The 65,503-nt window shown below is 39.9% G+C and overlaps 1 protein-coding gene across 1 annotated transcript; it reads left to right on the top strand.

Annotated features, from left to right (window-relative positions):
* Window positions 1-5,772: 5,772 nt before the first annotated feature.
* On the top strand, window positions 5,773-47,168 carry ANKS6 (ankyrin repeat and sterile alpha motif domain containing 6; the record flags this gene model as incomplete). Its single annotated transcript, XM_082277536.1, has 17 exons — window positions 5,773-6,134; window positions 9,572-10,071; window positions 12,531-12,575; window positions 14,869-15,073; window positions 18,605-18,711; window positions 20,144-20,286; window positions 25,955-26,165; window positions 26,733-26,782; window positions 27,822-28,025; window positions 29,810-29,975; window positions 30,605-30,774; window positions 34,294-34,483; window positions 35,875-35,991; window positions 37,880-37,947; window positions 39,244-39,360; window positions 40,269-40,365; window positions 46,412-47,168. 17 exons carry the CDS (start codon window positions 5,773-5,775, stop codon window positions 46,459-46,461), a joined length of 2,802 nt encoding a protein of 933 aa, XP_082133662.1. The 3' UTR covers window positions 46,462-47,168.
* Between the last annotated feature and the right edge of the window lie 18,335 nt (window positions 47,169-65,503).

The raw sequence follows: 65,503 nt of genomic DNA, 5'->3' as shown, positions 1-65,503 counted from the left end.
AATTCATCAAGAGAAAGTACAGTAATGAGGTTAATGTAAAAATCATTAAGAATCAATTATTTGCATTCACAAAGAGGTTTGTACAAGATGTAAAGAATATGAAGGCAAAGACATGTTTTCGCAAACTTTTTCAAAAGTTTTTGGAATGTAAATGTGATGGGAAGACTGAACTTTCTGAGCTGAAATACTTAAGGTGTAAAGAATTCTTTCTGAACATACAAATAAGCCCCAGAGGAAAAAAAAATCTACAATTAATAAGGCAAGTGAATGAGTTTACTGCTAGCCATAAAACTTGTAGTAACATTTTCATGCAAAAGTTCCTTTTAAGAAGTTCTCTTATTTCTTTCAAGTTTAATAACAATGGAAGTTTAAAAAAAAATTGTTATGATTTTTTAGTGTTTAGTGAGTTACCAAATCAGTTGCTTCAGGAGTTTCAGCCATAGATAAATAGAGTAACCAAACAAGTCAGATAAAAACTCTAATTACTTATCTAGAAAGATCTATTGTGCCCTTAGTTGTTCAAATTAAAACAGAAGATTGGTGGAATAATTAATACATTTGAAAAGTTTATTTTTAAAAAGGGAAATTTGTTTAAATCTCAAAAAGTACCCAAAATATTAACTAAACGTTTCAAAAACCACTAAGAGAAGAAGACTAACCACAACAATATGTAATTGTCCATAAGAATTCACATTATAATAAATGTAAAGAGCTGAAATTAAGGGTGAATCTATTGTTCTCTGAAGTATATTTGAATTGCAGGTAATATTTAGTTCACCTAAAATAAAAGAGCTCATTGAAGGAATAGGTTTACATATAGGGAATACCTAAAGAGGTAAGATAACGTGAGCTATTTGACACATGTATAGTTATTAAAAGGTATTCTTATTTTTAGTAATGACATATACATTACAGAAAAAATAGAGCTATTAAATTTTGCAAAAGATTTAAAATTTACCTCATCCAAAGTTTTCCTTTTTTTCTTTTGTTAGATCTGTGATTTCAGCCAAAGCAAAGCAAAAATCTAAAATGGAAATGGAATGGGAAGAAATAACAGCTGATAAAGACTGCATTTTCAGTAAGTTAAACAGCTTCCTAAATTCACACTTTTGGAGTAAAAATAACGTATCAAATAATGTATTTCAGAATAAAGTTCCTAGTTTCAGAAACAGTCAACGCTTACATATTCTAAAAAAAAAAAGTTATCAGAAAAACATGATAGGAAACATGATGTATGAATACTTTGGACATAGATAGGAAATATGTTAAGGAGAGGAGGATTCATCCAAGTTATATAAAACATACCCACTGGAGATGGCTTTGGAGCTATGGGGTCATTGTTCACCATTGTTTTAACTGTGCATAAAATAGCACTGCCCTGCAACACCCCCCCAATTCTCACCTTGGCTGCTCTTTCTCTCCTTTGTTAGCACAAATATTTTTAAAATATTATTCAGCCCATTGTACTACCAGTGAAAAGGATTTTTTTTTTATGTGTTTGCATTGAAACTCTCTTTATTTGAGACAGCTGCACAGCACGTGCAAAACACAAAATGAACCACACCCTGCATCCCCAGTGCCAAAGGGTCCTTGGTGCTTCAGCAGGAGCCTGGTTTTACAGGGTAGGCTTTGGGTCAAGAGGGAAGCTGGGTGCATAATGCAGAGAGATTGAGGAATTGACATGAGAGGACGAACCCTAAAAATAAAACAGATTAAAAACACAGACTTGATGAGTGAGATAGAAACTGTTGCCTGTTTCAGGGATCTTCTATCAGGTTGATGAAAGGTGTGCAATTCTCCTAGTGACAGGTCAATAAAACGAGGCAGCGTTCAGTGGATTACTTGGGCAAGACCTCAGCTGTACCAGTTTGCAGATCTCTGCACTATGTACATGTGAATGTGTACACATATATAGTACACACACACACACAAAATGCCTTGCTCAAAAGGTCACACACAAGCCAGGGCAGCTTAAAGACAGACAGAATATGCATGTCAAAGGCATCAATCAACACATTTGCTTGCTGTAGGTATGTATTGCTTGATTATAACTTTTCTCTTAAGCAAAATAGCAAGCATGAACTGCAGGCAGTGGAAGAGATAATGTACATAAAGGAAACCAACGCCAGGAAGCTTAGCTGTCAGAAAGTATTGGAACAAAACTGCAGTTCTGCCCACAAAGTATGGTATGATGTGATGTGTTAATGAAGGTGTGTTATGTCAGAAACCTGACTGGTTTTTCATACAGTCTTGTGCAGACACAGTGAATTAAAATACTGAGTTGCAAATACTCTTTTAAAGGTTGTCAAAATTATGGCATATTCTGAAACATACAAACGAAGTAAATTCCTCATAAAGTTATAGCAGCTGGTTGTAGTAGACAAAGTGAAGACCATGATTAAAATTCTGAACCAAGAAGTCAAGCAGATATTTTGTTGTGAAATTAATCTTTGTCATCCTACACTGTAGCCACTTACTAACATTTGTTTTTTAGTAATTTTTTCAAGGTTGTTTCTGTTTCTACGTCTGAAAGGACCACAGTTGATATACATGAGCCCAGTGATACTGGGGAAGCATTTTCTTTTCTGTGATGGTATTTCTAATATACGTGTCTGCCTTTTCATTAAGGCAGAGATAAGTGTCTTCACACAAAAGACACACTAAAAATTTCAGGTTTTTTTCTCAGAAGTATGACCTTCTTGAGATTCATATCAGTAAGAGTTTACAGTAGAAAATAAGTCTTTACCTCCTAAATTGCCATGAAAAAATGCCATCATTCTTGGGGATTTGAGATGCCACCATCCCCAGACTTGGGTAATGCAGATTATGAGTGAGTCAGCTATTTCTAGTTTTACGGATTTCTTTGGAACAGAGTGCTTGACTACTTGCATTTTTACATTTCTGAGATGCTTTTGATTAGGATGGCAATTTTACAGTCCTCCATATTACATGATCTTGAATTATACATGAGGTAGAAATTTGCTCATGTGTCATGGCATATGTCCAAACATATTACATCATATTACTACTGTAAGAACAACAGAATTTTTTGTCATGTTACCTGGCCAATTTGTAGTTCTACATCATTGCACATTTGCCATATTATACTTACTTTACTAGCTCCACAGGTACATTACATCTCTAGTGATTTCCTAGGCTTTGTTTGGCAAATGATGAGTTCTGAGTCTTGTAGAGCAATGACTCTAAGTTTATCTCTTTTGTGTCACACTGTATGATGAGTAGCATCAATAAAGCTTGTATCTCCCTTTTGGTGTTTTGAGATCATTAACAGTGGAGACTTAGAAAAGTTTCACAAATGTTGACTTCACATGTTTACTCTTGCCTTATCTGTTCTGCATTTTTTGGTGGGCCTGTTCTGTTCCTTGCACTTTTCTCATCTTCTTTATTTGAAAGTAATTTCTTCATTCATTAGGGCTTTTTCTGTCAATTAGAATTATTTTAACCTTGGAGCAATCTAACATTGACCTATACAAATTAGCACAGAACTGATGTGAAGGAATTTCTTGTCAAAAGTAATGCATTTTTCACTGACTGGACAAAGAAGATGCAGTTTGGACAAATCTTCTAAACAACTAACACACAATCTGCACTTGAGAACCTTGTTTTTGTTTTGTCCCATCTAATCTTCCAACCTAAGTTTTCTCCATTATTTTACCCTAACAAACAGTTTGAAAGGCTTAGGTTGTTCTTTCATTGGTCAAGAAATCAAGTCTTGTATTTTCCAAAGAGCTTGGTACTGCATCATGCAGGAGAATATTCCATAGCAGTTTATTAATTTCAGAAGAAATTTGATTATTTTTCCTTGCCTTGATTCTCAGTCAGTGACAGAAATCCCTGAGTGATCACACCAGAATAAATGCCTAGGATGCTGACTGAAGCCAGTAATGACCATCAGATGACAGCAGCAGAATTCGGGACAAATAATTTCCCCTCTCATTTTTTAAACCCCAGCAAATATTTCCTGTGTCTTATAACCTTCTTTTAAAAAGTGCTGCATCTTTTGCTGTTAGGTTCCTAATTACATTCATGATATCTTTGTCTGGAGTTTCAAACCATTAGTAGAAATTGATAGCATAATCATCAGCTACATAACATAAATTTGTAGGATCAACATGTTCAGTAGCTTATCTCAAAGATAAACTGGAGTGATCCTGTCATTAATTTGACTATATCCGAGCATGCACTTTGATATGGTAAGTATGACCCAGTTTTCCTCAATCATGAATAATGTATTGCATTAATCACTCTTGCCATTTCCTTCTTCCAAGCTCTGAAATCTTACAGGGAGTGAATTGCACCATCCAGCTATATTGACAATGGCAAGCTCCTCATACTGTTGTTATGTAAGGATGGCTGTATTGACTGGACTAAAATACTCCCTAGCCATGTATCTTCACTCTGATGATGACCACTGTAAGCTTCTTTATGCTTAAGGAAATTATTTAACATAAGTGTATACAGTATCACATGTAACACATGGTATCTATAAAGAAGGAAGTATCACTGAATATGTGCCCTGTCCAGGAAATTGTTCTATTAGTTCTGTAATGGTAAATATGCAAATTTTTTCTTTGCTATGAATGGTACTTTCCCAAAGGAAAAGTGTCCCTAACTGCAGCCAAGACTCTTGTTTGCTGTAGACTTTCTCCAAGTGTAACTTGTTTGGCCCTTTGCCATTATGGTCTGGCAAGCTGGCTCTGCAGTGTATCAGAGCCAAAAAGCTGTATAACTTGGAAGATAAGGATGCCAGTGCCTAAAACTAGGGGATTGCTACATTTTAGTGGCATTTGGTAGTTTTACTATACTCCTTGTAAATTTTCCTAGTCCTCTTATCCCCAAACCCTCTACCCTGTAACAAGTGCCCTGTCCTGCCATTGAAGTCATTGATTTTCATAGAAAATTACCGGTCTGAATTTACAAGGACAGGACGCTATATTCTTGAGTGACGAAGTTCAAGATTTTTATTTTCTTTTTTGCCTTGCTTTAGGTGTTGTAAATCAGTTTAACCTAGAAAATATTTCAGGATTTCATGGGGGGCTGAAACTGAAGACACACAAGAAATCCATATTTTATGCTCAAAGATTTTAAACTGAAAGACTAATCAGTGCTGTCAGGAGGTGGGAAATGGGTGTTTGTAGGGGGAAACACCAAACTTCGAATCCCGTGTCTCATTGAAGGGAGAGACCGCTTTGGAGCTAAAAGAAACACAAAGTAGGACAGTGCAAGCAAAGGCTGAAGTATCATGTATGCAGAGGGGGGCTGACGGAAGGACCGCGCCACGCTGTAGTAAGTCACGTTGTGAAGCCAGAAAAAGGGGCTGTTGTATCAGGTGAGAGGGAGTAAGCCCCATAGCGAAGGCCTGCTGCCATGACCCCGGGCAGAAAGACGCGTAATGCGGAGACAATTGCGTGCCAGTCAGAACGGAGCGGAAAACGGCTGCAGCCCAGCGGGCAGAAGTCCCCTGCGGAAGGGGGCAGGAGCCGTGGGGCACCGCTGGGGCTGCCAGCAGGGCAAGAGAGGCGCCGAGCGCCCCGGCCGAGGCTGGAATAACCCTCGCCGGCTCCGCGGAGCGCGGCGCAGCCCGGCTCCCCCTTCGCGCCGTGCTGAGAGCGGCCGGGGCGCTGCGGCCGCCCTGGGCCGGCCTCCTCCCGCCAGCTGAGTCCCCTCCTCCCCGCTGCCTTCCCGGCGGCCGCCGAGCCGGCGGCGGCGGTCGCGGGCGGCCGAGCCGCTCGGGGCCCGGCAGCGCTGCCCATGGGGGAGTGCGGGGTGCCCCCCCAGGTCCAGCTCTTCCTCCGCGCCTGCGAGCAGGGCGATTGCGAGACCGCCCGACGCCTCTTGGGGCTGTCCGGTGGCGGCGGCTCCGCCGATCCGGGGCCCCCCTCTTCCTCCTCATGCGGCCCCGAGGAGGCGGCGGCGGCGGAGCCCCGCAGTGAAGCGTCGTCCCCGCCGGCTTCCCCCGTGCCCGTGGACTGCACGGACGAGGCCGGTAACACGGGGCTGCAGTTCGCCGCGGCGGGGGGCCACGAGCAGCTGGTGCGGTTCCTGCTGCGGAAGGGTGCCTCGGTGCAGAGCAGGAACCACTACGGATGGAGCCCCCTCATGCAAGCGGCCAGGTACGGGAGAGAGGGAGGGATCAGGGCCGCGGTGGAGGGGGTGCGTCTCCGGCCGCCATCCCGCCTCGCCGCGGGGCACCGGCCTAGTCGGCAGCAGCCCCGGGGCGGGGAAGGGAGGGAGGGAGGGAGGGCCGCCGAGGCTCAGCCTTCTCCGCCCTCGGGCTGCCGCAGGCGCTGATCTCCCTCGCCCTCCGAACTGCGGTCCCCGGACCGAGGGAGGGCGCTCGGGAGCGCCGGGGAGCTCCGGGAGAATCAGCGTGGGAGAGGGGGCTGGCGCCATGTTGAAGGCCGCGGTCGGTCGTTGTCGGTGGATCCCGGAGTTGTCCTGAGGGGATCCGAGTGGTCACCTGTTCCCGTCCCTGGGGGTGGGTGAGAAGGGGCTGCCGAGTGTAGAGTTGGCTAAGTGTTATGCATTAGGGGCATTAGGAATTATCTTTTCGTAGTAGGAATGTGGCGTTTGAAGCAGTGCACTCTACTTCTTGGTTAAGCCAGTGCAAAATTGGAGATAATGTGAACACAAAACATTGCTCCCCTCTATAACACCAGGTATACGCACGTAGCCTTACTTAATTTTCCATGGGTTTTTTGGTTTTGTTTTTTTCGTATATATGTGTCTTACCTACTTGTTGAAAACTCACATCTGATGTAAAGCATACTGAAGCGAACAGAAACAGTTAATTTCACTTGGCTTTCCCATGTTTTCTTAGGTGGCTTGCTGGAGGATATGGAAAATCATTGCTGAGGGTTTTTAATGACAAAACTGGGTTATTTTCTGGGTCAGTGATACTGTGCTTTGCATGACCCACTGCTGAGCTGTGGGAGGTTCCCGTGTTGCTAATACTGGAGTTGGTGCTTGTCTTTATTCCTATAAGCACACCTTGGGCCCATAGGTGTGTTTTGCAGGGTTGGAGGGCATTGCTGTTCTATAATAACTGAATGCTTAATTGAGAGAAGAAATGTTTTTTTTTTTTTTGTTTTGGTCTCTTTTTTAAAATTTCATAACATTAAAATACTTGGAAGAAAAGAATCTGTTTCAAAGTCAACATTTCTCTTTTCAACTAATGGCCATAGAAAGTTCCCAAAGAATGAGTCATACAGCTGGTTTCCCAGTAAGAACAAGGAAGACAAGGTTCAACAATTTTGTTATTTTATGAAGGTTAAAAAAAAAAAAAAAGAAAATAAGTTGCAGAAACAGTCTTAGATTTTTTTTTTTCCTCCTTAATGAAAACCATATGCTCATTCCCTAAAAACAATAACGTCAGATGACTATAACTCTCTCACTGATTTCAAGAAATCACTGGCTGACATTTGCAAAGTACTGTATATATTGTTGAAATCTGTGGAGAAAGCATAAAGTAGAAGAGCATGTTCCTCTTTTTAATGGATAACTAGAAAGGAAATACAGTGTTTGATCAAAGGTAGGCTTCAGACTTATATAGATGTTTAATTTTCTGGCTGTAATTAGCCCTATTGAAATTGGACAGGAGGTAGCATATATGCATAAAATTAACCATGTGCAGGGGTTGCAGGCTCTACTGAGGTGATGCAGTGAGGTCTACCAGGGTAGGCCTAGGGAGTAGACAGACCCCAGAGGCTTCCTCCTGCAACTGTGTAGTTTCTGGAAGGAAACTAGGGACTCTGGGGCTCCTGTTTGCTCTAAGTGGTTAGTAGCATTCTTTGGGGTTTCCTTGACTAACGTTTGCTTTGCTGTAGTGTACAAAGGCTGCTTTCAGTGTCAAAGTTGGGTTGTGCTAAGCGCAGTGTGCACAAGCATATAGTAGTGCATGATGCCCGCAGCAAGAGCACGAGGCACACATCTTGACAAGGTATTACATTTATCAAAATGTGGGGTTCTTCAGCTGGGGAACAGTAAAGGGTTTCCATTTTCTCACAGATAACTGGCTTGCACGATTGTCTTTTGCTTACTGACAAACTACCAGCGCCTCTGATAGTCAAGAGATATCAAAACTGGGTTGCTGGTAAAACTGGTGTCAGAGTTCAGTACTCTGACCAAGTTCTCGTAGATATTCCACACAAGGAGGGTTTAGTGCCAAGTTTCCTTATTGGAAGATATTTGATGTTACACAGGGTTTTAATTTGGCCTAGTAATGCAGCAGTCTCTCAAAATGATAGCACAAGCCTGACACAGCAACTGCAACAAAGTCGAATCACAAGATACCATGGCACACCCATTACCAGTTGCTGTGTGCTCATCACCACAGTGCTGGGTGTTGGAAGGAGTGGGTTAAAAACCACAAGACTGTCAAGGAGAATGGTAAATCACTCAACTGACCTTGTAGCCAGGAATAATTCTTGATAAGCCTGTGTGAACTGCAGGCCAGTGATTCTTTAGCATGAACTGGTAATGATGCATGCTTCTCCACTTGTGTGTCTCTGCCTGTGTGTTTCTTTGGGCATCCCCAGGTTCATGAGGTAACAAATAAATTGCCTCTTTGCATTCTAGCCGAGTGAGTTTGTGGTTGTTCTGGCTGCCTGCTTGTGTCAACTTACACACTGGGTATCCCCAATTATCAGGAAGGAATATGTGGCTGTAAGCCAACTCAAGCACCTTGGTTTCTTGAAAGTAATTCTTCTGGTTGCTCAGTTTTGGTGCTCGGTGTTGGGCTGAACTGTGTAGACACTTCCCCCCTGCTGGTCTGTCTGGCTGAGGAGCAGAATGCTTTCTATTGATTGTTTTAGGGGAGGCCGTTCATGTGGCCAATTGTCGCACTCTGCTAGTAGAGCCATTTCTCTTAAAGATTGCCTCTGGTCCCCTTGGTGTTGAGGGAATTTCAGCTAACTTTACAAAAGTAGTGGCCACTCACCATGTTCTCTGAGCTTCATGGGCACGTGTCTGTATTCACGGAGTCTTCTTCCATTGTGGGAGTTCATTGGTGGTTCACAAGTAGAAAACGAGGGATAATGCAAATAAAAGACTGACTATCCAGTTCATAAAATGGTCTTTTTTTCCCCTTAGTTAGCACTGACTCTTTGCAGTTTTTATTTCTGTTCAGTAGTAATGAGGGTACTTAATTAAGATCCCTGGAAACAAACTGGCTTTGATCCTTCAATGTGATACAGCTCTGGAAATAAGAGGATGAAAGTGACTCTCTGTTTCATGGAAGTTATGAGTTGGTGCCATGAAGCAGAAAATGAGGTGGGCATTTTAATGCTTTGGTCAGACCATCCTCTGCAATAGGTGCCTGCTTTATGAGCATGGTCACTGGTACATGTGGAATGGTTTAATTTACAGTCCTCAGCTGATGATTGCTCTCCTCCAGCAAGGTGCCATTGTCACATTCAGTGATGTGTGTATGATCCCTCATAGTGTATATATTACTCAATACACCAATTTGGTAACAAAGTTTTCTGGGTTCAGGGTATGTTGGTTTTTGCAATCCAAGGTGTTAAATCTCCTCTACTCTCTTTCTCCCAAGGTTTGGACATCTAAGCGTGGCCCACATCTTGCTGGAGAATGGTGCTGATCTCAATGCACAGAACAAGTTAGGAGCCAGTGTCCTCACAATGGCCTCCAGAGGTGGCCATGTCAGCATGGTGAAATTGTTGCTGGAATCCGGAGCTTTTGTGGACAATTATGACCATTTTAGCACAAATGTACTTCACAGCAGCAGAGACGACCTTCCCGATATCACTCCACTGATGGCAGGTGCTCAGCATGGACATGAGGCAGTGGTACACCTGCTATTGGACTGGGGAGCTGATTGTAACTACACTGTAAAGACGATGGGCTGGAGTCCTTTAATGCTGGCAGCCGTTAGTGGAAAGGTGAGCTTGGCACAGCAGCTCGTGGAGAAAGGTGCCAATCCTGATCACTTGAATGTACTACATAAAACACCTTTTGACATCTCTGTTGGCTTCAAGCACAAAGACATGAAGGACTATTTGGAATCTCTCACAACGATCAGACCTCAGGCAGGTATGGAATGTTATGTTTTTGTTTCACTTTCTTGCAGTTCTGATTGTGTATTTAGAAATTGAGGAGCTTATTTTGTATGTACATGATGTTCTTTGTAATTTGCAGCTGGATTTTAAAAATGTTGGAGTAGGCACACCTACTTCAGCTGAGGTACAAGTGCCCAACTTCAGCAGATTTTTTCCATGTTAGCAGGATAAGATTCCTGTCTTTATGTGGCTGTTTTGGGGACACTTTTCAAGAAATTTATGCAAACCAGCAGTGGGAAGTGTTTAACAAGAGGGTTTGGAAGAGCTGCATCTGGATTTTCCAGCTTTGGACTGCTTGCTATAAAATATAAGCATGTGGCTAGCTCTAGAAAGATCCTTTTGCAGGTGCTACCACCCATCCAGCCATGGTGGCAGAAAGTCTGCACGGTAGGATAGTCCACTTTAGACTCTATGCCACTTGTGGTACCCATATAAACTTCCTTAAATCTTACCTATTTATGTCTGTATTCTACTGCCATGTGGACATGTCCACAATCCCTGAACTTGTTGTCTATATTTGGTGTCATTTCTGCAGGTCAAGCTTCCCTTGTACTTGAAGATGTAAGAACAAAAATCAGGCGTCTGTTTCTGCTGTAGAGAAGGTGTTAACTCAGATATTGACTTACAGGTTAAGTTGGAACTCCTGAGCTTTCATACAGCCATGCTGCCAGGCAGAACTGATTCACTGTACATGTTTGCTCATGACCAGTCTCTTGAGGACAGACATAAGTTGGTTACAGTAGACAGAACCAGAGATCCATGGAATTCACTAGTGCCCACATGTTTACATGTACAGGATGTACGTGCAGGCTGAGTTGGCCTCAAGAGTCTTCAAAACCTTCTGTGGTCATACGACTTAAAGTATTGAAGGACTCTGTTTAAGTGAGGATACTGGACTTGCTTTAAAGCAGATTAATGTTTGTCACCTGTGCTGAGGGGGAATTTCCATCAGCAGGAGGGTAGTAACTCATTTGGGCAGAGAGGGGAGTAAAAATGTTACTCTTCCACACAAATTTTTGCATTGGTTTTTGACCATACTTCAGCCTTCTCCTAGTGCTGGAGTCTTGAATATCCTGTAAAGAAGAAAGATCATTTCTGTCATATGGAGACAGGAAAAAAAAGAACTTTTCTTCTGATCCATTGCCATAGATAGGGCAGATTGCCTCCCAGGAGAAAGCAGCTCTCTTCTCAGGGCTGTTCTCAGTAGCAAATTCAGAACTGCCTGGAATGGCTTGGGTGTTGCCTGCCTTCTGTCCCTGTCCTTACACAGGTTTTCCCAGATGGCAATCTTTCCTTCTGGCATCTTCTCATGGTCTCCTGCTCCCTGAAGCTGCCTCTCTTCCAGGGTTTTCACATGGCAAGTATGGAACCTGGTCCTTTCCTAAACTAGTCTTTTGAAATCTGTTTTCCAGTGGTGACCTCATACACACAGTTCCTTCTGTAAGAGCAGTTTCTGAATCAGGAGAAAACGTAGGACCCATCACTCTCTTTCCTGGTCTTAAAATAAGAGTTTCTTGGAGTATTTTGGGCTTTTCAGCAATTGGTTTTGTTCAGCATATTAAGATGACTTCCTTTGGAGTCAAGCTGTGAACATGAACCTTTTCTGTGTTTCATAAAAATGACAGAATTGGGCTCACGAAATCTCTCAGTGTCTCCTTGTTTTCCATAAAATCTTGTTACCCCATTGATTCTGTAGTGTCCATAATAATTTGGAAGATAGAGGACGATACATTTTTCTGGCCTCAGTGGAAGGTGAGAAACACATCACTATTTTTTCTCATCTTATATAGTGTCAGAAGTTTCAAAGCACTGTTAAGCTACATCAAAAAAAGATTATTCAGTCAAAATATTACCATTTGTAATAATTACAGTTCTTACTATGGATGGTTATCTGGGAGCTGAAGGATATTAATTCACAAGTAGCAAGCTGTAGGTAAATTGACATTATTATTTTTGTGACCTTTGCAAATTAACCTGGAAATACTCAAGAGGAAATAAAACTGGAGCGGCTTGTAAAACTCCTTTTATGTCACCTTTCAAAATGATCCCATACTATTTGAGTGTTCACTGTTGTACTGAGGGTTTTACCAGACCACAGAATATGTACTGTGGTTCTTTAGTGGGTATTTTAGACTTCCAGGCAGGAAACAAAAGAGTTTCCAAGTACAATTTCCTGATGGAGAATGGAAATTGAAAAGCCTGTGCTGGTGCCTTATTGTAGTTTCTAGCTTTGCACAGAGAACCATACAGGTGAGTCATTCTTCCCAAAGGTAATAAAGAAGTTGTCAATACTTTCTTTGTTCTTACTAAATGTATATCTAAACATATGTTTTATAGTACTTTAAGTTTTTAATAGTTTTTCCTATACAAATTTTACTAGAAATTATTGGGCTTTTTTTTGATTGCTAGTAGAAATGTTTCTGTTTCTTTCAGATACAGAAAAGAGTCAACCTGATGTCTTTCATGCTTTGAAACTGGGTAAGTACTGCTATGACAGCTGGTGAGGGGTCAGTAGCTCTGACCGAGGAAGCTGTGACCGGTCCGGGGAGATGGTCCCTAAAGGAATGGCCTTCCCGAGGCCCAGTGTCTTCCCTCAGCTGCTGGTAGAAGGGCCCTTGCAGAGGCTGTCAGCTCTTTGGTGATTGTCAGCTCGTGATTCCAGCTCAGCTCTGCAGGGCAGCCTCCAGGCCAGACCAGGGAGAGAGACGAGAGGCCCGGATAGCTGTTCGGCACGGAAGGAGCTTTATTGTTGGGCAGGGGCAGGGAGCTAGCTTTATAGGGATACAGGGGGTGGGTGTCAGAGGGTAAAGGCCAATGGGCTACAAAGGATCTGCATAGGGTCTCCCAGAGGATTCTGGGTCTGTCGTCTTCTCGCAGTGACTGAAAGTAGCTGCTTTCCCGGAGGGGGTCCTGCTGGGAGATTGACAATCTCCTTATCTCAGCAGATGTCCCTCCAGGGCAGTGGCTGGGCATACCCCACATACTGCCGTGATTCTTCTACCCTATCTAGTTTTTCTAACTTCAGAGCATGTCTGTTTGCTAGCATGGGAAGCACGATTTTTCTGTTCCCACTCTTCACATGTGATCTACCAAAATGTCTTCCTGGGAAAGCCTCAGGTCTGTTAGATTTTTGGAGTGATCATGTGCCCTTCTTGTATCCCTTAGATTTTTGAGATTACCAAATGTTAATGCTGGGTCAGAAGAAGTATCATGGGAGGGGCCAAATGAATACTGGTCAGCACACTGGGTTTGGACTTCTTTACTTGGCTATGGATGGCAGCACTGTTAAAAAAGTAACTCCCTAGGTTAAAGAGTGTCCAGGGTTCAAAGTAAATTCTGGAGTCTCTGTAGGTTCCAGGGTTTCTGTTTAACAAAGTCTGTGCTCTCGGTCTGTGTTAAAAAAGCCACCTGCTGTCTTTTACCAAATTGGAAGATACAAAAAGTAGTTCTGTGCTTTTCTGTCATTCCTGATCCAAGAAATTAGCTGAGTGGCGTTGGTGGGTGTGAGTTTCAGTGAGTGCATTCAAGTGCCTGCAAGGTTTGTCTGGAATTCTGGCTGACTTTCCAGCTGCCATGAAGCAGTTTACCATCTGAAGGTTTTTTTTTAAAGGTGAGAATTTTTCCCTTTGCATAGCAGTTGATGATTTGCTTGTTCTTGCCCATGTTCCTGTGATGGTACACACAGAGATCTTTATTTCTTTTATCTTCTTCCCTGCTTTTGCCTACCATAGGACATCAAAAAAAAAATACAGGAGGTGGGTGAGTTTAAGCTCTCTGTTTGAGGTAATCCTGACTACTTCATATATTTTTTGAAAGCAGTCCTACTTCAAGATTTAGAAAAAAACCCGCAACTTTGTTCAAATAATATTCAGTAACACATTTCATGCTGCTTTTCCTAATCTAGACAAGAACTCAAGTGACTTCCAGCTCTTTGATGTGGAAAGGTGAAAATTAGATTAACTTTTAAAGAGCTGGAAAGATGACTAAGGATGATTTACTCTTGAGCAAGGAGTAGGGAAGTTTTGTATTGGAGGTGTAGTTCAAATATTGGAGGCAGAAGAAAAAGTCATTCTGAATATAAGAAAGTTGAGCATTGGAATAGACCGACTCCTTGGGAGGTTGTGGAATTCCATCAGTAAAGGTTTTTAGAATCAATGAACTATCTTTGTAAGAGGAACTTGTGGGTCAGTGTGAGACAGGGTGTTGTTCTACCTGCTTAAGGCAAGGGGTGGCCTCTACCACCTCTTAGAGTGCCTTTGTACCCACCTACTTTGATTCTAAAATCGTTGATTCTGTGATTTCAGCCTGTTGAAATGGAACAGGGATCTTTGAAGGACAAATCATGGTGCCTCAGCATCATCAGTATTCCTTGCACGACATCATCTTACAGCAATTTAATAGAAATATTTCCTATTTGTGTCTTCACAGGCAGGATGCACTGCAGTTCATAGAGCCTTCCTTAGTCATTCATTTCAGAAAATAATTCTTGTAATGGGATTGCACCTTAAGTGTATAGGTAGAGAAAATGAGGAAAATAACCCTAACCCTAATGCAATTTTATGTAGGCTGGAAAGATGTACTAATTAACTAAAAGAGGAAATATCAATACAGGTACTTAACTTTAGTGTTATGGTTGCTCTAGTACTTTATTTTTTTCTGTTTTAGTTCCACTAAATGCAGACCAGTGTCAGCAAATCAAAATACATAGTAATTCAGTGGCTAAGCAGTTCTCTGTTGCTCATTTATGTTACATTTTATTACTGTTTTGCAGGAGACTTTCAGCTGGTTAAAGAGATTGTTGATGAAGATCCAAGTCAGGTTAATATTACCAATGCTGATGGTGCATCTCCTTTAATGATTGTGGCTGTAACTGGACAGCTGCCCCTTGTTCAGCTCCTTGTTGAGAAAAAGGCTGATATTGATAAGCAAGATAATGTTCATGGCTGGACAGCTCTAATGCAGGCCACGTACCATGGGTAAGATATGTGCTCTCTTTGTATCTAGCAGTAAAGCAGTTCAATTTTTCTTACACCCCAATAGAAAAAACCCTTTTTGATACTGACTCTAGAAGCAGAGAGGTCTTACAAGAAACTAAGAGACTTGTGACCTCAGTTTTTCATGACTCTTGCACTGGCCTCAGATTTCTGGAGCAGATGTGAATCACATTTTGATCACCACAGTGTAAGAAAGACATTAAACTATTAATTAGAGAATGTCCAAAGGAGGGCAACAAAGATGGTGGAGGCCCTTGAGGGGAAGCTATGTGAGGAGTGGCTGAGGTCACTTGGCCTGTTCAGCCTGGAGGAGACTGAGGGGAGACCTCATTGCAGTCTACAACTTCCTCATAAGGTGAAGAGGAGGGGTAGGCACTGATCTCTTCTCTGTGGTGACCAGTGAGAGGACCTGAGGGAATGGCCTGAAGCTGTATCTGTGGAGGTTTAGGTGGGATATTAGAAAAAGGTTCTTCACCCAGCAGGTGTTTGGGCACTGTAACAGGCTCCCCAGGGAAGTGGTCACAGCACCAAGCCTGACGGAGTTCAAGGAGTGTTGGAACAAAGCACTCAGGGACATACTGTGACTCTTGGGGAAGGTGCTGTGCAGGGCCAGGAGTTGGATTCAATGATCCTTGTGGATCCCTTCTAATTCAGCTTATTCTGTGATTCTGGGATGTTTGGACTTTAGAATGAGTGGAGCATTTGGGAACCTGAAGCAAGCTCAATAAATACTGGGAACATAGTGCAACAGGCAGTCCCCAGGAGCCTTGGTGCAGATTTCATCTTCCATCCTTTGACGTTTTTCAGTATTGTGAGAGATACTATCACCCCTCCTATCAGAGTTGTAAGCCTACATGAAGTTGTGAAACTTCAAGACAATCACCCTTCCATGTGCCCTATTTTCCAGTCTTAAAACCGTTCCTGTGTTCTTCTATTCAGCCTTTAGTTTTCATGGAGTTTTTGGAAATGCAACGAAAATAATTGTCATTTTCTGTAAAGCTCCTTCATAAATGTAAGTAGATGCTTAGGAGTCAGACCCCAGAAACTGGCCTGGCTGGTACTTCACATGTGATATCTGTCGTATACTTAACCCTGTCTGAATACAGGATATTCAGTTTAGGAAGGTGAACTTTTCTCCGTTGTTGTAGATGAGCCCTCAGCAAGGTGAAGGTTCACTTCACTGCCTCGTAATGCAGTCATTGTATAAATGCAAGTATTCTGCTCCAGCTTTTGTTTTTAGTCAGCAGATCTCATTGGACTGTGCAAGTGCAACAAAGAGGAAAAATAGGAGGCCAAGTTGTCATTGCCTTGTGAAACTTTGCTGAAGTAGTTCTTGGGACCTTTATTGATAGTAGTGACAGACATTCCACAGAAGTGTGCAAAGATCAGTTCTTCTGGTGCAGCTGTTTCACTTAGCAGCAGTCACCCAGCACCAGCTGGAATAGAAGCAGCTAGCACAAAGTGGTGTGCAGGGCTGCTGGCATGTCCCCTTGCTGGTACTCAGGTACTTCTCTTGTCTGTGTAAGCACACACAAAGCTAAGTCCTGCATGTGTTCAGACACTGGCTGTTGAGTTTAATGGAGGACTGGGGTATGAAATTTCCCTTCCCTAATATATCAGTCAGTCTTCATAGTATGAAACTTGGTTAATTAATTTTGTTAATATGCTTAATGTTTGAGGTAGTGGAATTTTAGGGGTCTTTGGTATTGTTCATGCTTAAGTAAAGCTAACTAAAGGACACCAGCTGAGTGAAAAGACCAGGAGGATGTCCCAGCCCTGGAAATAAGGGCGTGATCTCTTGGAAACAAAACTATCCATGAAGGATAAAAGATACCCTAGTCATGCAAGATAATGCCAGCGTCACAGCCATCTATGAAACCCTCTCAGTGTTGTCTGGTGTCATAGGTAAGTAATGACAGCAGGACTGACTCCAGGGAGATCTGGATCAATAGATGAGCAGCAAGAATGCTGCAGAAGTACAGAACAGAAGTTGCTGTGCTAAGTTTTACTGTGATGAGCAACCATAGTACCAGTGTTAGTAATACACTTGAAGTGTACAAGAGCCCTGTGTGTAAAGCCACATTCAGAGTGCCCCAATGTGGCTGGAACACCTCGTGCATAAATAAATACTTACCCTTGTAACTCTATACTTTGCATCTGAGCCTTTTTCTTATCATGGAGAGTTGCAAATTTTCATAAAATCTGTAAATCTTTAGCCTTCACAGAGCCTTAGCTAACCCTTCCTCAGGACCACCAATAGTGCAAAGGGTCTTGGGCTTGAAGGAGGGAGCACACAAGATCTCTGTGAGCCAGAGGCACTAAAAATTGTGTCTCTATGTGTCTTCAAGGTATAGTACTGGAAAATAGGATGGAGGTACGATAGTTTTAAAGAAGAGAAAATAGGAAGTATGCAGAGGAGCTGTGGTGATGATAAGCAGAATTTTTGTAAAAAGAGAGGAGTAACAATCCTCCTCCATTTTAGGCTGATTTTGTGTGGAGTAAATTCAGGAATGAAAATGTCATCTGTATGATAAGAAGTGGTGCTCTGAAGTGGAGATGTTGGGATCCATTTGTCAGCTTCATTATCAGAATTCGTAGTTATCTGTGGGTGCTTGAGAATGTTTTTTCTCTGTGTTGCTGATGCATGTCAGAGTTTGTTTTTATACAAGACCAGTTGCTGCTCGAGAGTTTTGTATTAAATATATGTTCCCTGGCTTTGTTGTTTGTTCAGTTATTTCATAGGCTGAATCAAGTATTGTTTTTAAATCACAAGGCATTGTGATTACTTACTCAGGTGTATCTGCTTACTTACTCAGGTGTATCAGAGGGGAGAGGGGCTAACTGGAATGGGAGGATGAGTGTCTTTTACGCAGCTAGCTTTGAAGAGCTTTTGTTAGAAGGTGTTTGTGTTGGCTGACATTTAATGCTGATTGTTTTTTGCATTTTAAATGCCTCAAGGAAGTGATAATGTGCCTTCTCAATTATATAATTTATAGCTGTAATTAAGTGAAGTACTGTTTGAAGTTTATAAATTATCTTCAGTCAATTTGACGTTTCTGTATGCAATTTCTTAATGTGTGAGTTGTGAGAATGACATTACATTGAAGTATTAGTGATGACATCTGATGACTATTGAACTGACCTTTGTCGTTCCATCTGCTTTACTGCCTTAGGCATTAATGGCTTTCATTGGGAAGGTGTATAGCAACATATTGCAGTCACTTCCACAGGATCAGCTTAAGAAACTGATTATTCAAATTAGGCTTTTAAGGCTGACTTTCTGCATGTTGATTAATGTACTTCGTAGTGAGTAAACAGTGACTGACAAAGGACTTGTGGGAGCTTCTGAAGAGCTTGTGAACAAATTTTACACTAGGTTAGCTGTAGAATGTGTAAAACTGATCTCTAATTGAGGGGCAATGTTACAAAAGGTTGAAAATGGAGTATTTGGGGCTTCTTTCTTCACTTACTTGTCCTTTAACATGATCAATGCCTTTTTTCCTTCCCTTAAAGAAACAAAAATGTTGTAAAGTATTTGTTAAATCAAGGAGCTGACGTTAACCGTCGTGCAAGAAATGGATACACAGCTTTTGACCTGATAATGCTGCTGAATGATCCAGGTATGCTATTTCAAAATGTTCTGGAGAAATGTACAACATAAACAAATATACATTCTTTCCAATCTAGAAAATACATTGCAGTTGCTGGGAACTATCCTCTGCTGTCCAGGCTGGACTGGACCAAGAAAGGACAATGTGTGAAAATGGTGGGGTTTGAGTTAATTGGTTAGATGAATGCATACGTTTATGGAATAACAAATTTTGTGTATTCCTCTTGTCTTTGTTTCTGAAAACTGTGCTGTTTGTGTCACCAGAGCCAGCTGAATGGGATTTGATTGTGGGGGCACTTGTATTCTGTGGTGTCATTAGCACAGAGCTGTGAGCTGGAGCTAGAAATTGCCCCTTGGTAAAGAGCAACAAAGGGACAGGATAAAGAGCACAGTCAGAACAAAACTAGGGAACTCCTAGCTGAACCTCTCACTAGTTCTGTAAAGGCTGAGAATAAATCACACCTCAGGGTTCAGGTTGTTTGTATGGAAGTGCTGTGGAACAAGGTAGTGTGTTTTGGGGAGGCTTGAATGAAACACATTTAGTTTTTGTTGTAGTTTGTTTAGCATACATTATTTGATATTGTTAACCATCCTTGGTACTTGAATTGATTTATCTGAAACCAAAACCCATTACTGCTAATAAAGTCTCTGAATTTACACACGTGGTGGTTTTGGTTACTAGCAGATTATTTTCCTTGTCAAAAGTAGATCACTAATAGTACAGCATTTTAGACAATAAATACAGTGAATTATTTTAGAACTAACTTCTGTGATAGAATAGTTCGTCTTGTTACTTCTTTCTCTCTCGGTCAGTTCTGTCTGCCCTTCTGAAAATTCTCCCTGACTGCTGTACAAAATGCAGATTTACAGAATTTTTTTTTTCTTTCCTGTCTTCTGTCGTGCTTGTTCTTTTTTTCTTCCTCTTACTTTATATTTCTTAATTCTTTTTTGTCCATCTTTTTTCTTACCATTTCTTTTCAGTCCCTTCATTGTCCAGGCTGAACATCTTCTTTCTCTTTGGGATTTACTTTCGAACTTCTTTTCTGCAACCTACGCTTGAAGAAAGAATATTCATTTTTCTCTACTCTCTTCTGTGTCAGGTGAGAAAAGGGAGCATCACAATATTGTTCTTAACTTGTACAAAGTGCAAGAGGAGGCAGTTCACTTGGTCACATGTAGTCACATGATTCCAACTGAATAGGATGCTTATTTATATTGATAAATACCTTTAGAGAGGTGATAAGACTGCAGCCCACAGTGTGGGGAGAAGGCATGGGAAAATAGGTCAAGAAAGAAAGAAGGTTTGGGGGTTCATGTGCTTTGTGTTTGAGAGATAGATCAGTTGCTACTTATATGGGATTTACAGGGAAAGTGTTGGTGTATTGGTTGTAATTTGGGAAAGCAAAACAGACCAAACATTATCTTAATTTGCTTTCTTTTAGACACAGAGCTTGTAAGGTTATTGGCATCAGCATGCATGGATAAAGACAAGAATAAACTGAACAACAGATCATCTCTGCCTTGTTCCAGAAGTAGGCAATCCTTAAACATCCCAATGTTGCCAGATGACAAGGGAGGCCTAAAGGTAAATATATTCATTCTTGATAAAAACTCATTAATTCCTGTAATGTGTAAGCAGAGAAAGTAATGGGTAAGAAGTATTTTGGATCTAATATGTAACTGGGTTTGTTGTCTGAATTCCTTGTTGATGGTGCATTCTGGTTTGTGGAGCATAGCATGTGTCCAACTTCCTTTTTGTCAGATGGCAAGGCAATGGGAAGAGTTTGCATTGAATCATTTCAGTGCCTAGAAACAGATCTCATGATTAAGCGGAAGGTACCATGTTCGTAAGTTTGGAACTCAATTTCCATTATCATCTTGCTTTTAAATTTGGACAGAGGGTAGGCTCCTTTATAGCCATAAATGGAAACAGGCTATTGGCACTGAAAATTAAAAAGATCATAGTAGAGATTTTAATATGAAGAGTAGTGGAGGAGCATGCACTTGAGACTTACGTGTCCTCTGGCATGCTGTATCCTTAACTCAAAACTGGTGGTGGTCCAGTGGGAAGCAACATGGAGTTAGAACAAGAGTATGCCACTTAAAGATACTGCATCTTACCCTGTCTGTTTGCAAAAGAGTAGGAAAAAGAGTTTTGTTGTCGTTGCTGTTCTTGTTGCCTATTTCCAGGCATCAGTTTATTTAGGTGAATAATCTTTAATTATGGTGTACCTCAGAATTTCCTGGAGTCCATGTTGTCGTCCTTTATGTATAAATATTACTAGGATCTTGAAAACACGCATGTTAATTTCCAGGCTATTTTTGACATGAATTTTAAAGACCATTTAAAGTTCTGCCCAAATCTGTTTTTGCAGTTTTAACTATGAAGGAACATGTGGTTGTTTTTATATGATTATGCTATTATTCAATATGATACAACTTCATTATCAATTTAGATGGACCTATTTTATTTAGATGGGAAATTTTCAGATTAGCTTTTGGCTTTATGGAATACAGATCAACAGTGGATTGGATTGCAGTTTTATGACACAAAGGCTTGAATTAGGGTCATAAAAGATTGTGAGATGAAATAAAAAAGATTTTTCATTGATAAGGATATACACAGGAGTGTTGACACAAATTTAATATCCTGGTTTGTATAAGTATTTAGTCTCAGAACTACAAATTATTACAGGACTTACTAGTCATAATCAAGTACTTACTCAGAAGAAATTGTGTTCTGTATAGTTCTAAAATAAATATAATCTGGAAGCCAATATAGTCCATTCTTCCATCACTGCTTAAGTGATGGAATAGTCCATGCTTCCATCACACTATTAATCAGCTCGTCTGACCATGAGTATGTTACGTATCTTACTCTTCATACAAAAGCTCAAAGAGGGTAAAAATTACATTTTCAGATTTTCTGGGTGGAGGGCAGTGTCATAACAGTTATGTCTCTTTGGGCCAGCATGTGGAGAAAGGGCTGGAGAGAAGAACCTCTCCTGGGTTTTGTAGCAGCGGTGTTTCCATGTGGACAACTGCTCTGTGGTGAGCTGGAACTGTAAACAAAAGATACTGGCGACTCTGCCAGTACAGCATTTTTCTGTCTAGATCAGTGCAAGTGTCTGAATGTGGGGTCTGCAGGATCATGGGAATGTGAAAGCGAGAGGGAATTAATGAGCCTAACTTGCCTTTATATGTGGAGACTGAATAAACATGCCAAGAACATCTTTGACAGACATTTGGTTCACCTCTTCTTTCACCTCATCCCATGGTCTCCATCAGCACCCAATTCCACTACTTGTTGTTTTTTGGGGTCAGAATTTTTTTCCTCCTGATTTAACCTACATCTCTTATGTTGTCCATTAAGTTGATTGATTCTTGTCCAGTGGTCACCTTCATTTTTATAAGAACTATATAAATACTTAGAGAACTAAAATATTCAATCTTATTTTTTCTAGTCTAAACAAAATTGATCAGTGCAAATTTCCTTGCTTGTAGGTTTTGTTTCCTAAACTTTTTACAATTCCTAGTTTGTATGTTATCTGTCAAGATGAGGGTTCTAAAATGAGTGATAAGATTCTAACTATGGTCTCAGTATCACATAGTAGCATACAGAAACTATATCATGGATGTGTTTCCTGTTATCAGTGAAATTCACTTTTTTTGCAGCTGCAGCAGTAATGCTGTACATCTATACTTAGTTTCTGCTATGTTGTGACTGAATTTTTTTTCTTTTGTGCACCTGCTTTGCTACTTACTTCCTTTCCTATATTAGTACCCCTGATTTCTTCTTCTTGCATGCCAGCTTGACCTCTACTGAATAATGTCAATTTGGCAGTGTTTAAATTCAGAGTGTTAAGGGTGCTTAGAACTTAAAACTGTCTGGATGGATGTCTTCCATAGACTGTGAAAAAAATGTGGTTTCATTGTTGCAGTTGTTAGTGAACATTTCCAAACCTACTGCACAAAGTATGTTCTCCCAATTTGAGTTCAAATCATTCGCAATTTGTCTCATTTTTTGGCTGTGATCTTTTCCCTTTATTAATTTTACTTGAATCATATTTTTCTCAATTGTTTGATGAATGCTACATGAAATAGCAATAAAAGCTTTATTATAAAGTCAAGCTGCATTACAGATTTGCCTCCTTTATGCTCACCTGACTGGTTACCCTGTCAAAAAGAGATTCATTTGGTAGAATTTATTTTCAACAAGTCTATGCTGGCTGTGTCTTACAAGCTGTGATGACATATGAAGTTTTTTCAGTTATGCCTTGTCATGTTAAGCATTTTGATCAGTAAATTTTCAGATTTTCCTTTTTCAGTGATTGTATATTTGCCTTTTGGCTGATGTCTATAACTTCTTCCATACTCTTTAACTTCTACGAAAGATAATCAATATTTGTTCAGAGGTCATGTTGCCTATAATCAATCTGGGGTAATTTTAATCAATATTGTCTGGTTTTAATTTGTATAAGCTCACTTAAATACTCTTACTCTGTTAAGCAAATGCACATATATTCTTGCCTTCCTCCTGTTAATGGTATTCCTACTAAAATACCTGATCACAGGTAGGCTGCTTTTAAAGTTTAAAAAAAGTAAGCACTTTTCAGTCTCACCTCTTTGATCACTTTTGTCCTTAACTAGTAGACTTTTTATTTTGTGATGTGTTTCTTTTATTTTTAATTTATGCACAGTACGGGCCCTTGTTCCTTTACCTGCTGATAATGTAGTGGATATTCATGATCTCATTCTTCACCTCTATTGAACAAGAACTGTTAACTGCTTTGTTTTTCACCATTTCATGGCCTCTGTGTGAGTCAACACACATGGGTAACCAAGGCAACTACCAAGCCACAGCTAAAATGCAAGGAGTAGATTTGTTACCTCAACAACAAGGCTGGGTGCCAGAGACACACGGGGACCCAGGCTCCAGTAGGCTTAGCTCATCCTGTAAGAAAAGGCTTCCTGAATGTCTGTGAGAGTGTGTTACCTCTACACAGAAATTCTACTTCTCCAAACAGGCAGAGGGTGAACAACAGTAGGCATAATAAATGGAGTTTTCCACACCTACATTTTTAGCATTCCCAGCTGAAAGGTCACTTTGAGCAGAAACCCTTCCCTCCTCCTCTTTGATTTTAACCCTTTCTTCCCAACAGCCTCAAAACCAAAGTTGTCTTTTCCATATGCAAATATTTTATTTCCTCTTTTTTCTTTCTGCCTGTTCTTCTTCAGAAAGTTACACTCTCACTGTCAGTATTAGAGCAGTGTGAATTATCACATTCAGTTTCTATTTTAGGTTAAAATTGTTAAGAGGGCAGAGATTTCCAGTTATCCCCCTTACTCTTTAATTCCTAACATTGTTAAAAATGTCTATGGTATTTCTGAAATGGCAACACCATTCTTGTAGTTCTTTGATACTGTTGCCTTCTCCCACTGCCACTAGATTTCACCCTTTTGATAGACCTTATTTTTAACCAGAAATGCATTTTTGTTACTTGACTGCTTCAGTCTATTTAAAGCCCTTTATTACAGCTTCTGTACATGTGTGATGTGGTAGGGGTATATGGAGAGGCTGCAACCTCCTGCAACAGCAAATTAAAAACTCCAGAGATCAGATCATCATACTGTGAACACCAGAAGACAAGATAAAACCTCTCCAGTGTCATTACTTTTCTTCCCAGAGAGCAGTAGTTTTTTGTCTGGTAACACAGTGGCTGTACTTACTCCATTGCGATGTAGTTTGTGGTGTGAGCGTATATTAAGGAAGCAGAAGCACTGTGAGGAGTAGTAAGAGAGATGATGGGCAGTTAGAAGTGATCTTCTTGCAGAAGCAAGGTAACTTCAGTGACCAAAACCAAGAAGTGCAAGCACTGTCTTTTGTGAGCTCATTGTCCTCTGTGTTAAAACTAGATGAACTTCAGTTCCTTTTGGAAGGTGAATAAATGCTGAGCTGTGGGTTTTATTGCTTTCCCAGAACTATTTGTCTCTTATGCCTTTTTTCATCAGATCTTTGTTGCTGAAAGTAATGTAAATCTTTATTAGTTGTGATGCCAAAGAGACACAGAAGTGTGAGAACTCTATACATTACTAATGCTCTGTGCAGATTTGAAATGGTTTTAATGGTCTTCTGCTACAATGCAGAGAGTAAGTTTACAGTTTATATTACTTCTACCATAAGACAGTTGCTAAGACATTTATCAGTGAGTAGTTGAAAAATATTTAATGCCAAGAAGAGAGCAGAATATGTATTGTGAGAAGGGATTGTTACTTGGATTTGCTATCACCTAAAGCTGCCTTGATGAAGTGTTGTCACTTTACCGTGACTTTTATAAAAAGTGTTCCAGAAAGGGAAGAAGAACTTTACTGAGAAATAATCAGAAGGTACTTAAAATCTGATTTACCTAGAAGCTACATAATTTTTGTGCAAATGGCATAGGTTTAGTATAGTCTAGAGAAATGTCTTAAAAAAGACTTGAAGCAACTTGCACTGTCTGCCTGCAAAAATGTGCAAGTCTGTGAATATTTGAATGAATTGTATTTTGAGCAAAGGAGTCCTTTTGTGTAACAGTTTCCACATATGTGATATCTGTATGGATGGAGGTTATAGCTACATAGTCCTAAGGTTTGTGTTGTTTTCACAGCTGCTATTTCCTTACCTTGCTCTTTTTCAGTTTATAGTCTTTCCAGTCTGGTTTAAATTATCTGTGTAGCAGCACTGTATGGATTGTGGATCTTTAGTTTGACAGGAATACTATCAGAACTCTTCCAGTTCGCCACTGATTTTGAAAATCTTGAGGAGAAGCTTTGATGCAGATCAGATAAGCTTGTATGCACACCTGTAAAAAGCAGAAAATAGAGAGGCCACTCATTGATTCCAGAGAGTGTAAGAACTGATGGTGAAATTGGAAGTTAGTGGGAAAATTAAATATTTGCTATGTAGCTGCAAAAATTCCCTATTCAAATTGCCCTAATACTTCTATCTACTTTGGCCTTCCAGATATTGTGGAAAAACATTTTAAAATATTTGCCAGGTGAAAAATAAGGGAAGAGATTAATATAACACATACAAATCATGGCGAAGGATTCTGTTGGTAACTGCAAACCACTTTAACATTGCTTTTTAGTTTATTTCAAAAAATTCCTTGATAGAATTATCGCTGCTGGAAGGATTACTTAATTACACATTTTGTTTCCTCATTTTTTTCTTTTAGTTGAAACTGAATTGTTTTGTCTTCTTATCAATCTAGTCCTGGTGGAGCAGGATGTCCAATCGATTCCGCAAGCTGAAGTTGACTCAGACATTGCGCCATGGATTTCCTTCCAATCCGTTTGCGCCTTTTCCGGATGAGCCAGAACCATCATTAAATTCCACTATAAAAGGAGCCTCACAGAGTGATACGGACACCTCTGGAAACATTGATGCTGCTACAGCTTGGAACACAAATAACAAAGCTGGTGGTGAGCTCTTGTGGGGTACTCAAGATGATGCTATTTCTGATTCCTTGGTTTAGTTCTGCTTTAGCTTAGTATAAGTGAAAGAACACATAATGTATTTGTAGTCTGTAGAAGGAAAGATGTTTATACTCACTGTTGATCATGCTGAGTGCAGCATCATTTAAGCAGGGAAATGCTAATATAACCATGTTACTGTTCTTTAGTAAACACCATTAAATTGGACAGGTCACTGAAAAGTATTAGTATCTTCCATAAACTAATTTATGTAATGAAAGCCAATTTATTTAAACAAATAAATAAATAATTCTGAGAAGAAAGAGAAATGGGAAAAGCCCAACTTGTAAAGCACATCTACTGAAATTGTACAGCTCTCCATGAAAGTCCCCCACAGTCTGATGTAAAGTTAGACTTGGCTTAACTTTAGTTGAGGTGTGTGACAGTGTCACTGGAAATGTTCATGCTGTGTGCTTACTGAGGGTAAAGCTGTTGATTGTTTAAAAACAATGAGCTATCCTTGGAAACAAAAGTAGAAGCAAGTAAACAATAAAACATAATTTATGCATTTTTCAGGTGCAAACACTGCGAAAGGAGGAAAGGACGATGAATTATTGACAACCATGGTATGTTGCAGTGTTCTTGGTATCTTCAGCCTATTTCAGAGGGTCATGTAGCTCCCATAATTTTTACAGTTTTTGCCTCCTGTCCAAGTCACCTCTAGAAAAAGAGCCTGTTTACAGTCACTAGACTGGAACTGACAGGCTTTGGTACACCCACCAGTAGTTCTTAGAAAGAACTTAGTTTTGGAAAGTACTAAAAGTAGTGTGTTATGGAAGTTGTACAGACTTCTTTCAAGAGTTACCCATACCTTTGTTTGATCAGCAATGAAAAAGTAAAATTGATGCAACTGCTGCTTAGTTGCTGACAAGCAGTATGAAGTGAGGAAAGCATGGATGGAGCATGGTACAATGGAGGTGTGAAATTACTAGTAGAGACAACCATGAAATATTTTGTTTGGGACGTGTGTTTGTGTTACGCTTTTTCTTCTTTTGTTATGTTGTAGCTTTATATTTCCCTGCAGCTTAGTCTCTGGTGATGTCATTAAATTTGACTGGTTATTATCTTTATGTTCTTTTGTAAGAAATTTGAGTTCTTTTGTAAGAACTTTTGATATGACTGACTGGCAGAACTCCAGGGAGGAAAATCAGTTGTGGTAGTTTTGTCTTATTCTTCAGTACACATACAGCAGGAACACACAGTTGTTCACTGTTTTCAGGTATCCTGTCTGGAAATACAGAGAGGACTACATTGTTATTTCTTTGGAAATTGATTTTTAACATTCTTGTTAAAGTTAACTTGAGCAGTATTTTTAGCCGAGTAAAGGAAGAGACAGTTTTTGCCACTTAATGAACCATATTTGTTGTATCAAATGAATAGTCATAATACTGAGGGGTGCCACAATGTTCATTGGTTTCTCTCTGTTACTATGTGTTATACTTCTCCTCAAGTAGTACTTTTATGTCTCATTTCCTTTCTGTTTAAAAATGCTTGTGTTTTCATCTTTTTGCTTAACTTAAAATTTTGAAAATTCATCACCAGCTCCCAGTAATCTTTCTTAAGAACTATCTTTTTCCCCCCCTTTTCTTTGTTTCCCTCTCTCAGCTGAGGAGTAGTGCTCCATTTACCAGGCTGCCCAGTGATAAGCTGAAAGCAGTGATACCACCTTTCTTACCACCCTCAAGCTTTGAGCTTTGGAATTCTGACCGAACACGACTCAGCAAAGATGGCAAATCTGAACAGATGAGAGCTGCCTGGCCACAGAGAGCCATCAAGCACGATTTTAACAGCAGTGGAAATTCTGATATAGTAAGCAAACAAAATGTGTATGAAAATACTGTGTTATGCCCAGGTCCTGCTGACCAGGGAGCCGCTTTGTTTCTGATTAGAAATTATTTTTAACCCACTGTCTCAGCAATGGCTTGTCCTTTTAAGCAGTGCTGCTTAGGAAGAATGCACATCTGTATGGAAGGAACATAATGGAACAAAAGTTTTGTGTGAAATGAAACAACTTTTTATTTTGTTTGGTTTGACTTTTGGGGTGTTTTGGGGTCTTTGATTTTGTTTGGTTGATTTTTTTGTTTTGTTTTGTTTCGTTGGGGTTTTTTTTCCTTCTTTCTTTGGTTTGGGGGGGGGGGGTGGGGTGTGCTGTTAACCAGAATCACCAAGAGTGTGGGGGAAACTGCTCTGATTTGGAAGACCAAGGACAGAAAAAGAAGAATTAAAATTGCTCAATTTTTAGGAACTGAGCAGGGGGGAAGAAATACCAGTAAGACCAATATGCAGACATAATATTCCAAAAGATTAGCAGTAGATAAAATTGTAGTGAGTAGTGATCAAGTGGGCTTGAAGGCACATAGCCTTAAATTGGAACTACTTTAAGACTGGAAAAAGTCTCAATTATTTATGTTTTTAATAGAAGGAGCTTTCCTGATTCTACAATGTTTTCAGTGAAAATGCAAACCAAAAGAAAAATAGGTGGTTTGTCTTGAGACAGGAAATAAAACAACCTTGACAGCCTTTTCTTTTGTGGTTGGAGAAAAAGGAGAAGTGCTTACTTCCCTTACTGTAGAAGACTAGTCCAGATCTGTATTTCAGTGTCAGCTCCAGAAATGGGGCAAGGAAGACATTTAGGAGGATTTTTTTTCTCTTTTCTTTTTTTTAAGTGGAAGTTAGCTTAATAGCGGTAGAGGTGATTTAGGTGGAATAAGGCAGACTATTAGAAGGGAAGTGATGTAACAGGAAGGTACCTGTTTATCATCCCAAAAAGGACAGTTGTAATAACATAACTGAATAATTGGTGTGTGTGTAAAGTGAGGAGTAGGGAAAGTAGGGGAGGACTAGCCATCAGTGCTTCTGTGAGGAAAGAAGTGTCTTGCTAAGGGTATATAGGAAGGAGGGAAACAGTAAGAGTTGGAAGAAGTGATTTGGACAACAGGATAAGAGACATGAAAAAGCTGAGCTGCAAAAGCTCATATGTCAGATGGCTGTCAGTGGCTAATGGTGTAAAAGAAAAAGAAATGAAGGAGGATGTGGCTGAGGAGTTGGGTAGTGTGTAGCTAGATCAGTAGTGCCTCAGTTAATAAAACTCAATAAAGTGGTGCAGCTAGCTGTTTAGATTGCAGGGAATATAAAAATACAGCTGGTGGAGAGAAAGTTTCTATCACTTCTTGCAGCTTAATTTGTAAGAAATAAAGATATGATGGATGAGAAGTTGGTGGTAGCTGTTTTTTAAGATGGGAGAGACAAAGACAGGATTCTGCAGGAAAGACATTTCAGGTGATATATTTTTTCTTCCCCACTGCTCAGAATACTGTGTATATCATATCTCAGGTGCATCATATATGCTCATTTGTGTTGGCCAAAGATTAAGAAGAATTAATGGCTTAATATAGTGTAATTTTTTCATTGAATAAATATATATATATAAGTATATGTTCAGTATATATGTATATGTAAAGTAAGATTCTTTCTGATATCCCTTTTGTTCTTCAGTCAAAGTTTCAGAACCTGGGATAAATAAAATAGCAGTTGAAGTTTGATCTTTATTTTTTTCAAGAAAGAACAAAATTATTTTTCATTTTGTTTTCCAGACATCTGTTAGCAAAGGTACTAGACCAGTCAAATTACCAACATTTGCAAGAAGGCCAGCATCTCCTTCAAATTCCAATAACTTCAACCATTCTCCCCATTCTTCTGGTGGATCCAATAACATCTCAGGAATTAACAGGCATGGAGGAGAACTGCATAACAGATCAGGTACCATTTTTAATAAGAAAGTAATTTGTATCTTATTCAGGTAAAAAAATAGTGTTTGTGATGATGGTAGAAGATACTAAACCTTTTCTGAGCACTCCTACCACTGTAAAAGCAGAGCTTCTTTAAATTTAGTGGTCACAGGATTGAACTTCAGACACCTACCTAAGGGCAGAGAAGCCTCACATCTGTTACAGAAGTGTCAGTGGTCGGCCCAACTCATGCAGATTTTACTGGGCCCACCCCATGTCATTGTGCCATGCATGTCATAGAGCTGACTCCTACACATGTTGCTTACTTTTTGAATTAAAATCAATTAAACCAATTTGATTTTCAATTAAAACCAAAGCTGCAAGCATTTTACCATTAGTTATTGAAGACAATATGGTGAAGTGGCTCATGAAAGTTATATCTAAGGGTGTCAGCTGTGTGTGTGTATAGACAGGGATGGCTTCTCTCTTCTGCAATTGATTTTTGTTGTTTTTTTCTGGAAGCTTCTGGACAGATCTGAACCTTACAATTTTTTTTTGCTTCATCCAGTCAGTTTTTAAATGAAAGTGAATGTTTGAGAGTTAACAAACATTTCAAATTTATTGTTTCCTTTACTGGGTTTATTCTGTTTTTTGTTTTAGGTGGCAGTGCAGATAATGTTTTGTCTCAGATTGCAGCCCAAAGAAGAAAAGCAGCAGGCTTACCTGAACAGAAACCCAGCCAACAGCACAGTCCAGTCCAGTCAACTCCTTCATCTACTCTGTCAGATTTGCAGTGTGCTCAGATTGTTGGCAATGGACATGTTGTAAAGGTAACAGGAAATGTAAAATTCTGCACTTCCAAACTGGCCAATTTTAATAGGTCATATCTCAGTTATGGGTGGTTGGTGCACAGCATTGCACAGCCAAAAATGAATGAACACTTGTTATGTTAGTGGAAACTTTTCAGCTCTACAAACCTTACTTTAAGTGCAAGTCTGCAGAAGATGAAACCTAATAATAAAACATGATTTTACTTTATTATTAGTTTCACTCTGTGTTAAAAAACAGTAAATGTAATGCTTGATCTTAGGGTAGATCTGCACTGTTATGGTTTCTCATTATTTCTTTCTATGGTCCGGATCCAGTGTTTTATGTTAGTTATTCCTGGATTTTACCCTGAAGTGGTATAGTTAGTTTCTCTAGCTAGTTTCACTTCAAAGGCTCAACCTGAATGCAGAGCATGACATAATTTGTACCAGGATATGCTGAGCACAGCAACATGCATGTATCCAGTCTGCTCCACAAGGTGTTACTTTTAAACAGCAGGTAATCACCAAAGTCGGGATTTGCTCGCAAGGCTGTACTATCTGTGCTGACTTCCCTGTCAATTCCATGGAATGAGTAGCTTTACCCTCATGACCTGCACGTTTTTGTGCACGTACTTTGAAGTTCTTAACTACTTTGTACAACATTTTTGAGGGTTAAGATTTTAAATCTTGAAGATCTGCAGAGACACAAATTAGAAAGCAGCATCATAACAGCAGATGTGACACGCTGTTGAGAAATTGATGGGTTTATTTACACAGGGAAACATTACATTTCAGAGAGCAAGAGAAAGAAAACACATAATTTGGGGTTTATGTTCTAATGCCTGTTATTCTGCAAATGTTAGAATACGTGAGCAAGAGCAAAATTTCTCCAACTTTTGCTATGTAATCTCCAAGCAGCTTATTTTGTTTTCTTTTCTTTTCATCTTTCAGTGAGATTCTTGAAATTTTGCCTGAGGAAACGAAAACGACCAGAGTATAAACTTAATACTTATGCAATCTCATTCTGTGATGTCTTATATGACAACAGTACACAATATTCATATTTAATCAATACATAAAAATGATAAACGAAATTGTGAAGTTGTTCAGAAATTTCTGGAGGACAAAAATCAGGAAAAGGTGCAACTACCAATGCTGAAACAGTTTCCCTGAATAGTCACTTTGTCTCTGACCTGTCAGTCCTGATTTTGGAGGGACTACTGGTTGCTTTTCAAAGATGAGACTGGGAGCTAAAATTTCTAACTCAGTGGGACCACCAAAGCCTAAGGATTCATATCAATTCTTTGGCATATGATAATATTTCCTCCCTTTTTATCCCATGTAACTGCTCCCTGAGTTATAAATGATCTGTCTCTTTTTCCTGTAGACAAAACCCCTTTATCATCCTCTCCCCTCATTAAAGTCTTCTCTGCAGAGCAGCTACCAAATGCTTTTTCTTTCAGAGGTGGTCTGACCAGTATGTTTTAATTAAACTCTCAGCATGTTCTCTCAGCTTGTTTTTGGCTCGGAAATAATTTCAGAAGAGCTCCTTGTGTGCCCCCCAAAAGTCTCATTTTTCTCAGTTATGTTAATCAGCCCACCAGGAGATAATACCTGTGAGCTTTGGGCTGCAGATGGCCTTGTGTTGCAGCAGTGCTGCCACTGAGAAGTTTAACTACTGTTTCCACTCACAGTGGGATACATTAGGGGATAAAGGAGTACTGAAGTGCAATGTGCTGCAGATCATCTTCTGGAAAGGCTGTTCATCATACCATTAAACAAAAGATTTTTAAACAACATTTTTGCCACTGTTTTGGAAAGGCAACAGCTTTTCTGGTGTTTTTTGCTTAGATGTCTAGAAGAGTTTCATTCTATCCACCAGTAACAAAACGTGTCATAGTGTGGATCTCACTATAGATGTTCATGTATCATTCAACTGAGGTGATTTTTGGAGATTTCTGTTGGGAGAACGCAATCAAATATGGATCCACACTGACTGCAAAAGCTAGCAGTCTACTTTGTTGTTGTAATCAGCAGTGTAAATGCTGGAAATTTAATGTCTATATCCATTGAGTCCTCCCATTAGGATCATGCTGTCTAAACTTGGGAATAGCTGATCTAAAAATGCAGTGATATTACACTGATAATTTTGCTAAAGGGGTGAGGTGGTGCAAGCTTTAAAGAAAGGAAAAGAAAAATATGAGTAACATTTTTCAGGAAGATGTAATTTAAATGGCTGCAGACTATGTGCTAGGGAGGGAAGACCATTCTGAAACACAAATGGCCGATAACAATTTAGATGGAAATTTGGGACAGAAAGTTGAAATGAGTTCATGATGCTCTTCAAAGACCTCTCAGATTTCTATCATGTTATATTACTTCTAGTAAATTCAGTGCAGGGCTAAGGAAGTATTATATTCTGACATGGGATAGAGTAATGGAAGAATGTTACCATTCAAATAAGTTTTATATTATAAATCCGCATCTCTTTCATTAACTAGAAAAGTTCCATTTATGGCACAGCACAGAAGCAAAATTGTAAAGACATGAACCCCTGTCATTCTCACCCAGATCAACTTTTTTATCAGTTTGTTGTAGTAGTCTGAGTGACAAAAGGTATTTAAACTCTGCAGGAATCCAGGAAAAAATCACCTTCTTTTTGGGTCATACAGTGCAGACATCAAAATACATATGTCGATCAAAGAATTTAGGAGATGAGGTGCATTGACTGTTTTTGGAAAAGACTGATGATATGTGTACACACATATATTCTTATTCCCCGTTTTAACTCATGTGTTTTCCTGTTTTCCATGCCTCCAAATGTGTTCCATATTTGCAAAATTCTTAATAAATCACTTGACTCCTGTTAGGTAATAATAAATTTCAGGATTGGCTGGAAACTTCCATTCCAGTGCAGCAAGGGGTTTAATGCGCCCAAAACTTAGTTTATGCTTGCTACATGTTTCTTGTTAACCCGGCATGAAGTGCTACTTTAAATTAGCATCTCATATGCTTTGAGAATCTCTAATTGAGATGTTATTTATTTAATGAAATCCCTGAATGAAAATCCCTAGTTGAAGAGTCAAAGTAATTTACTTTGTTTCTGTTATTAAACTGTTTTTATCTGAACTGCAAGTTTTACTTTTGCTTCTCCTGCCCATTCCATGGGAGCTGGGGAGATGAGTGAGAGGCTGTGTGGTACATAGTTGCCAGTTGGACTTAAAGCACAACAGTCCTTTTAGAAAAAGAGTAATTGTAGTGCTTGTGGGCAGTATTGCTTTACGAGAAATAATTTTCTTATTACAAAATTACAGCCTTAATAAATGTATTTTTCTTGATGAATTTGAGGAGACAAGACTTTCATCTGGGATAAAATCACTATTGCTCCAATTATTTCAATATACATCAAGCAGAAACTTCTAGTTGTGACTATATGCTCTGCAGAAACGACAGGCAACTTAAGTAATATTGAAGGATCATATATAGGTAAACACTTTTTTGATTATTTTTTAACTGAAATTATTGTATCATTAACTGCAGCAAAAACTGGAGATGAACAAAAGACCTCCATCTGGGACTTCATCTACATCTAAAAGCACATCACCAACTCTCACACCTTCCCCGTCACCTTCCCCATCTCCTAAGGTTCCAAACACAGAGTCTTCTGTCTCTTCTTCTCACAGACACGCCAAGAGCAACGGCTCCAGCAGTGGTACTATCACAGAGGATGGTGGGTAGCTCACTGTAATTACAGGGCATTCATTCATCAAGAGCTCTGCATGTTTAAAGCTGTAACTGTACTGGACTATGTGTGTGTGTCTGTATGAGAATGAGGTCTCTTTTCTTTCTAGAAAATATATTATGGTGGTTTTTACAGTGAGATTGGCGTTCCTGCAATAATAACTGCCTTTTTCTCTCCCAAAACCTGTGATTTTTTCCATTTACAGAGAGACTGGTATCATCTCAAAGCTAGCATAGAACATGTCAGTAGGCCACTCTTAAATGGCCTCCTTCCTTTTCCCCCTTCATGGCTTAAGTCCTATTTTTCACCCTTTGCTGAGGGTACAAAACTAGAACTTTTTTTTGGTGTTTTGGTAAATGCAGGGGAGCACATCACTACAAAGACACATTTTTTATTCATAGCAAGTTATAGCTACATGAAGTTGATTAAGAGCTGTAGTACATCTTTTTTTCTAAATCACCAAAATAACCTTATTACAACCTCTTGTTAACTAAAGTCATAAGAAAGAATGATAATGTTATTACTTTTCCAGTAAGATTAATACCTTTTAAACTAGACTTTAAAGTCTAAATTGCAACTTCTAAAAAGTCGTTTTACTGCATTGGAAACAGGATATCAATAACTTTTTTTTCTCTTATAAATAGCTCAAAAAAAAGAAGAAAATAACTTGACTCAGAACCTTTTAAATAAGAAATGGAGGCACTTTGTACTATTTTTGTTTTTTCTGAAATCATCTCCATTGATTTTGGTTTGTTTTCACTTATGCCAGCTTTGTCCATTAACACTGTAATTCCATTTGACACTGAAAACAGGTCATATTTGATCTTCTTTCTGTCCTCTTCTCATGGCTTAGCTGTAACATATTCTAGTGACTGCTGGAGCAAATCCTTTCACATTTAGTGCCATTTTATAATGATGACTTGATAACATAAGAGTCGTTATTTAAGAGATACATAAAAGGAAGAGGACTCACTGTTGGATAACGAGACTAATTCCCCAAGCCATCAGCTGCTCTCATCTCACCTAGTGAAGCTGGGTTTTGTGACCACACACTAATGCCAAGATACTGTGAGTTCCCTTGTAGGAAGGTTGTTTGTCAGTAGCTCAAGTAGCTCTGCGTTCATTGTGTTTGCAAGCTTTTGTAGCTAAGTGCTCCTTTAATTCAGGGGCTTCTCTGACTCTGATTTGATTCAGCAGTAGCAGTACAAATGCTGATATGCCAAGCAGTAATCAGAAGAATAAGTACAGAAGGTCTGCAGTGTTAACTTGTCTTTTCTTTCAAGTGAACTTAAATGAATAAGAAAATTGATTTGCATTGACTGTTACTGTGAAGGAACAACAGGCAGCAGGGTTCAGAGGTGTTCTTTGTTTCTTTTTAGGCAACCACTTGGTGGACCATCAACAGCTTGGCTCTATGCTGAGAGCCAGTGATGTAGAGAATAATGAAAGACGAAACCATGTGAGAGTAAAAGAGGGCTCTGAAAACTTGGAGAAAGGTAATCTTACCTTACTACTACAGACTAATATAAAAGGAGGTGCTTATTAGGAGTAACATGGCAAAATCACTAAGAGCTCCAAGAACTTAAGCTTGCTCCAGGGACGTGGGTAAGGAGACAAGGTAAGTGTAGAGCAAATGAGAGTGATAAAGCAAAGGACAAACATGTTAAGCAAGCGTTGTAAAAGTGAGAGGTTTCAGGTTTTGTTCAACCTTAGTGTAATAATACAGGAAGTGGAAGAGGGATAGAGGAAGAGAGAACATGAAGGGCCTACACTTGAAAGCAGTCTGTGTGTGTGTGAAAGGTGTTTGGTGTTATAGTTGTTTATGACAGTAAGACTGAGCTCAGACACCCTGAAAGTTTCTTCCTGTGTTATGGCCTACAGTCTAAGCACACCAGCATGATGAAAAACGCAAGGGTAGCTAACACCCTAAAAGAAAAAAAAAACGTTCATAGTATATTTAAGGTCTTCTAATGCACATCCTGTTTTCTCTCTCTAAGATAATATTTTTCATCAAACAATGTGGAGAAGTTCCCATGATACAATTTTAAAACTGGTTACCTTTTCCCATGGATTAATGTCAGGGTACTAAAGCTTTTAGCCTGAGACCATGTCAATTTTTGCAAATCATGTTAGGCATACCAAGTTAGTTGAACTTAATGTAAAAAAAAACCGCAGCAAAACCCTAGCAGAAAATAAGACTCAACTAGAATTTTTCTCTCCAGTTGTCTGTGGACTCTTCTATGTAAAGAAGTCCTCCAAAATAGTACACAACGGTGTGTTTATCTTGAGGTACTTGATGTCTTTTGAGAAACTTAGAGTGTGAGATTCTCTTTCCTGTTGCTACTGATGGTGAAAGAAAAGGGAAAGTCAAAAGACAAAGAAGATAAATAAATGAAAACAAAGTATATTTGGCAATGGACTAGTGATGTCCTTAAAATGAAAGTGAGTTTATATGCAGAATATTAAATATAGTTTCATTTTATAGTGTAATAATTCATGTTCTTCATTTTGCCTCTGACTTCTTAGTTTAACTGACCACTTAGCTACTTAAGGGGAAAAAACAGATCGTTAGTTACTCGTGACTAAATAGCAAAGTAATAAAAAAGAAAAGTTTAGCTGAGAGAGGTAATGCATAATTAAGAGAGGTAATGTCAGGTTATTCTGAAAGTGCTTTTATGCTTTTCAACTAATCACATTTTAGATGTGTGGGAAGAGTCACTATCAGGTCCTGCAACATTTAATTTCCTTAGACTTTAAGAAGAAAGACAGTATTCAGTGCTCTTAGCCTTGGAAGCTGAGCCTGTAAAACTTTAGTTTTCATCTTAGCTGGGCTTCAGCTGTCTGTGTTCAAGATGCCTGGATGTCAGGCACATGAGGAGAAGAGGATTCAGAAAGACCTGTGTTGTATGGTCTTTTGAATGAGCAGGTGTGTGGTTGCTCAGTCTACACTTTACCTTCCTGGATGATGACACAGAAATAGGCTATTCAGTTCCTTGCCTGCTTGAGGAGTTTTGCTGTCTAACCTGCACAATCTGGGTCAGCCATCTGGGGCCAAGCACCTGCATTTTAGACATTGAAGTGCTTAGGTATTCCTTACTGGTTTGGTTTTGTAAGATCCTTTTAATGAGGTAGAAAGGGCAATACAATGGTGTTTATCCTAGCAAAGTAAGACTAGATGGAATTACAGTCTATGTAAGTAGGTGAGAACAGAGTAAGCCAGTATTTCAATTTCTAATGGAGAATAAATGTGGTTGGTTTTTTGTTACCATACATGACTACAGGAAATACAGATTTTAATATATATTTTCAGTTCATAATACTGAGATGATTAAAATCTTTTCTAATCCATGAGGTTGATTTCTTTTTTTTTTTATGTTATTACAGATGAGCTGACTGGCATCCTTAAAAAATTGTCACTTGAGAAATATCAGCCTATATTTGAGGAACAGGAGGTATGTCTCTTCTAAAAGATCTTTTTTTTACTGTTTTAGAAGTAGGGTATAACACATGTTGCATCAGATTTGTGATCCAGAATCTCAGATTTCAAGTTCTGTAACCATTCCTGATTGCAGAGAGGACCTTGAAACATGGATCAAGTGGTATTTGTGGCATTTTCCAGGATACTGCAAATAGCAGAGCTTTTTACACTTAACCTGCACCTTTTATATAGATAGGGCTTTTTTTCCTCTCTGTTTTTACACTCTACTTTTTCTATATATATCTGTAACCAATGTGGCTAAACAGTTTATAGGACATACTGTATCATCCCTGGAATCACAGCTGGAACCTCATTTGCAGATGGAGAACAGCAGGGTGGGAGTCACTGAGATGGCTGCTTTATCTTTATCCACTCTGCAAAAGCAACAGGAGAATTAAACTGGGGAATGTAGGCGTCCTGGTAGATGAGACCGGTGACATTGACTTGCTAAAGGATGCAATGAAAGGAAATGTTGCTGAAAATAAGTAAAATTAATTCATTGCAGTGTTAAAGGCAGGATCAGATGGGAGCAAATATTGTGTGCTTATTTGGTCGAAGCAAAGGGTAGTGAATGGACATGCACTAAACTGACATTGCTACAGAGTTCAGGATTCAGCACAAGTCCAGACAATTTAGCTGCATCACAATATATTGGGTTATTATTGTTCCCCTGCATGATAGGCAAGGGAGCATTCTGTAGGAATTAATATGCTTTGTGTATGAAGGTTATATCAATATGAAAAGTTTTAGATACTTATTCTTATCACAGCCTTATGGATATGTTGTTAATAAAAACTGATATATGAACAAAACCTAGGTTTTTCTCAGGAGACACTGGAAAAGTAAACACAATATTCTGAAATTCCAAAAATACTTAGGGGAAAAGGGTGAAGAAAAGAAAAGAGAGAAACCTTAGGCATATTCAAGTAGCTGCTACTGTAGGCAGAGGAATTTCTGTAGAGAGTATATATTCTGTATTAATAGGAATTGATGGGGAAAAAAACTAAAAATCCATTAATATCTTAGATTTACTATCACGATTAGTTAAATGATTAACAGCAGATTAGAAGCTTTACAACAGAGTGGTAAAATGTGTACTGTTTGGTGCTGGAAATTCATTAAAAATACTTTTTGCACAATATTTACAGTAAGTCTATATGATTAAAAAGCCTGACAAACCACTTTTAACCTGTAGTAATGAATCTTTGCATAGGTGAATTTGTCTTATATTTTTTTCTTCTATTTCTTCTTTCTGTTTTTTAATATACAGGTGGATATGGAAGCTTTTCTTACACTTACTGATGGTGATCTGAAAGAGCTGGGTATTAAAACTGATGGATCAAGACAGCAAATTTTGGCAGCTATTTCTGAACTGAATGCAGGAAAGGTAAATTTTGAAGTACTGTACTTAGTAAATTATTTCAAGGCTTGTTTATATAATTAATTCAACATACATTTTGAAATTCAGTTGCAGATGTTAGTTAGAAAAGCTAAATTAATTTTTTCCAAGCAAAGTGTTCCATGTATTTCATTAGTGAAAAATCTTCCTTTGGGGGACTTCCTGTTCTCTTTCAATAACTCCTTCTTAGTCCAGTGAAGAAGCTATTTGTAAACAGGAGCAATATTGCAGTTTCTGAATATTGATTTCAGCAGTGCTAAAAAGAATCATCTGGCTGCAATAGTCCAGCTAGAGAATGCAGTATAAGCGGAAAGGTGTCCTTTGGTTAACATAACAGGTTTTGATTCCTCTGTAATTAGGTAAATAGTTCTTCTCTCATTTCTTACACTTTTAATGCCTTTGAATTTTATATCAATATTAACAGATTTGCTAAGATGTGTACAGTTAACAGTGCTCTTGTCAGAGGGAGTTTGTACTGGAACCTGTCTTTGATTAGGCCTGCTGAAGCTTCTCAGCAGCTTTTTTAGATTTGAGGTCCATTCGCTCTCTAATAGTGGAAGCTCAGACAAACAAAACACAGACAATTTCCCCAAGTTTAGATAAACAGTAGTGATGAGGTTAAAAATTAGGGGAGGTGGATGATGTTCCATGCTAAGACATGCAGTAAAGATAGGAAGAAAGTAACAAAAATGTTTTTATTGGTGTCTGGTAGTGTCAGGAAAAGATTACTACAAGGTTTTCTATATGTATCTGTGAGGTAAGGATTTGTTATTATTTCTAATAGTATGCTGAACACAGACACACATTATTTACACATCTGTTGAGAATTCATAATAAATTAGTTTTTTAAACAGAAATTTAAGAATACCTTATTTTATTTTACTGTTCTTTTACAGGGTCGAGAGAGACAGATTTTACAGGAAACTATACACAACTTCCACTCTTCCTTTGAGAGTAGTGTTAGTAACACACGGCCGCCAGGTCATTCCCAATGTAAGTAGCACCTGAAATTAACTGAAAAATTAGTTACAGGTTGAATCACAGAATCACAAAATCAGTTGGAAAAGACTTCTGAGATCAGAGTCCAGCCTATAACGAAACACCACCATGACAACTAGACCATGGCACTGAGTGCCATGTCCAGTCTTTCCTTAAACACCTCCAGGGATGGTGACTCCACCACCTCCCTGGGCAGCCCATTCCAATGTCTAATCACTCTTTTGGGGAAAAAAGTCTTCCTAATGTCCAAATGTGTGGATATTTTATTTAATACTTGGCTGGAAGACAGAATGTGACAAGCAAGCCAGTTAGCTGCTTTCCTGGTTAATGATGTATGTCTCTTGCTGTGACTGTAGAGAAGATTTCAACATGAACAGTAGAGGTATCTCTAAGATGTTTATACACCCCTCAGTACTATCTGGAATAAGCATAGATTTTTGTTTTACATTACTAAACACAGAAAATGGATGTAAGTATAGCAATCCAGAGTGTACAGTATACTGTCTGTACTGTCTGTATGTATGTATGTAGCATCAGTGGGAGGTGTTCCTGTATGATACATACTCTTCATACTCTTTTGCATACTCTTTATAGCAGACACTTTAGTATGATAAGGTAGAATAAATATATTCAGGATTTACAATTTAGCGTAACAGTTGAGGCAGCTATGTTAATTATGTATTTAGGTAAGCGTGCATTTAATTATTTTGCATAGGTGGTATTTTTATATTATCTATAGTTGGATTCTTCGGAATACATGTATTCCTTCCAAGCACCAGTGTTCTCTTCTAGCCAAGCTGGAGAAACTGCCTTTTAAAATGCACTGTCTGTAACCAAAGCATTCAGGAAGGTGTTGCTGACCTGTAATTAATGAATACATTTCCTACACTCTCCAATATAAAAATTGCAAATCTCTGTGCTGCCAGCCACCTGAAACAAAGGCAGATACTCATCTGTTACTCCAGATTAAGGAATGGGGCATAACCTATCCACATAGGTGTACTTCTGTATCCATGTTTTAGTAGAAACAACAAAAGCCATTGACTAGCCTTGAGAAGTTCACCATGTTAAAAGTGCTTCTTCTTCAATTGTTTATTTTGCTGCTTTCATCCACTCACAAAATAATTTCATTTGTTTAGGGGTGATGTTAAGTAATTCAGATATTGTATGCTTTAGGAAACCTTAATAATGAGCTAGTCCCAGTTGTTCCCATCTCAATCAGCTGCATTTCACTAGCTATGTGAAAGCAGGTGCTAACTGTTGACCTGCTGATGTCTTGAGGAAAACTAGGAATTGCTGGGGTAATTAGTGAATGTGGGCTACTTCCAGTACTCTGTGTAGTCTGCTTGGCTGAAAGCCACTATCAGGTGTCCCTGTACGCATTGTGCAATTTTCCATTCTCAGCATGCATGGGAACTTCTGAATGTCTCTTGATAACATCCCAGAGCTGAAGAACCTCTTCTGTAGGTACTACTAGGTGAGCAGAAGCTATTTGGGATTTGATTGCATGGTGCAAAGAACTGGAATTACTCAAGAACCAAAGAAGCATAGAGGTGTAACATACCTGCAAGCAACTTGCTGACCTTAAGTGTCTTGAAGACATCAAAGGACAAGAGTGGTGGCACAGAGCTGGGGACAGCATCCTTTTGTAAGAATGGAGGCAACAGTTGCTCCTGTTGAGCTTTTGACAAGATGCTGCAAGGAGGTAGCATCAGAGATTAGCTTTTGGGTTTTGTGTTTGAGAGCTCCATGATACAGATTTTGCTGTGAAGCGGAAGCATTAACAGAAAAGAGGAAGAGAACACGTAGATAAAAGAAGTTTCTGCACCAGGTAAGCTGCTTTTTATTGTAAAAAGTAGCAGCAGAACCCTTAGGCAGTCTCTGGAACTTGAAGTAATTTCCAGGAATGTGTAACATTTTAGAGCATAAGAGCAGCTGTACCAAGTCAGATCCAAGGTCCATACAGTTGTGTTCAGCTTTTTCATCCAGTCTCATCTGACGCTGATGTGAAGAGCTGCTTGCTTTTATTTGCTGTGAACTTGCCATGTCCTGACTTCTTTTGCTTCATTGTACTGGATCAGAAGATACAGTGAGCAGTTGTTTCCTCTTCACCGCCTCCGTGCCACTGATGATTTTACAGATCACTGTGATACTCTTCTCCATTCATGTTTTTTTCCAAGTGGAAGGCTTATAGACTGCTTTGTCATTCCTATACCATAGTTTTTCTCTTCTCCTTTTCTGATCTTACCTTTTCAGACGTGGGAGATACCAGCCTAGCATACAGTGTTCAAAATGTAGGCGTATTATGGATTTACATGACAGAGTGATGTCTGTTTCTCAGTTGTGTTCTCTACTTTCCATTCTCTTGCCCTTTCCTAGTTATTTCTAGTACTGTGCTGTGTTGACTATAATTGGAGACTGAATTGGCATTAATTGGAATTACTTCTTACAACCCAGCTAATCTACTGAGTTTGAGCTCACAGCCTATAATTTTATATAAACACACATACATCTTCTTTTCCATTTGCCTTACTTAATATTAGTTCATATTTATCTTCATCAAATTTTGTCTGCTGTCGTATTGTTTGGGCACAGATGTCACATGAAGTCCTTTTGCCAGTCTTCTGTTTACCTTTCTTTTTATTTACATGGATAACTTAGGAAGCTTTTTCCCTTCACTCTATATGCCCTCTCAAAATCATATATTGAATATACTGTTCATATCCTGAATATCCTCATGCAGATCCCTATGAAATACTAGTGGTGAATCTCTCTGCTATGGAAAAAATCACTATTTACTGCAACCTTCTGTCCTCTGCCTCCCTAACAGATTATTCATCTACACAATAAATTTTCTTTTTACCCTGTGGGTTCCTTATTATCTTAAGAGCTAACCTTGGACCTTGTGAGTGCCTTGTCAAAATCCAGGCATCAAATGGACCTCTTTTATCTACAAGACTGTTGGCACCTTCAAGGGATTCTAGTAGGTTGATGAGGCAAGACTTCTCAAATCTCTTTTTGATTGTTTTCCACAGAACTTCAGATTCTTTGGTACAATTTTTGCTAATCTGGTTGGTATTGCTGTCTGTCTCACTGGTCTCTGTTTCCCTACATTTCATCTTGAACCATTAAAAAGATTTGCATCACTGTTATCACATCTCAGTTATGTGACAATTTAAACAACACCCTGTGCTCTGTACACAGCAGTTCAGCTGCTTAATCCTTGTGCTTCTCTAGGACATCGGGCTTAGAAATTTGCTATTACTTGCTTTGTGTATTTGTTTTGTATTCTTTTCTGCTAGTACTTCAGGTTAAGATATCTTGGACTCCCACCTAAGGAAGGCTTCTGAAATTGTATCCTTCCCAAGTTTTTCCATGGTAAATACAATTAGTTTTTTCTGATGTGAACTTACTTCTCTAGCTCATTACAGTCTAATCATTGATTTACCTCATGGCATCTGTAACTGGCTGCCTCCTGTGGTACATTTGAAAAGTAGTATGTGAAATGTTTATGCTTCTTGCATGGTCTGTATCATCTCATTTCTCCACAGCTCTTCATAGGAGCCTGTCTGGACACCATTAGCAAGAGAGCCATCATGATTTACCCTTTTAGAAAGCTAAATGTAGCTCACAGGATAATGAAAACATTCTGCTCTTCAACTGTCTTGGTTTCACTGTTTCCCTGTGATTTTGTGAATACTTTGAGTAATTTTAAAAGTTCAGTACCTAAACCAGAGTGGCTGTCAGTGTATCTCTGCTTTTATGAGGTTTGCAGCCTGTAGGGGTGTAAAGAAGAAAGTGAAATATAATCCAGGTATATCCATAAGAATCAGAAAAGAAAAAGCAGGGGGAAAGAAATTTTATCTTTACTTTCTGGAACTGTAGTTTATAATTTTGGGAGGTCTGTCGCCTGATTATTATCACCTCGTCTGCAAATGTCTGCAGCTTCTACACCTTTCCCCATCCATAGCTCCAGTGTCCCCTTAGCTTTAGTTCCGCCCAAAATGCTCCAGTCCCCACTGCCCAGGCTCAGTCCCTCCCCTGCTACCACTGAGTCAGGAGTTGTTGCTGGTATGAGATAGCATGCAGCAGAAATAGAAGTACATCCAGGTGAGTGTTTATAGGAAGGAGAGCTGCAGTGGTTATCTACATTCACCCTTCTAGGGAATACACTAGAAAGAAAACAAGGAGAGGCAGAATAAATAAAAGGAAGACTATCAGAAGTAGAGGATTGATGGTACAACTAATTTCACCCAACAGGCTTCTTCAGGGAACACCCTACAGTTTCTTCTGGATTTTTTTTTTTTTTTTTTGGCAGTTCAAAATCATTTGCTGACTTCTTGTAGCTTCTGGTTGAGCACCTCCTGCTGAGATCATTACTCCTGAGCTCCCTGTTATACTACAGGAACTCCTGGAAGAGTTGAGTGTTTGTTGGGTTTTGGCAGATGAGCTATTCCAATTATAGTAAAGCTCACAGTTGGGAGAAAGTTTCTGTTGTACATCAGTTGCTGTATCATCCCTGGGGCTAGAAGTGAGCTGATTCTGCATTGCAGAAAACAACAGGCTTTGACAAACATTTGCTTTCTGTCAGAAGTACTGAGACTGCTTCCTCCCCACCCCATGCCAGGGAGCACTAGGTTAGGCTGTGGGAATTCCATGCTCCAGTCCTTGCCTGACCTGAATAAGGCAGAGCAGTGTAAATAATTCAGAGGTTATTGAACCTGTAAGCCATTAGGTTTGGAGGCACCAGGAATGAACTCTGAATAGGCAAACAGTACACATGAGGAGTGTTGCCTTCATCTCTCTTTTTAATGGAAATTAATTGGTCACCTTTAGAAAATTCTGATGAAATTATTCACTCCAAGAGTGAACGTTTTGGCGGGTTTTGACACTTTGGTAGTTTGGCTACCATTACAGCATGGAAAATTGACAATGCACCCTGTCCTTGATCAGAGAAACTACTAGGAAGATACTGCTTCTTTATAGCCCAGCGAATGTGTCCAGCAAACACAGAATTACTGTGCTGCTTCGACATTTAGAACAGATGACCAGCCCATGGAGGCATAAGGCAAAATGACTGCTCTGAGGAACAAAATGCTCCTCCTTTGTCTGACCTCCAACTTCAGTGAAACAAGTGGCGGCATAAAGTCCAGCTTTCTGAGAGAATGGGATTTAACAAATTATATTACCCCAGGAAAAGTTTCTCTTTGTGGTTTGAGGTGACCTGTTTGCTTACATGATTCTGGTAAAAAAGAAAATTGGACTTTCTGAATGCCCAGTTGCCAGGACTAATTGTTTAGTTCATTTTGGGGGCCTGTGTCAAGATTCGTGCACCCAATCTCCACCATCTAAACAACACTCTGATAGGTGGGAAGAAAAGAGAAAATCCAAACACCTAATAAGGGCAATGAACAAAGGCAGGACATAGATATCAAAAGAATAAACTGCATATTCTTCAGACAAAAGTTTAAATGAAGAGTATGCCTATGATGGAAAAAGAAAATTATGCCATTCAGTCTATAGTTAGTGGAAATTCTGGTCTTCCAGTTTCTCTTTACATATTATAGTATCTTGTATATATTGATAGATACATATATATCTGCAGATACAGAGTTGTTTGTATATTTACTTTTCACTTTTGGATTCAGAGACAAAAATATCAAGTAGAAATTATCCAAAGGAGGGAGTTAGAGATTGAAGAGTGAGGCATAAAACAGGAGCAAAATCAATATAGACTTGCATATAAAAATCATACAGGATTCAGGTAATCACTTACTGGAAAAGTGCACAGTGAGAAGAGAGGGATACTCGACACTTTGTGGCAATAAGTGACTTTTTCACACATGAGTTTGACTTATTCCTTCTCCATACAGGAGACAGCTTAAGATGAGTAAAATTAATTACAGGATCAAATTGTTAGATTCTGGTATAACATTGGGAAATGTGGGTCTGTTTCCAGTAGTTGTGGAATTACTCTCTTGTTTACAGCTGTGAGTCTTGCTGGTTGCAGTTTTTCAGACTTTTTTTTTCCCTTTTACAGCACCTGGCTGCTCTTCAAAACCACAAGAAGCCGTTTCTTCTAAAAGGTAGCTACTGGAACAAAATATTTTTTTTTATGGTGAAGTTTGGCATCTGACTAAGTAAATCCAAGTGTACAAATGAAAATTAGAAAGGTTAGTCCTGACTACACTGACATAGGATTTTCTGCAGTAACATGCTTAAAATACAAAACCCACAAAAAGTAAAAGAAAATAATAAAGAGATTACTCCTGTAGTTCAACCTAAGTGTTGAATTGTTCAAGGCATCAGTGGTCTGGATTTAAGGAAAACGAAGAGCAGGAAGAATGGATAAACATACAAGAAGATGGATGTTTCATTCCACTCTTGCCTGTAGATGAAGAACCATGAGAGACCTACATGAGCACAGTCAAGAGCAACAAAAGCACAGAAGAAGGCAGGAAGCCCACCACAAATTGTGACACCTCCTACATGGGGAAATACGTAAACTGAATATGCCTCTGTTGATTGGATACAGATAAAGGAGTCCAGATTGAAAATGTAATGGTTTCATGGGAAGAAATATAAAGAAGTAATGCTGCATTCTTCGTTAACCAAAATATACTTTATCTATTCAATATTATGAGGTTAAAACAGCAGTAAAAGTAAAAATGAAATACCTATTTGTAAAAACAGCACTTTATTTGAGGAAATGCATTATCTGTCACCAATATTTAAACAGAATGTTAAAATATTTTATATAGCTGACTTTTTTTGAGAATAAAACCTTTTACCTGGTATTGGCTGGGTTTTTTTGGACAGTAACGCTAGCATATACTTAAAAATACATTTTTATATCTTGATTTTGTAGCAATTTTGAAATGAAAGTTACAGTAATTACAAGTAGAAATAATTTTCTGCTTAGTAAATACCATTTTTTTGTTAAGTAGTTAAAATGCAAATCATCAGGAATTAAAATACAAGTCTTCAGAAGCCTCTGACATTATATTTATCTTTCTGAAGACTCAAGTACTGCAGGTAAAGGCAGGAAGATCTTGGAGCTCCAATTACCTAAATGTTCTAAGTACATAACTAAAAATTTTACATTTCAGCATGCTCCTCGCTGTACTGGTTTTGGAGTTTTGCAGAATTAGGGATAGAATTTGGGTGCAGTGATAAAAATAACAGCACTAGTGAAAGTGGTGGGGTCCTGCTGTCCTGCAGCTGTCTGGATATGTCACCTGGGTGTGCAAGCTGTTTCTGTGATGGCTTCATTGGTTTGGCCATCTGAGGTACCACTCCAGGATGCAGGCAGCAAACAGCAGAGTGGCCAAGCTGCAGTAGGTTATGCAGCTGTGCTGTGTCAGAGCTGACTTCAAACACTGGCAGCTTAAATTCCCAGGAGGAAGAGGAGAAGAGGTTGCAGAGGGGTATTGCAGAAAAAAAGGTGGTTATGAGCTGATAAGGGCAATCAGAGCCTGTTAGCACCCTGGGGTCATTGCTGGTCATGCTAATAACATTGCAAGTGTAATTGGTAAAGCCATGTGCAAAATACTTTTGTTCCATTTTTTAAGTACACATATGTCACCAAATTTATAAGACTATAAACATTTCGAGTGTCATTTTGTTTCTGATGTGTCTTAGGCTGAAGAAAAGCACTCCTTATGCAGAATTCTGCTTCAGAATTAATTTCAGCTTTTGCATAAAAATACATTGTTTCTGCTTTCACAGTTTTCAAGAGCTGCTACTAAAGATAATATGGCAGGAGAGATCTACTGAAGTGTTGGGTGCAAACCATATAACATTAAGCTAATGGCATTGTCCTTTCCTAAAGAAACATGTGGACAGTTTTGGTTAAAGGACCTCAAGGCAGAGAAACAATTGGAGGTTCTTATTAACAGTAGAAAACATTAACATTGTTGCTTTTGACCCTTATTGTTTGAAAGGAGAAGTACTCACCTGCAATAGATTGAGGTGTGGGTGTTTAGGGTTTTTTTTCAGGCCCTTTTCAGTAAGACATTGACCAGCTCAGTACAGAAAACTTTTTGCAGGGTTGAGAGACGTATTTTCTCTACAATATAAGAGGGTTCAAATTCATGTATGCTACTGCCCAGAAGACTGTAGTAACCTCAGGACTATAAGGCAAGGTAGGGGCATGCTTCATTCTTCTGGATGAATCTGTCTCACTGTGAAAAAATAATTCAAGATGCATGGACTGTGGCCCCATAAGACATTGGTCTAGGATAGGGAAGAGTTAGGCTTTAGTTTCTCTAGCTGATGGATTTATTAACCAATTCCTAAGCTGCGTAGTGACTGAGGAAAAATAGTGCAGTAAATCTGGGAATCTTAGCCCAAGTACCTCAAAGAACAAGCAGAAAAGAGATTTAAATGGAATGCAACACTGCCAAAGGAGACCTGCTGGCATATACATATAGGCTCTTTGTGTTGACACAAGAAAGGGTTCCTCAGACTGTCCTATCAACAAGTCCCACTATGTGAAGAGTTGGCTTTATTAACACAGGAAGAAAAAGATGTGGTTTTAGATTTGGGAACCCTTCATATCCTCAGCTGCACTTAGTTTGAAAGGTCTGTTTCTTTGGCCTGATTCAGCTGCCATCGTAAGTGGAGAAATGAAACAGGTTCTTTACCATGGCTTCTTTTTCTGCCTTTGAGAGGAGGTAAGTTTGAGTCAGAGTCCTGTATTGTGTGTCTGTGTGTCAGGGCTGTCACGGGCTGCTCTTTAAACTCTGCTGTAGGCAGTGGAGGTCCAGTCAGTACCATCACCAGGGCCTCAAAACCCAGTATCTCACTAGACCAGAAGTTTGATTCAATTGTCCAGACCTCTACTAGCATTTGCCAGGCCCTAAGGCATCCAAAGCACCCAGAAGGGGTGCCAGACATGCCACTGCATTATGATCAGGTTGTTCGTTGCAGTCACTTGGACAAAGAGACCAGAGATGGAGACTGTCATTTCATTGACTTGTCCTGATTTGTCACAGACTTTCAAAGGTGAAAACTTTTTTTTGTTCCCATTTGCTGTTCATTTTCTGTGTCCTCCTTTTCAGTTCAAATGAAAATCTTTGTTGGCAGACTTTGCTTACCTCATAATGAAAAGTGATATCTTCTGGGTTTTACCAAAGAAGGAAATGCTACAAAAACCAGTTCTTGTTATGATTCAGTCTAGCGTTATAGACTTGACTAATCTGTAGTTATTAACCCAAAGACACTGCTGAGGAGCACTGTTATTTTACAAGAAGCTTTTATAAGTTTCTTTGAATTTAATTTTCTTTTTCTGCACTTTGAGCATTAATGAAGATCAGATTTTAAGTAAAGATACTTTGTTAGCTGGAAATTATTCATGCAGTCATCTATAGTATTTCTCATGCTTCAGCAATTGCCTCAGAAGCCAGGTACCTTCTCAAGGGAGCAACTTTGGTTTTGAGAGTGAAGGGGAACATAAGAGTTCATGCAAAGAGATTCCTTTAATACCGAGATCAGCTTAATTTACGATTGCTTGGCTTGTCTGACTCTGACACTAATAGCCTTGAACTTGCCACTTTATTTTATTTCAAAGCCCTCTTGGCAGTACAAGGGTACATTTAGTGGGAACAGGCTTTGTCCATTAAAACCGAAACTTCTTGTGCTATATTTAAAGCTCATTTGGAACACTTAATTTCCAGTCTCTCAGAAGTTTGTATTATTGAAATAAACTGTTAATGCAGTGTCCTCCTTAAAGTGTCACAGCAAGGAATTTTTTCAAAGCAATTTTTGCCACTTGTCATTCACAGCATTCCAGTGTGCATTAAAACTTAATGGAGTTAACACACAGTCATAAAAACAACAGCAAACAGATTTTTGAAGTCTGATTGCCATATTCCCAGCATTGCATTTATAGCATTTTAATTGGTCTCTTACTTTTCTGAGTTTTTAAGCATGTACAACACTCTCAAAATAGGTGTGTCTGGTCTTAAGAGGAGTGTGATATCAGGGCTGTTAGCAGAGGGATAGTGCTGTACTGGAGCAGGGTTCTTGAAGGTGATAAGCAGGTTAAGGTGAGTGTTGGAAAACAGGCCCATTCAAGGCATTTCCTGATAAATAACCTAAAAATATTATGTGCTTGTGTATACACTTGATATGTGGGCTGTGAGTTCTTGTCTTTAATAAGCCTAAGTGATTTGTTACCCCACAGAATCGGTGGCCTCCAATTAGCTGGTGGAGAGATTTCCTGTTGATTTGTGGAACAAAACCATTGCACAGACAGTAGCCAACAAAGTGCAATAGATTTGATCACAAGGGGCCTGATTTCGACTGTTCTACACAGATTTGTCCATATATGTTTTTTCCAAGTCACTCTCTGCCACCATTATTTCCTAAGAATGGGAAGAATGAGTAAAAGGAAAACAAATTGAGTAAAAGCTAGAGATAGAAGCACAGCTACTAGATTGGGATTTCTGGTTTTCTTTCCAGGATCTGCCTCTCTTTTAGGTTGTTTTTTGAATAGTCAGAATTAATATTGAATGCCCTGGGATTCACTTAGTTCAGCAGCTCAGGACTCCAAAGCACTTACTGTTTATCACAGACTTAGTTCAAAATCTGTTGCTGATATACCTTTACTTAGAGCAAACAGAAAGTATCATTCTCTGTGCTGGTAATTAAGTTGTGTATGCAGACATCCACTCTTCCAGCTGCTTGGGCCACGGAATACAAGATATATATATAGATATATAGATATAGATGCTCCTAAAACATGGTAGTGTTTATCTCCTATCATGTATTTTAATTGCTTATTTGGTGTATGTGTCAATCACACACACAAACTGTAGTCCTTAGCAATGCCACAGATGCATTTTACAGAACCACAGAATGGCTGAGGCTGGAAGGAGCCTTTGGAGTACCTCTTGTCCATTGCCCCCCTGCTGAAGCAGGCCACCTAGACGTGGTTGTCTGGGACCCTGTCTGTTGGTCTCCCCTCATCCAGTGAGATGCTCTTCATAGAAAGCTTTCAGGTTGGTTAGACATGATTTCCTCTGTTGTAAATCTGTGCTGACTACTCCCAAACACCATCTTAAAATAACTGGAAATTATTTTCAGGGTTATTATCTCTATCACATTCCCCAAAGTCAAGGTGAGACCGATAAGGTCCAGTTCCCTCAATCCTCTTACTTGCCATTCTTGAAGATAGGGATGACATGCTTTCTCACATTTGGCAGAAGCCTTGGCCAGTCACCACAGTCTTTTAATGATAATCGAAGCAGGTTTGCAATGACACCAGACAACTCCCTCAGTACTCCCATCATGTCCCATGGACTTGTCTGTATCATACAACATCTCTTTGAATGCCATGGAAGGATATTTTGTCATCTACATATGTCCCTCAGACAATAACGTGGGTGTTATGCATACTACGCCTCTGCTAGTCCCTTGGTGGTTTATAGACATCCTCCTACAGTGAATTTCGTGGTGCTTTGTCATCTCTATTCCAAGAATCCCATCATTTTCATTGCACAGCAACAGCATTCATGGTTACCGTTCTCTGAGCATGCTGTGTTGCTTCTTAGCCTACACAGTGATACATAAACTTTGGGGTTTTCCTTTCTGTTCCTTGGACAAAGAGAGTGAACAGGTTGCAGCTAAAATTTGCCAACGTTTTTTTGTGTAATCAGCATTCAAGCAAATCTAGCGTCGTCAAGAAGTGGGCAAGGGTCTTTTAAAATGCTGAGACTGTGGTAGGCTTTGAATATTCTGAGGAAAAGGACCTAGTACATACTGAAGACTGCAACACCCTGTATTTCCTAGCCCAACATAACTTCACTTTTGGCACTCATCATGCTGACAAGTGTAATAAAACAAATACAGTCAAATCAGTGCACAGTTAGGAAATAAGCTATTAGATTCAGAAACAGATAGCAAATGCTGCAATAATAGAATGCCTCTCCTTAGTGTAGCCACAGGTGGTTTCCTGTGTTTTACCCAGATTACAGACTGTGAAGTCATGCTGAGTAGTCCTGTGATTCAGCCAGCCTGCCAGCAGACCTGGGTCCAGCTCCCAGGGAAGCCAGTCACTCCAGGTACTGTTTTCTGCACAGCAATAATTACTTGCAACCAAGCTCTTCCTTATTTCCTCTGTTTGAAGAGAGATACACCTTCTGAAGTATCCTGAAATGTAAACTTTGATGATCAGACAAAGATACTGACTTCTAACATTAGTAGTGTCAATTTGTTGCTCAGTTTAGAAGAGAGTAGTGGTCTCAGATTAGGCAGTGCCCCATGACAGCTCCTGAATGTGCTGGGGTTTGTGATAGCACTGGTTAAACATAATAATGGTTTTCTACGTGTGGAAAAATGCTTGCTGAGAAGTTGTAATAAAAAAAGAAATGTCCCTTTTTACCTTTCAGTAAATAAGTATTGAACTAAAGAGCCAAATACTGGCCTGATTTGTACTTGTGCAATTACCACATCCAAGCCACTGAGGATTTAATTGCAGGGAACTGCAGAAGAATCTGAGCTAAAATAATCTAGAAATGGAGTATCCCAACCAACATGTCTGGTTGCATAATTTGTTTGCAAACACAGTGTGCGTGCAAGGAGGCCATAGGTATGTTCTTAGACAAGGAGCTGCAGAATGTGTTTGTTGTATTGCTTTAGATACCTTTTAATATGTTGGTGGCTCACGTCCCTGTTGGCATTATGCCATTGCTTAACACCTTCGAAGGCCCTGCCACTTGCTAATCTGATGAATAGTTATTCGATAAATTTTACAAATGTTATTAGTGGACTAATTTTATAGTGCCTTTCTGTTGCATCAAAGCAACACAAAGAGCAGTTCATTTATAGAGAGGAGGGGACAAAGAGGACAAAAGAAAACTACCAAAAAAACACCACCAGAAAACTCTGACTTGGTTGGATATATCAACAAAACTAAGCAAATGATTTAGCCTGTTTGTTATCTGGAAATCAGCAATAGCCTTCTCATATGTTAGCTATTATGTACATGTGAATATTTTAAATTAATTTGGGAGAACTGCATAAGCACAGCATGAGAAACTCCTTATTTCTCTCCTGGAGACAACATGCAACATTAGAAGTGTTGCACAGCCATTTCACAAGCAGAACATGCCAAACAACTAGCAAATACAGAAGGCAGAGCTGATGATAGGATGGAAATCCATACTATACTGTTTTCACCTTCTGTGTCTGGCTCTGTTACACTGGGTTCCTTTTAGTTACACACATACAGAAAACCTAGATTCTTTGTTTTGTACTTGTAAGAAGACATCTTACAAAGACACAGCAGTGATTTCCTAGGTGAAACAAGGATGATTCAGGAAGGGAATAAGAGGAGAAAGACACTGCCCTATGCTTTCTGCATTTTAAAATTAAAAATTGCACAGAAAGTTTTAAAACATGACTGAGAGCTGTATAGCTATATTTATGGTAAAATGTAGTATTTTAAAAATCAAAATAAAATCACACACACCTAGAAATTTCCCATAAAAACATAAAATAAGTGTTCGCTTTCCATTTCCAACAACAATATTTTTGCCAGCTTTGCTGTCTCAGTTCATGTACCTGCTTTTTTCAGTCTATCATCCTAGGTTTTTTAACAGTCCCCAGTGAGCTTATGTTCCCTGTAAGTGCTTATTATCAGAGCCAAGTGCATGTTGCAATCCAGATAATTCACTTCACCATTGTGTTGCTTTTGTGTTATACATGTTAGACAGGTATATTTATAATGCAATGAAACCTTAAGCTGAGGTCACTGGATGGAAGGAGTATTTATTTGTCTCAAAAGTTTGAATGGAAGACTATGTTCTTGGCATTAGTTATTATGTGATGCATTTGGGGATGAGTCTGTGACCAGAAGGAAGTACATCCTGAGTTCTACTCCTGCTTGACAACAGACACATTGTGTAATGTTGAATAAATCACTTTTCTGCTAGTTTCCCTGCTGGTAATGTTTCATCCTTAGCTGGTTATGCAGGCAACAACACTGTCAACAGAAAGCTCCAAGAACAATTAACATTGGCATCAGTGGCATACTGCTCTTTGACAGTCTTGATATTCTCTAGGTGTTGAAATGAGATGTAAAAACACTACAAAAACATTCACAAATGTCTTGGTGCCCAGATAGGAACACCACCATCCCCAGGCTTTGGATTGTGCTCCTTCCCAGGATTCATGGGGAAAGTTGCAAGAGTCAGCATGAGTTTGCCAACTGCTTGACTAGTCTGATATGACAGTCTTGATGCCTTGGATCTTGACCTTTGTGTTTTTCAAATCCTGTACTGCTTAGAGTGTAACTCTGAAGTTTCTTGTGGCCTTCTTGTGGTTTCTGTTCTCTCAGGCCGAGTAGACATAACAAAAGCCTCTCTGGGCCTGCTCTCCAAGGACACTCAGAACATCCTAGGCCCAAAAAGTATAATCCAAAGAGCTTCTAAGGGGGGCAAGCGGAGGGGAAATTACATCATTGAACTGAAGCTTTAATTGGAGAATTAACCTTGATACACAAATGAACCAAACCTATAAAGGTGTGAAGAACTCATGACCTGTCATCCATCTTAGGGTCCATTTTGGCAATAGCCTCTCTCTCCCAGGGTGTACCTTTGAAGGCCTTTCAGATAAATACCTATTTTATTCTTTTACTCCTGTCCAGTCTCTGTGTCTAGGAAACCTGATAAGTCTGATGTGCCTTCATGACAAATGTCTGAATTTGTGGATGCAAGGGCAGCACCTTGACTTTTGAAAAGCTTTTAACACCCTGTCTCACAGTATTCTTATATCCAAGGTGAGATACCACAGTTTGGATGAGTGGATAACTAGACAGATAAAAAATTGTTTGGATGATCAAGCTTAGATAACAGTAGTAATAGTACCTCAGTGGGTTATCCAGCAGAAACTACAAAATTCAGCAGGGACGAATGTCAAGTCGCTTACCTGGGAAGGAAGAACCCTGAGGAGAAATACAGGCAGAGTGGTGGGGAGCAGCTCTGTGGAAAAGGATTTGGGGGCCTTGGTGGACATAAGATAGGAGCACAGACTGTCAGCAAAGGAGGCCAACAGCAACCTGTGCTGTACCAGCCACAGAATGAGAGGAGACAATCACCTCTGGTCACCATTTGTTAGGCCCCACTGCATCCGGTCTGGGGATCCACAGTGCCGGAAAGCCACGGATAAACTAGAATGAGTCCAGCAAGGGACATTAAAATAATTGAACACCGGAGCTCTTTCCCTGTTAGGAGAGGCTGAAGGAATGGGGCTTGTTCAGCATGGGCAAAAGAGGCCTACATGGGACCCTCTGATAGCTACGCAGCTAGTGAAGACAGCAGCCTTCTGATTCCTGTAAGGAGGTTCTCAAGAAGATGGAGTCAGGCTCTTCTCAGCGCTGCAGGGTAGGAGGACAGGAGTTAATTGTCACAGTCCTGAAACAAGAGTCCCTATCAGTGATGCTTTTCCCCACAAAGACAGCCAAGCAGTGCAGCAGGTTATCCGTAGGGCTGTGCATCTCCCAGTCTTGCAGGATTTCAAGACCTGAGGGTTCAGATGAAGCCCTGGACAGACAGCTCGTACCTCCCAGCTGACCCTGCCTTGCTTTAGCTGGGAGCCAGACCAGAGCACTGGACTACCTGAGGTCAGCTGCTGGACTCTGCATCCTGTAGCATCCTAGCGGGACCGAAGAGGTGCACAGAGCATGCCAGGATGCGAACTGCTACGCGAGGACCGGCTGATACACGTGGACCGGACACCAGGAATAGAGTTTAACACTCCCCCTTCACTTTCAAAAAGTTGGAACCTCCGTTGATCTCTCGATACCCTTATCGCGGACTCCTCAGCCTCCGCGGCAGCGCCTTGAATTATTCATGGCTATCGACAATCCCAGAAATCACTGTCCCCTCAGCCGAGGCGCGCTGCAGCCCGCTGATAATAATGATCACAGATGCGCTGAGGTCGCCGCTGCCGCCGCGCCAGGGCCCGGCCGGGCCGCGCAGCCGGGGCGCCATGGCGGCGGCCTCCCGCCAGGGGGCGCTGCCGGCTCGGCGTTGGCCGCCGGCAGCAGGAACCTCGGGAATGAGGGATAGCGGGCCCGGGCTGGGCGGGAGCTGCCCTGGGATGGCTGGAGGGTGGCCGGCCGTCGGTGTGGCCCTTTCCTCAGCGAGCTGCTGTGGAGCTAATGGCTCTCCCTCTCGCTTTGCCTCGCCTCGCCCCCGCGTTTCCCAGCAGGGGCGAAGGCCCCGTCCCCAGCGGCGCGGGCGGTTTGGACGCCCTGGGGCTCCGAAAGTGAGCGGGGGGAGTGGTGCGGCCTCCGGCCCTAAGCTGTGCCCCAAGGACCGGGAAGAGGCTGGGAACATGTCACTGTGGCTGCCCTGGCAGCGACAGCGTGGCTTGGGTGGTGAGAGAGGCTCCTAAAGCATCTGCAAGGCCTTGCTCTTGCTGTGCCCTGAGCAGAGTTTACAGGGAGAGGGCGGCTGAGGAACCCACCTACACTGGCACAAGTAATGCCACCCTCGGAGAGCTTTCTGGCAGTCTCTCACCCACGTAACACAATTGCTCCGTGTAGGCTGATGCTCTGACAGCTCCACGGGATAGTTGGGTGAACTCCGAACAGACACAGGGATCCAAGCCTTCCCCTGTTTACGTACAGGAAAGGAGAACCCACAAAATAATACTGGCGAGTGAATGCCAAATCAAATTTCAAGTATTATCTAAAATTGCCCTTGTGCATTCTCTGCTCCAGTCACTATGCTTTGTATTTGCTGTAGAAGTAAGGTATGGGAAGATTAAGAAATGGAACTGTGACAGGAAGAGCATATTCACAGGCACACTTCAAAACACACCAGTGTTGTTCTCTATTGCAGTCGGCATTCCCATTACAGTGGGAAGAAGTATAACTGTTCTGAACCCTCCAGTCTGAGTATCTATTAGTTTAAACCATCTGAATCAAAAATATTTATGGTTGTGAAAAATCTCTGATCTACTTAAATTCTTCCAAATTTAGGTTTGGCGTTGAGTCATCATTATTCCCTGTCAGATGGTTTTGTGAAGTCACCCAAAATAATGAGATGTCACTTGCCTAGATATATTAATAATTAGAAGGGTTTATTGTAGTAGGCATCATGGGTAAGTGTAACTTTCCCATTAGATGTCCTTAATTAGAAAAGAATGTGTCAGATTTCAGATCAACGTAGGGGAACTACAACTATCCATTAAAGAGAGAAGGACAAATAATGCAAGTGACAGCTCTTGCAGAAGTACAAAGGTTTAAATACTTTATAAATTAAGGGGATTGAAGGTGCTCATTTTAATCACTAAAGCTTTGTGACCTGTCTTCATCATAAGAAGGGTGCAGTCTCCAAACTGAATTAAACAACATAAAGAGCAAATGCTCTATATAATTCTGACAATAGAATATTTGGGTAATCAGTGGTTATTCCTTTTCCTGTCTTTCAGCAATGGCTCCTTAAATTGGGCCAAACTGCTCTGGAAAGTGCTCAATTATGCTCATATGAAAATTTTATAGTGACAATGGCATCTCTTGAACCACAGGAGCCACAGCTAATACACTGGTTCAGTTGGTGACAAGATGTGGGCTAGAGAAGTGGTCTGAATGGCTTTAAGATAAAAATTGGAGAGCTGTTAAGTAATTGTAACATGTGGGAGGCATTACTGTAAATCCAAGGAGAATGAGGTGCCTAACTACTTGGGCATCTGCAAGGAGTTCATTTAAGTACCCATCTTTTGTGTCTTCCATTTGGCTCTAGGTAATTCCTCACAGACCCAGGCCAGGGGTTTTACTGGGTGTTACACAGAAGCTAGAAAGTAAGTCTTACAATGCTTACATTTACTTAAGAATTGTGAGTGGAACCAGTTCATACTCATATTTCTGCTCAGTGCTTGGTTAACATTCAGGCATGTATTTTATTTATGTAGTCTTAAAATCATGCCATGAATGACATCAAAGCAAGGGTAATTTAAGAAAGGGGAACATGTGTCTGCAGTTTGTTTCAGCTTGCAAAGAGATGATGTTCTGAGATGGGGAGAGTTAGAATTTTGCACCATAAGCAAACTACGTAATCTGGGACATTGGCTCTATTAATCCTATGTCAGTTACACCTGAAAGTTACTGCGAGCTGGTTTCTGTGGCCTACAGCTTCTACTACAGCTTCTTCTGCAGCCTCTGTGAAATCAGTAACACTGGACCAGTGCCCAACTGACAGGTGGCCACATTACCAAGTAATGAGCTTGTTTCCTGCTCTTGATAAGTGTTTTATTAGGGATGGTTTGCGGAGGAAAGGTGAATTTATTTCTTACAGGGAAAGGGAATCCTTCAATGAGGAGGCTGAGCCACACAAACAGGGCCTTGTTAAATAAGCCTTTCAGTTTTACCACTTTGTGCAGCATTTTGCTTGAAAAATATGTTTCTCTTCTTTTATGAGCTTTTATTTAAGAATAATTATGATCATTAGGTTTGGATTTAGAAAAGGATATATGTTGTTTACCTGGAGGAGATAAGTGCTCAAAACTTATGTAGTTTTGTGGGATTGAAAATGTGCATGTTTAAAACAGGGTTCAGGTAGAATGTTAAAGACATGACTTAAATTCTCTTTTGAAGTACTGTGTGGAAGTCTTTTCTATTTTAAATTCAACCTTTATCACATATTCAATCCTAAGAGTGCTAAGGAACACAGCATGTGCTCCAAAGGGATACATAAAAAGCACCTTACTTCCATGAGTTATTAGCATCCAGCATTTGTGTTTTTAATGAGCTGAAATGAGAAGTCTTGTAAACTAATTTGAACAAGCTACAGTGTCTCACTCAGAGCAAGGTGCCTCTAATATCAATCAACTCTTGAAAGTTTGTTTGTGAGATAGTTCTCTAAGAATCTTTCATCCTAAAAATGACACTTCAGAACTTGGCAGTAGATCTTGACAAGATTCACATGTGAATGCCCAAGAGGTAAGTGATGCATTGTTTACTGAGGAAGGTGGTATAAATATTCCACTTCTGAAGGCAGGACTAAACAAAGCTCACCTGCTCATTAAAAGGTACTGAAACCTGACTATTTTTCATACTGTTTTGTAAATGAGAGTTCCTAAAACACATCTTTATTTTCAAACCTTCTCTGAAAAACCTTTGAGGATATGCAAGGTTTGGTATGACAAAGAAAATATTTTATTCAGCTTTAAGAGCTGGAATGTCTGCCTCAGGAGAGTGTTATATAGGATGCCTACACATCACACCATCAGTAGAGTTGGCTATTCTTGTAGTAGTATTTTTAGTTTTAAATTAAAATCTGCCTGAAGCTGCAGATGAATCCTCAGCACACTGCTCTCTGACTAAGGATGCAAATTTAAATTGAAACTTTCCTTAAAAAGCCTCTTTAAAGGTTAGCTGTCCACTTGGCCTCAGTGAAGCACGTTTGACTTGAGGAAGACTAAAGTGCTGCAGGTGCTTGCACTTTAAAATGTTGGACAAGCTATGCCAGAGAAAGAGACAAAGAAAGAGATTGAAGCCAGATCACTGCCCATTTATTTCTTTGGCAAACAAGGGTCTTCATGTACCTGAATACAGTAATATTAGGGCTTTTGCATCTTAAGAATCTCCGTCACATGAATTCAAGTTGATGAATCAGCATACCTGTTCACTTTTCATGTGTTAAAATACATGCCTGACTTAATTTTGCCAGTAAAGGCAATGCATTGAGCAGATTATACAATGCAGAAGTTACCCAAACTAAATGGATGATTGGAAATTCTGTCATTCAGACACCTTAAGGTAAACAAATATGCAGACAGATATTTCAGGAGATACGGAATTTACCTGATGCCCCTTGAAGTCATACCAGGTATTCTGAGTAAACCGTGCCTACTTTTGGTGGTATACCCTGTACAACAATCATGAATAATTATATATGTCATTACCGATGCGTAGCAATGTATGCTCATAGTCAAAATAAGTGCTCAGACACCAAACATCTTCCTGTTTACTGGGCTTCTGGGACCTTGTGTAATATTAACAGCTGGAGTGTATAGAGCTCTGCCTAGGGAACGGACTGTGAGCCAGCTGAGAGCTTTCGGGTATCAGTTACTGAGTACTGGGTGATGTTGTAGTAGGTGTAAACTACAGGTGGCATAAGCAGGAAGAACAAATGGAAAAGGTCTTCTGTAGACAGAGGAAACCTCATGTTGCAGGCTGTGGTCCTCCTGGGGAAATTTCACCCACCTGATAACTTCCAAAGGAACAACACATATGCTATCTTGGAGGATCCTGGATGGTATTTACTGACCCAAATGATATAGGATTGAGTAGGGACAGGTGTTCTGCTGGACCTCATAATTACAAATGAGAAAGGTTGAGGATGTGAAGGCTGAAATCAGCCTTTGCAGCGACCATGAGATGGTGGAGGTCAGAATGCTGAAAAGAGGAAGCAGGGCAAAAAAGCAAGATCATGACTCTGGACATCAGGAGAGCAGACTTTGGCCTTGCAGGGATCTGGTCAGGCAGACTCCTATGGAATAAGGCCCTGAATGGAAAAGGGGCCCAAGAAAGCTCTTTGATTTTCAAGGATTATTTCCTCCAAGGTCAAGGACAGTCCATTGCAACAAGCAGGAAGTCAGGCAAAAATATCAGGACGATTATATGAGTGAACAAGGAGTTCTGGCAAAACTCAAACATAAAAAGGAGAGACACTGTCTCAACAGGCAGAAATGATGTTAGGAAAGCCAAAATCCATCTAGAATTGAATCTAGGGGAGGACGTTAAAGGTAGAAAGAAGACTTCTCTTAGTACATAATTAGCAAAGGAAGACTAGAGAAAATATGTGTCTGCTGCTGAATGGGGCAAGAGCCCTGGTGACACATGACGTGGGAGAGGCTGAGCTACTGAATGCCATCTTTACTTCAGTCTTTATCAGAAAGACCTACCTTCAGAAATCTGAGGGCTGAATGACCAAGAGGGAAGGCTGGAGCAAGGAAGTCTTACCCTTGATGGAAGAGGATCAAGGTGGAAAATAGTTAATCAAACTGGACATGTGTAAGTCCATGGACTCTGGTGGGATGCACCAATCAGAACTGAGGGAACTGGCATCATCGAGAAGCCACTCTTGATAATCTTTGAATTACATAGTCACTAGAAGTGTCTGAGGTCTGCAGGAAAGCAAGTGTCACTTTGTCTCCAGATAGGGCAAGAAGGAGGACCCCAAGAACTACTGGCCAATTGCAGCCTCACCTCAATCCCTTTGAATGTGATGGAGTAGCTAATCCTGGAAACAATTTCCAGGCATATAAAGGACAAGTCATCACCCCAGGGAGTTATGCTTGATCACTTATAACCTTCTGTCATGAAATGACTGCTGTGGTGGATGAGGTAGTGGATATTGTCTGCCTCAACTTCTGTAAGGCTTTTGATGCTGTCTCCCACAAGATTGTCATGGAGAAGGTGATGGAGTATAGGTTGAACAGAAAGTGAGCTGGGATGAAAACTGGAGAGGATCACAAAGGGGATTTTGTTAGCACATAAAAATATTTGAAAGGAAGTTGCAAAGAAGACAGAACCAAGTGGTTGTGGAGTCTCCATCCTTGCGGATACTCAACAGTCATCTTAACATGGTAGTGGGCAGCTAGTTTCAGGTGGCCCTGCTTGAGCAGGGGGTTTGGACCAGATGACCTCCAGAGGTCCCTTCCAGCCTCAGCCAAGCTGTGACTCAGTAAATTGACCATGCTTTTATTTTGGGGATGAAGACAGACCAAACAAACAAATAAATAAATCTAATCTGTATTTCCAACCCAGTGCCTGAATCACAAAGTATAAAATGAAAGTGAGGAAAAGAGCTGCACAAGGTTAAGACACTCCAACAAGTAGGGTTGTACTCTCTGACAACTAACAAGTAGTTTCATTCCTCACTTTGGACTCACTTTGAGTAAGTAAAATGGCTGAACAGTATCCAAAATGATGTATTAATTTCTCTGTTATGGAAAGAGGATATGCAAGATATGTAAGAGAGGCCGAAGAGAAGAGACAATACTTCCTGGGAGGTCTTGGTGTTGCTTCAGGAGTTCCTACCTGTTGTAGAGAGTTGGCAGAGCCACTGCTGATCTTTTTCTGCTATACCAACAGAGCCACCCTTACTGCTTACTGACCCAGGAGCTCCACACGAGGATTCTGGAGCAATCTGGAGATAGGGCAGAAGTCCATCATGTTCAGTCCTTCCATTTAAGTCTAGATACTGCTTGCCAAAGTATTTTACTCTGTGTTTTCACAGTGAGAAAGAGGTCCAGGGACTGTTGCCAGGGGAAGATTTATGTAGCCATATTGATATAGGAGAACTTGAGCTGCATAAGTTTGCAGTCATCTGCAAAGAAGTCCTCAGACCTTAGGCTAGATGAAGTGGATAGGTGCAGATGGGGATCAGTCTGAATCCTGTGAGAAGTGAGTTTAAACATCTGCCTCAGTTGTGTAGAGCAGGGAGTGTAGAAATGAACTTCCCCAAACATTGTGGAACAAAAGAGGGCACACGAAAAGGATTTTCTGAGGAGCCTGTCTTCCTTTGCATTGATTTGTGAAGTCAACAGCTCCTTGCTCCTCGATGTGCTGGCCAAAAATGGTCTCTATTTAGAGGTGGGGGAAGTTGATAGAAACAGTTAACATGTGCCCAGGCTCTGTTTATCTGCCTGACTGTAAACATCCGTGGATATTAGCACAGTTTGTGTATATTTTTCCAATTACCATGGAAGTGAGCATTGCTGCAGTGTAAGCATTTTCATCCATTTGTCTTTTGAGTAAACCCAAGAAAAATAACCAATACCAGAACATTGAAAACATTGCAAAATCACTAAGTGTTGCAGCTCTTACAGATGTCCACTTTGACCTATTGTAATGCCATAAGTACAATTCTCAGTATTTTTACAGGCTTCATTTACCCAGTTTCATTATATTTTTAATCAAATCAGATTTCACATGTGTATTTTTTTTTAAGATGTGCAATATGAATGTAATTGGAAGGGTTTGTGTCTTTCTATCCAGTAAATGTGACTTTATACATGGAACAGCCCAAATACAATTACAAGTATGGACAAAGTCACCAAAGCATTTTCTATTCCATGTGACTGACAGAGCTGAATTGGCTATCACTGTGCCTGATGAGTGGAGCTTCTGCTTTGCATCCCACATTTTTTCAAAGCATAATGCAGTTTCTATTTCCCTGTTGTTATGATTGTATGAGACAATCCCTAGCTTTAGAAAAGACAGCAGCAAGTCGGGGCATTAAAATTAAAGGGGAAAAAAATCTACACAAACCACTTAAGCACACTCATTATTATGGCCCTTGCTACCTCAGGCCACTGGAGAACTTATAATTTAGTCAGCATTATGCAGTTTGAAGTGTTTTATGTTCTGCATGGGAGCAGGCTGCAATTCAAATATCAGTGGCCATGAAAAATATGCACATACGTTTAGTATGAAAATCTCCAAGGGCATAACAGAAGAGACGGGCACATGTAGCTGCAGTGTGATGGAGAATTTCTGTGAATTAATCATTTGGACATAGTTTATCACCATTTTATATTTTGCCAGAGATGCTTCCTTGCCATTTGTTGGGAAAACTTATTATACATGCACATCTTAGAAAGATAATAAGGCCAAAGCCTTTGATGCTTAAAGGCAACAGCCTTTGTTAGATTCTGTTATGACACAGACAACTTCTCCACTGACAGAGCCATTCAGATAACAAGAGTAATTGCTTATTTTATCGAGTTTAGGGAATTGTGCTCGTTCTCCCTTCTTGCCTACTACATTAGCTATTATGACCCATCTTCTACCATAATTTAGGGGGAGTGGAGTACGTGCATTTTTAAAGCTTTTCTTGAAATAATAGAATGCTGTATTTACATACTTCCTTCATTATTCCACAAGGCCAATACTTTAACATATTCTTTCCAAAGAAGCAGAGTGGCATGTGTGTGCATCTCTTTCTGTGCCTAGGTGTTTGTGTGCAGTTTAGTGTCTGAGTGAGTAGGGGAATGAGAAGGGCTCATTTGGTTGTTTCTTTATACCTTCTTCTGACTGGAGACAATACCATTGTAACTGGTATTAGCAAAACTACAAACAGAGCAATTGTTTCTTGTTGCAGTGGGGTCTCCTGCAACATGCATTAGACAGTGAGGCCCGTGGAAAGAAATAGAGACCAATTCTTGATAGAAGTTTCAGAGAACTTTATTCTCAGGCCACCTGGCCGGGGGACTGCCGAAGAACTGAGCAATCACGGGACAACCAGGGTCCTCCCCGGGCAGGGGAACACAAAATAACCAATGGGGAATGGGATTAGGGTACATGTGACCAGGGAGCAGGGAGACCCTGTAGGCCATGCCTCTATCCCAGGGTCCCCTCTCCCAGGGCCCTATGGCAAGGGGGAGGAACCCAAACAGTTTCTGACACTTTCAAAGAACTCTATTGACATCTCCAAACATGTGAGGAATTTTAAAGTAGAACTTTTCCATCTGTAAGTCTTGGTCTGATCAAAAGCCCGATAGTAGCTCCAGATGTAGCAAATGAGGTTACAGAACAGATTCCAGCTCCTTTTAGGTAAAAAAGAAAAAAAAAAGGCTTAACTTTGATTCAGCCTAATCTTGACAAAACTATCAAAAGATTGCATTGCAAGGAGAGAATTAAAAAAAAAAAGCTTTCAAAATTTATGTGCTATCCAAAGATTTTACAAGGTTCAAACCCAATATTTAATTGTAAGGTTTAATATCTTAAAATGCTACTGTGCTTTACAGTTTTATTACTTAGAAAAACCAGTTTTCTCCAGTATAACCATGTCCTGGTTCTGGCCAGGACAGGGTTAATTTTGCACTAGCCGGGAGGGGGCATGTCTAGGACCCAGAAGTTATTCTGTACCTCGTTCTGGGGCACAAGGGGAAGGGACTCTCCTTCTGGAAGGAAAGGCTCTCTTGCTGTCAGGGTGGTGTGGCTGGAATTGCGGGCTCCACAGTGAGCATTTTGGCATGTGAATCACTCTTCTGCACACGTTTTTACTAATATTGTTGCTGTTACGGTTAGTTTACTTTTCTCATTGTTTCCAGTAAATTGTTCTTAGCACATTATTCTCTGCCTTTTGTGCCTCCAACTCCCCTCTCAAGTGCA

Source organism: Coloeus monedula (assembly GCF_965178545.1).
Source record: "Coloeus monedula genome assembly, chromosome: 1".
Taxonomy (NCBI): Eukaryota; Metazoa; Chordata; class Aves; order Passeriformes; family Corvidae; genus Coloeus; species Coloeus monedula.
This window is presented reverse-complemented; position numbering and strand designations above follow the sequence as displayed.